This window comes from Miscanthus floridulus, chromosome 17 (assembly GCF_019320115.1).
Source record: "Miscanthus floridulus cultivar M001 chromosome 17, ASM1932011v1, whole genome shotgun sequence".
Taxonomy (NCBI): domain Eukaryota; kingdom Viridiplantae; phylum Streptophyta; class Magnoliopsida; order Poales; family Poaceae; genus Miscanthus; species Miscanthus floridulus.
The window spans coordinates 8,040,561-8,112,277 of NC_089596.1; the positions used below are offsets into that span (position 1 = coordinate 8,040,561).

The 71,717-nt window shown below is 47.9% G+C and overlaps 3 protein-coding genes and 3 pseudogenes across 3 annotated transcripts; 5 read left to right on the plus strand and 1 right to left on the minus strand.

Moving 5' to 3' along the window:
* Positions 1-1,097: 1,097 nt before the first annotated feature.
* LOC136517498 (putative clathrin assembly protein At2g25430) lies at positions 1,098-3,512 on the plus strand (annotated as a pseudogene).
* Positions 3,513-16,652: 13,140 nt separating this feature from the next.
* LOC136515158 (uncharacterized) lies at positions 16,653-19,860 on the plus strand. The gene is made up of 6 exons (XM_066508834.1): positions 16,653-17,343; positions 17,434-17,510; positions 18,100-18,763; positions 18,961-19,049; positions 19,138-19,362; positions 19,498-19,860. The coding sequence occupies exons 1-6, from the start codon at positions 16,653-16,655 to the stop codon at positions 19,858-19,860; spliced, it is 2,109 nt and encodes a 702-aa protein (XP_066364931.1).
* Positions 19,861-24,650: 4,790 nt separating this feature from the next.
* On the plus strand, positions 24,651-26,881 carry LOC136515159 (uncharacterized; annotated as a pseudogene).
* An 11,148-nt stretch (positions 26,882-38,029) lies between these two features.
* LOC136515160 (uncharacterized) lies at positions 38,030-42,885 on the plus strand. Its single transcript, XM_066508835.1, has 6 exons — positions 38,030-38,420; positions 39,344-39,834; positions 39,925-40,191; positions 40,253-41,475; positions 42,706-42,748; positions 42,859-42,885. Exons 1-6 carry the CDS (start codon positions 38,030-38,032, stop codon positions 42,883-42,885), a joined length of 2,442 nt encoding a protein of 813 aa, XP_066364932.1.
* Positions 42,030-45,411, minus strand: LOC136518601 (protein ACCELERATED CELL DEATH 6-like; annotated as a pseudogene).
* Positions 45,412-70,482: 25,071 nt separating this feature from the next.
* On the plus strand, positions 70,483-71,132 carry LOC136515161 (uncharacterized). Its single transcript, XM_066508836.1, has 2 exons — positions 70,483-70,572; positions 70,737-71,132. Exons 1-2 carry the CDS (start codon positions 70,483-70,485, stop codon positions 71,130-71,132), a joined length of 486 nt encoding a protein of 161 aa, XP_066364933.1.
* Positions 71,133-71,717: the final 585 nt, after the last annotated feature.

Sequence of the window (71,717 nt, forward strand, 5' to 3'; positions counted from 1 at the left end):
TTAGGTTCAAAAGTTTCGTCTCGCGATTTCTCGACCAACTGTGTAATTAGTTTTTTTTTTCGTTTACATTTAGTACTCCATGCATGTGCCGCAAGATTCGATGTGACAGTTACTATGCAAAATGTTTTGGCAACTAAACGGGGCCCGAGGGAAACTCCACAGGGCCTAAAATTCCTACCTCAAGCACAATAACTATGTTGACACTTCTTTCCATATTTGAAATAATTTATTGTAAGTCAGCTATATTTTAGGTGCCTGAAATATAGCATTTCACGGCATCGTTCGGCTTATCCCATATGCGATTTGTTTGGCTTTTTTTTCAGCCGGAACATTGTTTTTCTCTCACAATATTTCAGTCAGAACAGTGTTTTTCAGCTAATTTCAGCCAAGATTCAGCAAGCCGAACAGGGCCAACGGTCCAAATCCATTAGCACAAATCACAATAAACAATTACAATTTTCTTTAAAGACAAAACTGTTCAGCGCATGAACGGTATGAAATGCGCACACATATACATACATAAAGTATGATAGGAAGAAGGGAATACGATAAGTGTTCGAAACATACCTTGTACTCCTTAACTCTCAGGCAACGTTTAGTTGGCACCCAACTTGGCGCCGCCAGATTTCATGTAGCTACTGTAGCTTTTCGTTTTTATTTAGTAATAATTGTCCAAATATTGACTAATTAGGCTCAAAACGTTCGTCTCGTAAAGTACAACCAAATTGTGCAATTAGTTTTTGATTTCGTCAACATTTAGTACTGCATGCATGTACCACAAGTTTGATGTGACGGGGAATCTTCTTTTTGCATAGTGCCAAATTTTGGATTTTGGGTGAACTAAACAGGGCCTCATAATGACAAGCATGTTTTGATTATGAAAAAGTCAAGATAAATTTTGATCGTTAATTTATCTTACTATATATATTGTCATTTGTTTAGAGACACTTAAAAAATGATACAAGTTTCATGTTGTAAACTTATATATAATTTAAATAATTATTTATAAGTTTATATAATTTAATGTTTCTCTATTTAAAATATGATGATTATTTTAGGACGAGAGGAGGATATGGTGATCGAGAGGCTGGATGGATTCTTCCTGGGTTCTTCTCCTCGAAGGCACCGGCTCAGCTTCTTCCCCACGGAAGAAAATGAAAAAGAGAGACGCGCATCGCACCGTGTCCATGTCCGTTTCCCTCGAAAAGACCGGTGCCCATCTCTGGCAGCATCTGCGTTCGTCGTCTCGTGATCAAACCGCGTGGTCTGGTCCTCGTCTTGTTCTTGTGCTTCATTCGTTCTCTCGGTTTCTCCTCCAAACCAAACCCCATTTCCCACCCCATCCCATCCCCAACAGGAGGAGCAGCGGAAGCAGCAGCAGGCCGCCCAATCCGGCCCGCCCGCCGCCATGTCCATCCGCAAGGCGCTGGGCGCGGTGAAGGACCAGGCGACGATCGGCATCGCGCGGGTGACGGGCGCGGTGGCGCCGGACCTCGACGTGGCCATCGTGCGGGCCACCTCCCACGACGACGCGCCCCCGGACGAGCGCCACGCGGGGGAGGTGCTCCGCCTCGCGTCCGCCACGGGCGCCGCGCCCGCCTGCGTGGCCTCCATCGCCCGCCGCCTCTCCAAGACCCGCGACTACGTCGTCGCCGCCAAGTGCCTCGCGCTCCTGCACCGCCTCGCCGCCGCCGACCCCACCGAGGGCGTCGGCCCGCAGTCGTTCCTCCACGAGCTGCTCCGCCCGACCCTCACCGGCCGCCGCGCGGGGGAGCCGGTCCTCGCGCTGCTCCTCGACTTCCGCGACGAGGCGCACACGGCGTCGTGGGACCACTCCACGTTCGTCCGCGCCTACTCCGCCTACCTCCTCGACCGCGTCCGCTTCCTCGTCCTGCTCCTCCCCGCGCCAACGCGCTTCCCCGCCGACTCCCGCGTCGCCGGACCACCGCAAGCGTCCGCGGCCGGCATGGACACGGAGGCGCTCCTGGGCCGCGCGCGCCACCTGCGGCACCTGCTGGACCGCGTCCTGGCGTGCCGCCCCGCGGGCGGCGCCGGGGCCAGCCGCGTCGTGCGCGCCGCGCTCCACCCGCTGCTCAGGGACAGCTTCAGAGTCTACGAGGACGTCGCGCTCGTCCTCGCGCTCCTCCTCGATCGCTTCTTCGACATGGACTACGCCGAGTGCGTCAAGGCCTTCGAGACCTACGTCGGCACCGCCAAGCAGATCGACGCGCTCCGCGCCTTCTACGCCTGGTGCGACGACGCCGGCGTCGCGCGCTCGTCCGACTTCCCCGGCGTCAGGCGCGTCGACGACAAGCTCCTCGAGACGATGGAGCAGTTCCTGAGGGAGCGCGGCCGGGCTGGACGCGCCTCGCCGCCACGATCGGCGCGCGAGTCTGCTGTCAACGCGCAAGGCGACGACGACGACCACGTCGACGACATGAACGGCATCAAGGCGCTCCCGGCGCCGCCAACGCGTTCCCAGCGCCGCTGAGCGCGCCCGACCGGTGGTGGTGCCGGAGAAGGAGGCCGATCAGAGCGTTCTGGTGGACCTGCGAGAACCGGCTGCCACCGCGGACGAGCAGGGCAACAAGCTGGCGCTCGCGCTCTTCTCCGCGCCACCGGCCACGAACGGCACCTGGGTCACGTTCCCATCGGAATCGGACGCCGCCGCAGGGCCAGCGGTGACCTCGGCGTGGCAGACGCCTGCGGCGGAGCCCGGGAAGGCGGATTGGGAGCTGGCGCTGGTGGAGACGGCGAGCAACCTCTCGAAGCAGGCGGCGTCGCTGGGGGGAGGGATGGACACGCTGCTGCTGGGCGGGATGTACGACCAGGGTGCCGTGCGGCATCAGGTGGCCGCGCAAGCCGTGTCCGGGAGCGCGAGCAGCGTGGCGCTGCTGCCCGGGCACGGCGCGGCGGCTCCGGTGCTGAGGCTCCCGGCCCCCGACGGCACGGTGCAGACTGTGGGCGGTGACCCGTTCGCGGCGTCGCTGGCGGTGCCGCCGCCGTCGTACGTGCAGATGGCGGAGATGGAGCGGAAGCAGCAGCTGCTGGTGCAGGAGCAGCAGATGTGGGCGCAGTACAGGCAGGGCGGCATGCAGGGGCAGCCCGCCGGGTTCAACGCCGGCATGGCCGTCGTGCCCTATGGTGGCTATGGGATGCCGCCCATGGCGTACAACCAGCAAGTCGGTGCGTACTATTAGCCCGGCCGGCCCAATAATGCTCGTGATTGATGACAACAAGTTTTAATAGCAGCGTGTGTACGTCACTCGATCGATTTTACATTGCAGTACTAGAAAATAATGTGCTAAGGAAATACTCGTGCATTACGGAGAGAATCAGGTTTCAGCATAGGCAGTGTCAGTCTTTGTCATGGTGACATGGATAGATGCTGTTTGCTTTGGCAGGCAGGAAACTGAAAGCCTCGTGGATTATGAGATTCTGGAAATGTCTTGTTGGGACTTGGGACGGCGAAATCATCGTACGTACGCTGTGAATAAAAGCTTCGTACGTGATGGCAACGCACACGTTCGTTCATGAAAACGTACGTGATTTTATGAAGTAGCTTTCCCCGTCAAACTAAAATTGTTTAACATAAACGTTGGATAAAACAGTTTCTTATGAAATATAACAGAGAGAAAGCCAGAAGAAGGTGTACTTGAGAGCTTCAACTGGGGAAGCGTGCATGTGAAAGTTGATTTTTGGACCTACCAAGAAGCTGAAAAACGGCTTTGTAAAATCTAGGGAAACAAGATTACCAAACATATCCTTTGTGTTGAATTTTGCAGCTGATACGAGGCTCAGCTCAAGGTAGTTGGTGTTATATGAATCTGTCACATAACTAACCATTGCTACACCAAAAACTAGAGTTGAGAACCACAGAGCTGCATGTTCTGGGGCTTCTGGCGTTGATGAGACTGAGTCAACCCGTTCTGCAGCACTACTTTGAACAGGTACTTTTTCAATGAACGAACAGTGTTTTTCTTCCCACAATAAATTATCATAAGCCAAATTTCAGCGAAACGAACAGGGCCATGGGGATTTTGCTTGGGCAACAGAAGAGAAGTCCAATGCACCCAAGAACAACCCGACGTCAACTTCGATAGGCCAGAGTGGGTTAACTAAGACTCAGCCCATTTGCTAGCTAACCGTAGTCTCTGCTGCATCGGTGCATGTTTGTCTCGGTTCCATCAGGGTCGGCACCTAAGCTGCCAGTCTGCAACCGAATAATGTGCGGCTTGTAACTATTGTTGCGTGTGCAGGTTCAGCCGCTCACCGTCATGGACCGTTCTGTTAGCAACCTACGTACGTAGCTAGAGGAAGAGGAAGAGGAAGGGGGAAGATAGGAGAAGGAGAGCGAGGAAGACGACCACTCCGGGCCGCAGATCTTCGGGTTGGGCTTCTTGGTCGGGCCTTCCTCGGCGATGACGGCCCAACTGCTGGAGTTGGCTGATCCATCGATAATTGTGTAGTACGTACGCACGTGTTGACGAAACACAGCAGCCGCCGCACGTGTCTGACGAACCGCTTTCGTTGTACGCAATTTATTTATCCAGAGTCTAAGCCCGTGTTCAGTTCCAAAAATAGTTTCAAAAAGTGTTAAAGTACCCGTCACATCGAATCTTACGGTACGTGCATAGAGCAGTAAATGTAGACGAAAAAAACTAATTGCACAGTTTGGTTGGAAATCACGAGACGAACATTTTGAGCCTAACCAGTCCATGATTGAACACTATTTGCCAAATAAAAACGAAAGTGCTACAGTATCCAAATTTCAACAAACCCTCCAACTAAACACAGCGTAACTCTAACCTAACTAGCCGTTTGGTTAGCAACCGCACGTGTTGATCGAAATAGCGTCGTTTGGTTAGCAACGTAATTTATCCAGAGTCTAACCTAGCCGGATATCTCTGTACTGAGATCATCCATCTACAAGACTGGTACGCGCACGCGCAACCATCCAACCATGGGTCCGGACGGTAGTCTGTATGTTCGCTCTAATTTATTTTCTCACACGGAAAAAAAAGTCACCAATAAAACCAGGTATTATTGTCGATACGGGAACCATGGGGTTTCCCACGAAGAAGAGAGAAGAAGACCTAGTCCAACTAGGATTCCCTACATATAATCCTACTAGAACTAGTTACACGTAATCCTACTAGGATCTCTACTTTGTAACCGACTAGGACTCCCATCTCTTCTGGACTATATAAAGGAGGGCAGGGATCCCTAGATCGGCACCTACACATAACCACAACATACCTCGCAACACAACAAATAGCGCAGGGCGCAACATACTATCCACACCACACTGGACATAGGGCGCCGTGATTTTTCAGCGTGCCGAACCAGTATAAATCATTGTCTCCCTGCGTTTACCATCGAGTTCCTACAAACGCCGATAACCCTCCGAACAAATCACCGTCCCGGGTACCCCGTGACGGGTTGCCGGTGGTAAAACATCGACAACTGGCGCGCCAGGTAGGGGATCTCGGCGCTTTGCATTCGAGAGCTCGGTGGACCTCAAAATCAAGATTCGTCGCACCGCCGTATTCACGTTCAGCATCGGCATCAATTCGTGCGAGCACGAGACCTCTTCGTCAACATCTACTCCGACTTCGTCAACTCAGCGAGATCCCAGTAGAAGCGCGACTGTATCACGTTCCTACTACACGCCAACCAGCATCAAACATGACTAATACAAGTACAAGTCGGACTGCAACTCAGACTCCATCACAACTCAGCTATATGCGGATTCAAGTCCAACTCCGACACAAAGAAGAGTCCTACTCCCACACGAAGCCGACAACGTGTGGGCCAATTATGAAGCAACATATCCAAGAGGTATACAAGCTATGAGATTGGACATAAAAGGATAACGACATGCAAGTCAGTCAGGATATACGGAATTAATGGATCAACCCGTGCATACACGCGCACACCCCCATCTCCAAGTCAACTTCGTATACGAATACATCACGGACATGCAAGAAGCTAACAAAGGAAGCAAGCAAGCAAAGCCAAAGGTGTTTGTGCATTGATTTATACATACGACATACTCATACGATAGAAGGTCAAGAAATACAAGCTATTCGGTCAATAAAGAGAAGACCACCTACAGCAAGCCGACAAGTCACGAGCAAGCAACCAAATTCTGGGAACCCGGCAACACGTTCTGAGTTGTTTCGAGTACTCGACATGACATTCACTTGTTTGGTTAAACTCATCAGCAAACAACTCGGACGAGCTGTCCGACGACTTCATCATGCTGTTCGACTACATCAAGCAAGTTGTCGACCCCGCCTCCATCAGCTCGGATGCTACGCCAACAACTCGGCTGCAAACTGACTACTTGCCACACCGACCGACTACCCGGCTGCGGTGGTCAACAACGCGGCCACGAACCAAGCTAAGTCACATCTCATTTTTTATATATTCCAGATATTATTCGTATGTCTCTATGGCCATATCATCTTCCCTTAACCGCTGTTAATTTTCTCGGATAGTAAGCCTTAATTCGTGAAGCTTGTTTTCTCGAATGGATGGTCACGTCAATGAACCTCTAAACCATACAGATGGTCACGTCAAAGAACCTCTGAACCATACGGGTGGTCACGTCAATGAACCTCTGAACCATATGCGAGATTCAAGTGCTTAAACGTAACAGGCTACTACCCAGGAAATTAACCGACCTAGCAAGGGAAGACATAAAAAATCATCATGCGAGCAAACATAGTGCTCTAAGTAAAATCATCATGTGAGCAAACATAGTGCTCTAGGTCTTCTCTTAACGGTCACCGAATTCCTCAGGTAGAACACGCCTTAATCCGTGAAGCTTGTCTACTCACATGGACGGTCACGAACCGAGTGCCAGGCTCACATGGTCACGTCATGAACCTCTGAACCATACGCCAGAGATTCAAGTGCTTAAACGTAATAGGACACTAACTGAGGAATTTGCATGGCCTAGCAAGAGCAAGACGCAAAAAGTTTATATGCATTTCATAATGCAGGGGCCCGCCCCTGATTGATTATTCAAATATGGGACATGCTCCCCACTTCATATCCGGAATGTCATTTACAACATATTTTATGTTTAACATGCAGGGGAGCTACATCGGTACCATGAGATCAGGAAAACACGCTCCTGAGAGCTAGTCCAGAAACAACCCGAATTGATCAAAAAAGAACCCCGACAAGGTGCGGCAAGAACCAAGACAAGCGTTCAGAAAGAACCTGGATGAAGCGCAAACAACCTCAAAGAGGTGCTGCAAGTACCAAGACAAATTCAGAAAGAACCCGGATTGATCAGAAAACAACCCGGATGAGGTACAGACAAGATCAGAAAGAACCCGGATTGATAAAAAAAGAACCCCGGCAAGGTGCGGCAAGGACCAAGACAAGATCAGAAAAAACTCGGATTGAAGAAAAACATCCTAGATAAGTTGGGAACAGAAATCAAGACAAAAAAGAACCCGGATGAATAAAAAACAACCCGGATGAGGTACATACAAGTTCAGAAAGAACCTGGACAAAGTGCAAACAACTTGGAAGAGGTACACCAAGAACCAGAGAAGTCTAGAAAACGACTTGGAGGAATAAAAAACAACTCAGAAGAGCTTCACGGCTTAGTCAAAAACTAAGCTCGGGGGCTCGGCATTCGCTTCAACTACGCCCGGGGGCTCGGATTCAAGGATGAAAGTCCAAGAATACAAGTACTCAAGACTACGACAACACATCAAGACCCTTCATCCGATTTCTATTCTAAAGAAAAGTACTCGGAGAAGGCTCAGGGGCTGCGGGATACATAACCCCAAAAAAATTTTGAAGACAAGAATCTAGACCCTCCAACTTTTGCAAGCGAAAGCAAGAGGCTCGGGGGCTACACTCAATGAATGCAATTTTTACGAAAAATTGCACCCACCGAAAAAGAACTCGGAGCAACTAAGAAGACTAAAGGGACCCTCTGTCTTCTTGTCCCAACAAGCAAGAGGCTCGGGGGCTACACTCACTGAGTGCACTTTTGTCCAAAAGTGCACATCAGCCGAAGAAAAGACAAAGAAGACCATCTCAAGGTTTCACTTCAAGAAGAACCCGGAACGGATTTACAACAACTCAACGAAGACCAAGAAGAACAAGAAGGCTTTCGAAGCTCATCCATGAGATGCTCGGAGGCTTATCGATACGGGACCCATGGGGTTTCCCACGGAGAAGAGAGAAGAAGACCTAGTCCAACTAGGATTCCCTACATGTAATCCTACTAGAACTAGTTACACGTAATCCTACTAGGATCTCTACTTTGTAACCGACTAGGACTCCCGCCTCTTCTGGACTATATAAAGGAGGGTAGGGGTCCCTAGATCGGCACCTACACATAACCACAACATACCTCGCAACACAACAAATAGCGCAGGGCGCAACATACTATCCACACCACACTGGACATAGGGCGCCGTGATTTTCCGGCGTGCCGAACCAGTATAAATCATTGTCTCCCTACGTTTACCATCAAGTTCCTACAAACGCCGATACCCCTCCGAACAAATCACCGTCCCGGGTACCCCGTGACGGGTTGTCGGTGGTAAAACATCGACAATTATTCTACCCCTCTAAATATTGAAAACCATCTAAATAAACCCATGAGATGGTTTTGAAGGTGATTTTGTTAACATGATATATTAAAAGTCTATATAACCCTAACGTATCTAGAGTTGACTGCATGACTCCTCAACTATATTGCAGCCCTTAAAACATCTAATAATATGCATAGTAATGTAGGGTCGTTTAGACACTGTATCCTACCATACTGGCATAAGCACACGTGTTTATACATAGACTCATCGTATGCCGAAAAATTATACCACCAATATATACTACTTTGCTTGTGGATGGCGCGCTTGCGGCTGGCGCCCGCGTCCCGCCGCGTAGTAGTTTGCCTGGCCGTACCGAAAGATCAGCGCCTAGCTCGCGAGCCTCGAGGCTGGTAGTTGCTTTGAGGTTGACCGACCGGTGGAAAAGAACGTGTAGCTCGTTCCTGTCACCCGCTTCTTTCTCACACATATTTGTTTAATATATAATATGTTTTTATATACGTATTCTACGCTGCTAATATAAATACACGCACGTATATAATTACATCTAATTCTCATCTCGAGCATTATTATATTCGAATAAAGTATGAAACTATATATATTATAGATATATATGTATATATACAACACTTTCATAATCTTGTTCTCGAAAATAACGATATCAATAAACATTTAATTTACATCATTAGTTTCTTAGATCAAAGTAGAACTCGCCGTTGGGATTTAGCACTTTTTCTAGAAGAAATCCTGCTATTGACTCTTGAACTGCTTTCAGATGGTCTTTTTGCATGACCCTTTGTTTTAACCATTCAGTCTTGCATTTGAAATAAAAGAAAAAGTATTAATACATATATATATATATATTCATTTAAAAATAAATAAAAATTGATATATACGTACTCTGAGGACATCTTCAGGAGTTCTTCTTATGTGTACAGTGATAAATTCACAAACGTAGTATCCACACAAGTTATTATCTGGTTGCTGCCGCAAACACCACTATACGAGAAGAAGATTATTCTCATCATCTCACACGTAAAGTGAAGTACGATATAGTAATTAAACACGTGGGGAAGTATATATAGTACAACTTACTGGTATTTCAACTACATTAAGTGGTGCCTTGCAATCCTTGCGGTGTTGCCGAATAAACTCTTTCCAAATCCTATGCGACCAATAATGTACGATCGTTAATAAATTATGGCAAAGTCTATTCAATAATAGTTGTGCACGAGAGATCAAAATTACCCCTGGATAATGTCTATCATATCTTGGTATAGTGCCCGCTCTTTTCTCAATGAGTCTAAGATTACTAACCGACTTGAGTTTAACTCAATGACAATGAGTATCCAGTGAAACCTGCATTGGTTTATACATACACGTACATGTATATAAGTTGTATTGATATTACATAAAATGTGTAGACTACATTATTATTAACACTTACTCAAAGTTGTACGGGAAAAGTATTGTTGTCTTATCGTGCTGCTTCACGAAGAACTTCATGATATTCGTCTGTGCTTCAGATACCCAGTGCTCCTTGACAATAATATCGGTTTTGAATACGATATAAGGATCAATGAAGCCAACACTGGTGTCTTGTATTCTTTGGAGCTCTGACATCTAGAATCTGTATATAAATATAAGTTACATGTGAGGATAATTATATACACGTACGTATGGAAGTGAGTTTATTAAATAAAAGTAAGAATCACTTACAAACAAAAGGGGCTAATGATTGATTTGTCCAAAGCGTCCAAGTGGTATAGTTGATGCAATTCTTCGAAACTAATATGTAAGATGTCATCGCCACGGAAGTAATGATGGTCTCTAAATCTGACAAAGATCCACTGCTCACCCCTGCCACACGCATGCATGTACCACTTGTTGAGCAAGTACATTTGCGTACCCAATTCATTCAGAGCCACAGGGTTGTACAGACTTTTGCCAAATTTATAAGTCTTCCAGGTATCAACTTCCAGGTTCTAGATTGGAGCTTTGCCCGTCAATTGATCCAAGGTTAAACCAGTTAGTTCAAAAAAACATTAAGGTCTTGAACCGACACTTCTCCAGAGTTGTCTGGTCGATAAACTTCTATGTTGGAACCATATTCATTAGCAACAACAAGATTTTGCATTGGTTGCTTCTGTTGTCCGAGCTGTGGGACATCCTTCCCTAATGCTCTTTTCCTTTTCTTATGTGCATCATGTGACTTCACAAGGGAGCGGTCATAGTCTGATGGTGGTGGAGGCTTACGAACTTCAAGCATCTTTTTCTTGTGAGCTTCGACCTTCTGCCTCAGCTGATCTCGTGGTATGTAAAAGTACGGCTTCTCCTTAAGCTTCGCTTGTCTCTGCTTTTGGATATCTATAAAAAATCTTTCACTTTTTTGTCTTCTTCAGCTGCTATTTGCTCATCAGTCTTTTCAGGAAGTATTTCTTAAGAAATAACTCTTTTTTTCGGGGTCTTCTTTGCTGCCGGGACCTTAGACGTCTTTGTAGTGCGTCGCTGTGGAGGGGGTGGGGGCGGTGTTGGAGACCGGTGTGGAGGCGATGAGGCCGGTGTTGGAGTCCAGCGTGGAGGCGTTGGAGATCGTTGTGGAGGTGGTGGGCCAGTGTAGGAGTTGGAGATCGTTGTGGAGGCGATGGGGCCGGTGAAGGAGTTGGAGATCGCCGTGGGGATGAAGTCGTCTCGCCCCCCGCAACGCTGTGATGAGATGGGGAATGAATGATTAGGCTAGGCTAGGGGGAGACCCTGCTACAAAAACAAGTTGTGGGTCAATTATTTTTGAAGCCAATATAAAATTAATGGAAAATAATATTTCATTTACTTTCATTCGTACCTAGGGTGAGGTAGGGGAAGCGGGTGGCGCCCCAGGAATGATGATGAAGCGTTTGTGCCATTGAATAAATGTCTTCTCTGCTTCTCCTAGTGTCTTCTCCCCATCACCGCCTTCAATGTCAAGAGGAACATTGCTGTAACCTTTGAGCACTCTATCGACCGAGACACTAGCATATCCAGGTTGAATAACTGACCCATGGATTCTTGGTGTCTTCGTTCGGTCTATTAGAGATATAACCCCGACAGCCACCATGATTGATGCATTATTACCATCTAAATGTGCAGCTCACATGTTGTTAGAGGCTCGGTAATGTCATCAATAGGGAAGCGCAACCCAGCATCACCTTGAATAACTGGCAGCTCTGTGGAAGCACAACTGCTTTTCATCTGACCAACGGGGCTAATGGTGACTCCCGGCGTTGATTGCGATTGCATTTGACTCATTACTAGCTGCACTTGCCTCTTGATCTCCTCCTACATTCTTGCCTAAAGTGATTTTTCTCGTTCACGTGATTCAAGCAATGCTTATCGTGACTCATTAACAAATTGCTTCAATACACGGATTCGGTCTGCCTCCTCATCCTTCTTTCTCTGGCGGCTTTTGTAGGTATCCTTGTCTACTGGAAATGCTTGTAGCCACGCAACCGCCCCATAGCCTCTTGTTCGACCACCATGTTCGGGATTCTCTAGGACATATGTCAATTCATCATTTTCTCTGTTGGGCTTGAAAACACCACTATCAGCTTCTTCCCTAGCACGAGCTAGTCTCTGTGTTGCTCTCTCAATTTTTTGGCCGAAAATTAGCTTGCCAGTGTCTGGGTCTAGGCTTCCCCCATGAGCGTAGAACCAATTCTTCGCGCGTTGAGGCTAGTTCTTCTCTATTGTTTCAGGTATGATTCCCTTGACAGTAATCTCTGCTTCTAGGTTCTGCCACCTGGGAATAGCTCTCCTATAACCACCTGATCCCATGTGATGATGGTATTGCTTCTGTCGGGCATTCTGCTGATTCCTCATCACACGTTCCTCACTCTCTTGAGATGTCTTGTATTGTACGAAGTCATCCCAATGGGACTCCAACTTGACAAACGCCTTAGCATTGAAATCCGGCGTTTCATTCTTCAAGATAAACTTTTTATACAATGTCTTCTTCCAACTCTAGAACAATGTTGCCATCTTCTTCATTGTCCAATCCCTCACTAGCTCCTTCAAAGCATCATTTGCTTGTAATGTGAAATGCTGATTGATATCTCTCCAAGCTAGGTTCTTGTCACGATCAGATACAAAACTAACATTAGGAGCGGAAATCTTCTGCTTCCATTCACGAGCACTAACTGGGATCCTATCCCTTACAATGAACCCACATTGATTGACATATGTCTGAGCATGTGGTCCCAATGGTTTGCCGGTGTCGGTGTCGAATTCTAATATTATGAAACGGCCCTCTAATGGCTTTTTTGGCCCTCGGACTTTCCTACTCTTGTCGGTGGTTGATGTAGATCCAGAGACCGGCTACATGAGTAGAAACACAATGATTAACAACAAATATACATACGCATGCATCTACATCAATAAGGTCTCTGGATCTACATCATCGAATATACCTCGCCAGTATTTTCTTGCGCGATAATTTGTTGATCTTCAACCACCGGGATATTCAGGATATCCTCATAATCAGTAAAGTACTGACTCGTGTCATCTACATCTGTATTGGTGCCGGCGTTGATAATATCTGCCATTATGTCATCATTCAAGTTATCATCCGGAGCAGCCATTTGTATCTTCAAGACATAGATAGAATTACCATGGCACATAACATAAGTACATGTGATAACACATATAGAATTACTAAATCCAATTAAATATAATAACACATAATATTTTATAAGGATAAACAATAATAAGGTATAGGCTTTGGAATCGAATCAAAAACACTTTCGATCCAAAAACATGGAAGTAAGTACATGTATATATACACATAGAATGATACAATTTTCTCTCTCTCTCTCAACACATAGAAATGAGTGCATATGTATATATCTCTAGATATGCATGTGATAACACATAGAATGTCTCTCTAGATACAATTTTCTCTCTCTCTCTCTCTCAACACATGGAAATAATTAAGTACATGTATATATACACATAGAAATAATTAAGTACATATATATGTATACATATAGAATCTCTCTCTAGATACATGTGATATAGATAGAATTACTAATAAAATATCCAAGTGATATATAGATAGAATTACTAAAATAAAATATGCATGTGATATAGAGATAGAATTACTAATAAAATATGCATGTGTCAATTATTAAAACAAAATTAAATCTAACATATATAGAGAGAGATAGAATATAATTACTAAATCTAATTAAATAAAATAACACACATATATCTAGATAGAATTAATTATTAAATCTAATTAGACCTAACATATATACATAGATAGAATTACTAAATCAAAATTAAATCTAACACATATATAGAGAGAGATAGAATAATAATTACTAAATATATCAAAAACTATAATAAAAAACTATCTAAATAAAGTACTAATTAAATTTTAATACATTTAAATCTAATTAACATATATCAAAAACTATCTAAAAAACTAACTAAAAAACTATCTAAAAACTATCTAAAAACTATCTAAAAAATATGGCCGAGCTATAGCTAGCAGGCGGGCGGATGGCTGGCGTGCTGGCCGGCCACGGGGCCGGGCTAAGCCGCGCGAGGACGACGTACGGCGGAGACGAGCTCGACGGCCGCCGGGCGGGGCTCGACGACGAGGCCAGGCGGGGGTAGACGATGTACGACGACGGCGCGGCAGAGCTCGACGCGGCCGGGCGCGGCAGAGACGAGATCGACATTGTAGATCGAAAAGTAGAAGATGAATAGAGGAACCGTTCGATATATATAGGCCGGGACCCTTTAGTCCCGGCTGGTAACACCAACCGGGACTAAAGATCCTTTAGTCCCGGCTGGTAAGCTGAACCGGGACTAAAGGTCCAACCCTTTAGTCCCGGCTCATCTTACCAGCCGGGACTAAAGGATCTTTAGTCCCGATTGGTGTTACCAGCCGGGACTAAAGGTATTTTTGGGCGAGCAATTCCGCCCACCCTTTAGTCCCGGTTCCTGGCCTAGGCCAGGACTAAAGGCCTGAAAATTTTGACAGCCCGCTAGAGTAATTGGAAAGGCCTGGGATTTTGATTTTGTTCTCCTTGTTTAATACTAATTAATTCTATAGCAACTTCAATACTTTACAATATTTATTTTAAAAAATACTATTGATTAACTAATTATTTATTGTAAATAGGAAAATTTTGTAACCTAAAGTTGTTAATTTCTTTTATGAATATAGAATATAAATGTTACTAATACTAAGTATTTTGTTAATGCAAAAATATATTTGTAACTTAAAATTAATAAAACTAATATTATTCGGTAGGAAATTTTTTATCACATTATTGTAACGTCAATGTTTCAAATTTTTCTCGGTTTTTTGACCAAAATGACAGGAAATTTTTGTTCACTACTAGAAATGTGTTCATCAATGACGATTCAGTCGTGACGCTTACAAATTTCGTCACAGAACAAGCGCTTTCTATGACGAAATTTCTAGCTTCGTCATAAGTAACAAGTGACAGAGCTTTGGCACGAAGAATAATGACGAAAACAAAAGAATCGTTATAAAACAACAAAACTAAATCGTCATAGATCGTTTGGCTCGTGTACCACCTCGAGGATGTGGCGCCTGTGGTCCCACCAGTAGGTCCCACCTCGAGGTCGTGGCGATGTGGTCCCACCATTGGGCCCCCACCAGTGGGTCTCAGCCTAAGGACGTGGCGGGAACAAGTGGGGCAGCGTGGCCCGCACGGTCCAGCTGATCCTGCATCCTTCCGCCTCCCTTTTTTTTTGCCAAAAATAGCACACCCAGGGAGATTCGAACTCGTGACCTACTGCTAGACATGTTGGTGCGTTACCACTGGAGCACTCGCTGTTTTGTGATAAAGGACATGCATGTTTTTCTATTTGTAAACGTATAGCTAAGCAGTAAGCACAGAAGCCTTGGCCCAATAGCAACATCGCCCATTAGCAAGCCTATTAGCCTAATAGAAAATGATTTCCTGGCCGCTGGACGGACGTTCCTGATTTGCTTGCGATCCCAAGTCTCGACTCGACGTCTCCTATCGCCCTGACTGCCCTATCGGCCGTGTATCGTGTCGAGCGTGATGAACTGAACCTGACGGCGATGAGGCACCCAGACCCTAGGCGAGGCTGAGGCGATGAGGCCCTAAAGGTAAATAGTAATCAGTTCATATTTTTTTCAATTCATTCACAATCACAGCAAACTATATATATAGCGAGTAGTGGGTCAATCTCTAAATTTTGTTCTTTTCATCTTTTCATCTAGAAGCCTCCTACAATAGTGTTCAAATATTGAAGCCATGTCATCTGCAAATAGGTCTAGAAAATTTGAATCGGGTTCGGAAAAGCGTGAGAAAAAACAAAGAATAGAGGATGTAATCCAATTCATTCACAATGGGTTTTGATCTTTTCTCAAGCTAGTAGGCCTCAATTTTTAGTTTCGTACAAGGCCTCGGATCGTGTGCACCAGCGTCGGCGATCGTGGGGCGGTCAAGCAGCGCCGGCGATCGTGGGGCGAGGAGAGCAGCACCGGGCAGCGGCGACTTGCGTGGGACAGGGCAGCGGCGGTTTGCGTGGGACAGAGGAGCGCCGACGATCGTGGGACAGAGCAGCGGCGGCGCGTGGGACAGAGCAGTACAAGGTTTGATTTGTTTTTGAATTTCTTTATATATATGCATGTGTTGGATGTGTTTTTGAATTTTGTTGAGTTTACTCTAATTTTAGGACTGAGTGCAAGGTTTATTTTACTCTCAAAATAGATGGATAGAAGCTGGATTTATGGGACACAATTCACACCTGCATATGTGAAAGGAGTTGAAGAGTTCATGAAATTTGTTAATGAAAGATACCCCGAAGACAGCCACATACTTTGTCCGTGCAGCAAATGTCTTAATCAAAGTTTACGGCCTCAGGATGATGTAAATGACCATATACACATTTATGGAATGTCAGCTACATACACCAGGTGGATTCATCATGGGGAGTCGGTAGATACTGTAGTAGTTGAAAATTTGGAGCAGGAGGTCGAAGGAAGTGATCATGACTTTGGGATACATGTGGATGTGGCCGATGATGATTATGATGAGGATCACGGAAGTACCAGAGATGATAGGAGATCTGTATGCTGTGGCAGAGGCTGATGGAGAACAATCAAGGTTTGTAAGAGTCCTTGAAGATGCGAAGAAGTCACTTAGCCCGGGATCTAGCCATTCAAAATTCTCTTTTCTAGTGAGGATGTTGTATATCAAGTCTCGTTATCGAATTGGCAATATAGCATTTTCCACAATGCTGAAGTTGTTGTCATCAGGATACCCTCAGAGTGAGTTGCCAAAATCATATGATGAGGCCAAGAAATATCTTGGAGAACTGGGCCTTGGTTTCGAAAACATCCATGTGTGCAAGAACAATTGTGTGTTGTTTCGGAAGAGGTATTATAAAGAGAATGTGTGCCCAGTATGCAAGGCGTCTAGATGGCAAGATGAAACTAGGAACAAGCGGGTTCCACACAAGGTATTGAGACATTTTCCACTTTTGCCAAGGTTGAAAAGAATTTTTGCTTCAAAGCGCACTTCTGAGGAAACACAATGGCACAAGAAAATGAGGACACCAGTCAACAATGTAATGAGCCATCCAGCTGATGGAGAAGCATGGAAGGAGTTCGACACGAGGGAACCAACCTTTGCAGATGATTCGAGGAACCTAAGGCTTGCCTTAGCTACCGATGGATTCAATCCATTTGGCAACATGAGTACGCAGTACAGTATGTGGCCAGTGCTTCTAACACCGCTGAATCTCCCACCATGGGAATGCATGAATCCAGCAAACTGCTTTATGTCTTTACTCATCCTAGGTCCAAAATCTCCAGGAAAGGATTTTGATTTGTTCCTTGAGCCCCTAATTGAAGAACTGCTCGATCTATGGAAGGGTGTCAGTACCTACGATGCATGTACTGGTCAGAAGTTTAACCTTTGTGCTGCCGTGCTATGGTGTATACATGATTTTCCAGCGTTGAGCACGTTATCAGGGTGAACAACAAAAGGGTATTATGCATGTATTCATTGCGACAAGGATCCGTTGTCTCGGGCAATAAGGAGTAAAATATGTTACATTGGACATCATCGTTACCTTCCAAGGACACATGCATGGCGGAAGAAGCTTGGCTTTCGATGGTAAGCGTGAAAACAAAGATCAGCCAGGCAAGTTCACTTTGGAGGAGGTCCTAGAGGAGCTAGAGAAGATGAAAGATGTCAGGCCAGGGAAGCATCCTGAAATTATTGGAAATAAAAGGAAGCGCAATGAGGGTCCAAGGATTTATAGCCACAAAGTTGGGTTGTGGAGATTGCCATATTGGAAACATTTGAAGCTTCCACATAATCTGGATGTGATGCACATAGAGAAAAACATATGTGAAAACATTCTTGGCACATTACTCAATGTGCAGGGCAAGACCAAGGACACAACCAATGCTAGGCTAGATTTGCATGATATGGGCATAAGACCTGAATTGCACTTATAGCAGCATGGCAACTCAGTCACTACTCCACCTGCTCCGTATGTCTTGGGGAAGGATCAAAAAATCGAGTTCTGCAAGTTTCTCAAAGGTATCAAGTTTCCTGATCGATATGCAGCTAACCTAGCAAGATACATAAGTGAAGATGGTTCGAAGGTGCAGGGAAAGCTGAAAACACATTCTTGCCACATACTCCTGCAAAGAATCATACCTGCTGGCCTAAGAGGACTAGTGAGGAAGGATGTATATGAAGCAGTTGCAGAGCTCAGGACCTTCTTCAAGGAACTATGCAGTAGAAATGTAAGGATTGATGTTGTCAAACGGCTAAAAGAAGAAATTCCATTGATCCTATGCAAGCTTGAGAAAATCTTTCCACCTGCCTTCTTTGATGTCATGGTGCACTTGGCTGTCCATCTTCCTGATGAGGCACTGCTAAGAGGACCTGTTCAGTACGGATGGATGTACCCAATAGAAAGGCGGCTAGGCACTTTGAAGAATTTTGTAAGGAACAGGGCTAGGCCAGAAGGATCAATTGCTGAGGCATATATGGCAAGTGACACCTTGACTTTTTGTTCTAGGTATATGGAGGATATTGACAATAGATTTAACCATGATGATGGTAGTGATGGAGAGATGCCATTGCCTGATGACATCTCTATTTTTAAGCATGGTGTTACTCTTGTTGGATCTAATAGGAGCTAGTACATTGATGATGTTGACCTCAATAAGTTAGTTTGGTATGTGCTAAATAATTGTGAAGAAGCTAAGGAATATTTGGAGTAAGTATCTATTAGATGTTTTGGGGATTAGTTTTTGTTTTATTTCTAATTTTTCAAATTATTCTTATGACTTAACTTTGCCCTGCAGCTTGTACAGTGACGATCTTGAGCAGCAAGGTGCACTTTGATGTTGATAAAATGGTTGAACAAGGATTTACAAAGTGGTTTAGGTGCCATGTAAGTCACTACACATTGTGTTTCTAGGTTCAGTAAATGCATTAGTATCCATATGTAATTGGTTAACTGAGTACTTTTGTTGCAACAGATTGAGAACAAACGCAAGGACAATCAAGAATCGGTTAGCGAAGGATTGTGGGCACTGTCATGTGGCCCAGATCTGCGAGTTAAGACTTGTGCAGCTTGCAAGGTTAATGGAGTGCGGTATAGCACTGTGGATCGTGAGAATTTCCTTCTGACACAAAATAGTGGTGTAATGACTGAAGGTTCACATGATGGGAACAACATAGATTTTTATGGAGTCCTTAAAGAGGTAATTGAGTTGCAATATAACTCAAATCTTCAAGTCCATCGGACGGTGGTTCTATTTCGATGCGATTGGTTCAAGCAAGAAGGCAAGACGATAGGCCTTCGAGATGACGGACATTTCAAATCCATCAATGTGCAGTCATTATGGTACAAGACTGATCCTTTCATCTTAGCAACTCAATCGAAAAAGATATTTTACCTACAAGACACATCTTTAGGTAAAGATTGGCGAGTTGTGCAGAAATTTGAACATAGGAATATTTATGATGTCGCTGAAAAAAATGAGGCCAGTCATGATGTGCATCAGGATGATTATTGTTCTGATACTGAACATGTAGTGCAAGCAGGGGCTGATAATGAGGTTACGCACAATATTCAAGGTGGAGAAGCCAGTATAATTGAAGGAAATTTACAAGACCTTATAAGCAGCAAGAAGCAACCTATTATTCGTGAAAATAGTGAGGATGAGGAGGAAGATGAGACAGTACTGCAGTACCTGTAGTGATGGTGGCAATGATAACAATGATGACATGTCCCTAGACGATGAAGATGATGATTTCTAGTATGGACCTTGACGTACTCTGTCAAAATTATTCCTAAATTGTAGCATGACTCTTTCAAATCAGACCACATGAACTGCATACTCTTGGGAGTGAGGCATCTCGTTCCTATTTTAGACTAAAAACAGAGACTTAAACCAATTTATTTTAACCCAGAAACTCCAAATTTGGCGAAAAACCAGGAGCTTGAGCAATCCCAAATAGGCTCCAAATTTCATCCTATGCCACATCTAACGAAGTGCGGATAGGGAATATAATACAGAAGATTCACACAGCATAAGAAAAAGAAAGTAATTGAATAAAGAAACAAGGGAACTGATCATTAAGCACTATAAGGAAGTGTACTAGAAAAGGAAAAAAAATGCTATCTGGTGTCTACACAAACCATTGGTACAACTCTTTTTCAACCAAAAGATCAAATTGTTCAACTCAGTTGGGTGGTTTTTTACTTCTAAACCAAAGGGACTAAACACCTACTCCCTCGAATACCAAGTTCAAGTCCATCTAGCATTCTTCCAAATGCACCTAATTTATCCATGACAATTCCAATGCAGCCTTTTGCTTCATTCTTCTATGTCTGCACATGCTTAGCACCCTAAACAATGCAATAAACTTGCCAGCTACCTTAACTTTTAGCAATAATTGGTGGGCACTAGGATCATGGTACGCCTTACCTTGACTCTTGTGCCCAAGTCCACGTACTTATATTTGGGATTAGAAGTAGTAGTTGTGATACAGATGGGACATATGTGAAGCATTTCCCAAAATGAAATGTAGAAATTGATATTTTTAGGCACTTCAGGTGTGCAGCAGGATGAAAATGCCAAGCTAATGTACAACAAAGACGATTATTAAAAGAACTCTAGTGCGTCCTGTGGCGCCTTTGTGCGCTGTGGCGGGCACAATAGACGGTGAGGGTGAGGGTGAGGCCGTGAGGGTACCTGTATAGGCCGAGTGGCCGATTGGAGCCCTCCGAGACCGAGCCCGAGACTGCAACCGCAAGCAGCCCTCCAAGCCGCCGCCACCGTCGGCCGCCTGGATCTCCCGAGGCGCCGGCCCTCAAGCTCGGGCCAAAGGGCACCACCGTGGTGCCGCGCGCGGCTCCGGCCGCACGCGTGCGCCAGCGAGGGGTGCCACGACGGAGCCGCCATCCCCGCATCGCGTCTGCTGTGAGCTCTCGGCTGTGCTCTATCGCTCGCTGGACTGAGAGAGAAAGGGCGAAGAGAAGTGAGCTAGGATTTTGGGAGCCGGCGCCGCGTCGCCGTTTTTGATCCTCCAAAGCATTTGCTCGGCCGTCCGATCTGCATCGACAGCGCAGAATCCACGGGCCGGGCGGGCACGAGCGGGCGAGAGCGGATCTCATAGAGTTTATCTAAAACTGCGCTCGAGTACTAACGAACCCACTTGAATAGCGCAATGGTCTGGCCCTTTGAGTTTGACATCGAGCTCCCGGGTTCGAACCCTGTGGTAGCCAATTTTTTTTGCAACATTTTTTATTAGATATTACGTTCTCTGATTTTCTAAATATTAGCAATAATACGACACTATCTTATTAGTTTTCTGATTTTCTAGGTTCCACAAAAAAATCTAACTTTAATATCAAGATTTCAGTTTACAGTTTGATTAATTAGTTCAACTATTTCAAGTTATGCAATAATAACTCATTTGTAATCAAATTATATCGACAACTTAAAAAATAGAAATAATTATTTATTGTAGGTAATTATTTTATTTTATCTTTACAAGAAATAAAATATTTGAGTTACATTTAAAAAAATAAAAATATCATAAAAATTAAAAATGAAATACTTGAGTTATTTTCAAACTTCTTCCTATATTTTTCCAAGGCGCGGCTGAGAGTTATGCCGAACGGAGTGAAAGTTATGAGTGTCTTTGGTTTCATGGTCAGAAAGGGAAAGGAAAGAGCTGGGTTTCTAACAAAAAAGGAAACGTTTCAGTAGGAAAAATCTATCACATGGAAACAGCAACCATCGAGTAAATAGAAGTTTTTTTCAATCCTTGGTTGCAATGGTTCAATCGAGAGAAGAGCAAGTAAATTTCATAAATTGGAACAACCACATCAGCTTCATTCTTTTCGCATAGGGGTAGTTTTGTCAACTCGCCTGAAGACCACTGGAATCGTAACCAATACCCCTGCGTATTTGTACGAGATACCTTATAGCTTAAAAGTGACAACGTCTGGTGTGAGGTTAATTGAACATATTGAAATATGGGTCCCCACACAAATAAAGTAAGAAACCAGATTTTCCTTAAGGAATTGGCTCTGAGGCCCGGCAACTCGAACTTTCCTAAGCAGGAACGAAAGAGAAAATCAAGATCTTTCTTTATTATTGCATTCCTCTAGAACTCGATGAGAAAATAATAGGCACGGCGTCCTCTATAACATGGGCATTTTGACCTATTCCTATTCCAATTCTTCCCCGTGGAATTCCGATGTTCACTCAACCAAGAAAACGTATGCACGTGACTAACGCGCAACGGCTTTCGCGGTAGCTCACCGTTGCTTGTTCTTGGCGAAAGAACTCCTTTCGTTAGCTACCGAACCGGAAGGGTGGAGACAAAGATTAGATTGAAGTGTGGTCATGCAACATTTTGGAGTATAATGATGACAACAAAGTTTCAATTGATTCTAAGAATGTGGTCATGCACATCCTCACAACGGCATACTCCCTCTGTCAAGTGTTATTAGTCGTTTTAGACTATGAGCAAGTACGATAGAGATTCCATATATCTGGACTGAAGTTCTTTACAGCTGTATAATACCACTTTATCGAAATCCTTTTGAAATTTTTATGTCATGATCATACACTAAAATAAGGTGTCCATCCAAATTTTTAGAAATTTTTATGTCATGATCATACACTAAAATAAGGTAAATTGTTAAGCTATATTGTACTAATTAAAAATCTGGCAAAAAAATGAACATGGAGAAATAAAAAAAAGGAATAAACACAATAAATGTTGACAAAACCCAAAAATTGAAAAAAACCAAAAAAATTGGCTACCATCGGGTTTGAACCTGGGAGCTTGGGATCAAACACAAAGGGCCATACCATTGCGCTACTCAAGTGGTTTCATTAGTTCTCGAGCGCAGTCTTTGATAAACAGATCCCGCAATGCCAAAAAAAAAAGACCGCAACCTCTCGCGCCTCAAGGCGCCAAAACAATTTCGCTCGTCAAAAAATTCCGCCACAAACATCGGTATATTTACTCATTTCCCGCAGTCGTCACCTCCTCGGCCACTCGTTCTCTCTTCCCCCCATTTCTCCAACCCTATCCACCACCGCCGGGACACAACCGCCGTCGACGAGCTGCGTCCCTGCCCACGAGCTACGTCCTCGCCGACATCAATCGCCGCATCCCCCTCTCTCTCATCGCCCCATGCACCTATCTCGCCCCATCCACCTCTTTCTCGCCTAAACCTAACCCTAACCACCGTCGGATTGTGGGTCATCGCCGCACTGGATCTGCTTCCCCGTCGACTAGGGTTCACCGCACCAGGGTTGCTTCCCCTTTGACGACCACCGACGACGAGCACCTGGTCTACATCTGCAACCTAGCCACAACCGCAATGGTGGCAACAAGGGGGCAAGGTAGGAAGCGACCTGCAGAACAAGAACAAGGTAAGCAAAACTCTTCTGTATTGATGAATTCTGTTGTACAATTCTATTGCCCTGGTATCTAGTTAGCTCCATAAGCAGCAGTCAAATTGTATTCTGAATCTTGGATCTGTATTTATGTCTTGATGTGCAATTAGTAATCTATTTTGCACTTGTATTTGTCTGAAATAGAAGCAGCAGTGATGTTTTCTGAAAGCAATTGTAGTACAATTCTGAAAGTAGCTGTGACTCTTGACTTCAAATAGATTTTGGCATGGTCTGTTTGACCATTTTAATGATCTGGATTTGGATGTAGCAGAGTGCATGCATGTGTGTTGATAGGAAAAGAGTAGTTCAGTACAAGCAATCTTCAAAATTTTTAGATAATTTAGAGTATTTGTGCTTCAGTATAAAAAAAGTTGTACCTCTTACCTCTGACCTATTACTTGTTGCCTATAACCTATCACCTCTTATCCCTTAGATCTTCAGCAGGCACTACTAGCTCCTACCTCTTATCTATCTAGCATCTAGTATTACTACCTCTTAGTACTTAGTTCACTCCTTTTTATTTTCTAATACACACAATTTGCTTGTTTTTGTAAGAACCACCAAAAACTGATTATGAGAGACGCCGGGATACACGCGTGGCGAACAATTTGAAGAAGATGCAAGAATTCAGCCTGAAAATCTATCTACTGAATTTAATAACTCTGTATCACAATCTACATCAAAGAAGGGGGAAAATCAGCAAACAAGAAAACAAATAGTGAACATTCAGATTCATCGGAGTATCTCCTTGAAGATGATGATCAAGGAGATAGTGATGATGATGACACTAAATCTGATGTGCAGCCACAACCCCTGGCAACTAAGGTGCTTCTTCTATCTTCAAAGTACTGGATGGGGAATATTTGTATTGCATTTGAATGTTTTTAATCTGTTCTTTAATATATGCCCTTGCTTTTAGATGCATCTTGTTTCTTGCATACCTGTTCTTTAATATATGGTCTTGCTTATTAATGCACATGACTTACTTGATTTTTTTTCCACAGTATCCTACAGGGTATAGTTGGAAAGTCCTAGCTTCAAAGAAGAAGAAGATAGGTCCCACCATGGCGCCAGGAGTTAGGGCTAGTAAGAGAGTGAGGGCATCTCAAGGATCACAGGTGCAAACTCCTGAATCCCAAACAAGATCATTAAAAAGGCTTCAACCTTCATCGAGAGATGGCCAGAATGTAGAGGATCCTACAGATGGTCATGATGAAATACCACCACAAAGGTCTTATATGGATGTAGAGGAAGGCAATGGAGCTGGTGGTCAGGACAATACAGCTACAGATGAAGTCAGTGGAGCTGGTGCTCATGACAGTACAGGTGCTGATGAAGACAATGTAGCTAGAGAGGAAGACACTGAAGGCAAGTTATAGTTTATTTGTCATTCAAATATGTCATCTGTTTTGCTTATCTGCATGAAACTAAATCATTTTAATGCAAATTCTATTTTGTAGCTCCTGCACAGCGAGCCCCAAGGAGACCCAGGCCACCCACCAAGGGAACACAGCTGGACAGGATGACAAAAGCTATGGGAAGGAGAATGGCCATAGCTGTTGCTGAAGGCAAAAGAAGGCCTCATGAACCTGTTCAAGCAGCCAAGTTTGCATCTGAGGCTAGTGTCATCATTCGGGATAAGGTTCCTGTCCTACCTCATTGGAAAGAATACAAGAGAGGCGATCAATATTACAAAAACTTTGTGGGAAAGCTCTCTGTAAGTGCATTACTGTTTCTATGGTTAACATGTATATCTGTTTAACCTGAATTGACTAACTAAATATGGAATTGTCATATGACTAGGGGCGCTTGGCCATTAACCCTGACGACAAGCCAATAGAGGAAGCTTGCACCGATATGCTGCGCTCTGGGGTGCGACAAATGCGTTATCGGCTCAAGAATAAATACTTCAATGGTGTACCTGCAAATGAGATTAGGACAACTTCTCCAGTTGCATGCATGACTGATGAACAGTGGAAGGCACTAGTTGCAAAGTGGTCTGATCCAAAAAACATGGTATGTGGAATCAAGTAGAATCGCCATAAAGTATCTTCTCATTTTAAACCTATGATCTCATATGACATGTTCATTATCTTATAGGAATCAAGTGAAAAGAACAAGCAGAATCGCCGTAAAGTCAAGTATCATCAAGCTACGGGTTCTCGTAGCTATGTGGCACACTTACATGCATATGTAAGTAAAGAGTACCCTGTACATATTTGCACTAAACAACTTATTTTGCATTTCATCTGAGAAGACTTTGCTGTAATTGATTATCTATGAAACAGAAAAAGAAGAAAAACAATGTAGAACCAAGCACAGAACAAAATGAAGAACTTGATGCGGTGGAGGCCTTCAAGACCTGCCATACCAGCTCCAAACATGGTCTGACTAAACTAGCAAGAGAAGCAATTGTAAGTCATGACATATGTTTCGCTGTGCCAACAACTATTCATTAATTGGATAATATGTCTTGTTTCAAACATTTTGTATTCTGTCAAAACTGGTCATAATCCAATATAGCTAGACATACTTGCTAAATAATAATCCTATGTTGTTGACTTCTACTTGTATTCAGTTACCTAACAACAAATAAATGACTCATGATTGCATACCTATTTGGCATCAGTTTCTGTCAATGCAGCATAGGTTTTTATTTTTTAAAATACAACTTGTGTAATATTTCCTCCTCAAATTAATGCAATAAGTATCAACTAATGATGGGTCATTGCTGTTTCAGTCAAATATGGAAGCTTTGAGGATAGAACCTGTTGCTGAAGGTGAGACAGTAGTGTCCAGTGTGCAGGTTGTGTCCTAGGTGCTCTCCCAGAACAGCTCAAACTTTTTCCTGAAGAGTGTTGGCATCAAACCAGTGCCATCCTCCAAATCATCATCATCAAATGAAAGCGAGCTTCGGGAGCAACTAGCAGCTCAAGCTACGACTGTTGTACAAGGTGAAATCGATGAACTCAGGAAGAGAAGTGAAGAAGTTGAGGAAAAGCTGGCGAGGACACAAAAGGAGATGGAGGAGTACAAGAAGCTGACAGAGATAAACAACAAGACAATGGAGGAGAACAATGCGCTGCTCAAGCATATCTTGGCCATCAACAATGCTTCTTTGACATGAGCGCTGCTCGTAGCTGCTGGTTCATTAAGCAAGGGGTCTGCTGGTGATTTTGTTTATGTAGTAACTTATGTTGCTGGTGGTTGGCAACTTTTTATTATTTCCTGTGATGTTAATGTGAACTGAGATGAAACTAGTAGTTCAAATGTGATGTCTAGTGAGTTATGTGAACCGAGTTTAGAATTGTTGATTAAGTTTTTGGTCATTGGAATACTGGATCTGTTAATTTATGGAAGCTTTTGGTCATTCCAGTATTATTTGCATTCTGTAATGAAATCAGCATGTGCACTTGTGATGAATTATTTGACCTTTCTGTGACGATTTGGTAATTGATTGTGACAAATTTCTATTTACTTCAGTGACGAAAATGAGAACCTATCACAGCAAGCCTTGTGGCCCAATAAAAATTGGACACGGGACCATCCACAACACTGGCCATGTCAGCTGCCACGTGGTCGGACACGTCACCTGCAATGTGGATGCGCCACGTGGACAAGACACGTCAGCTGCCAGCATGGCAGACGTCGTCTGACCGCCTAACAGACGACAAGTCATGACGAAAAATGGGCTATATCAATGACGAAAATAGACCGTCATTGAAAGAATACACTTCTATGACGACGGCCATTTCGTCATATAACAAATGCACATCTATGATGAAAATAGACGTTTCGTCACGGTAGGTGAAATATGACGCGCATTCAATGACGAATACCATATCGTCACAAATTCGTCATAAACTAATATATGTGACGATTTTGGAGTCTTTAGTGACGAAAGAAGAGCATCATTGATGTACACATCCCTAGTAATGTGTTGAACCTATAAAAATAAAGAAAATGTAATATTTTTGTTCTACAACTTTTTCAAATGAAAAAATGGCCTATATAAGGATTGTAGATCTTGATGAGTTAAACAAACTTAATATTCAAAACTTTTCAATTTGAGACAATCTAGGGTTCCGAAAACTAGTTTGTAGGCGTCGAAATTTAAAAATCACAAATTTGAATCATCTAAACTTTCTCAAATGGAAAGTTGACCAAAACAACAATTGTATATCTTGATGAGCTGAACAAACTTAGTATTCAAAACTTTTCAATTTGAGACAATCTAGGGTTCCGAAAAATAGTTTGTAGGCGTAGAAATTTAAAAATCACAAATTTGAACCATCCAAACTATCTCAAATGGAAAGTTGACCAAAACAACAATTGTAGATCTTGATGAGTTTAACAAACTTGGTATTCAAAAATTTTCAATTTGAAGTCATTTAGAGTCTATAATACTAGAGTCAAAGTGTTGTATTTTCATTTGACCAAATTTGACTTGGTCAAACTTGCTCAAGTGAGACACTAAATGACCTCAGATGAAACATCTCTGAATACCAAGTTTGATCATATTAGCAAGATCTACAATTGTTACATAGCTTATTTTCTCATTTGAGAAAGTTTTATCAAACACTAGTCACAAATTCTTGAATCTCATATAAACTTTCTAAAACTATGTCACACACTTGTGAAATTTGAACTACATTTTATTCAAACTTTCTCAAATGAAAAAATGGCCTATATAAGGATTGTAGATCTTGATGAGATGAACAAACTTGGTATTCAAAACTTTTCAATTTGAGATAATCTAGGGTTCTGAAAACTAGTTTATAGGCGTCATAATTTAAAAATCATAAATTTGAACCGTCCAAACTATCTCAAATGGAAAGTTGACCAAAACAACAATTGTAGATCCTGATGATTTTAACAAACTTGGTATTCAAAACTTTTCAATTTGAAGTCATTTAGAGTTCATAATATTAGAGTCAAAGTGTTGTTTTTTTCATTTGACCAAATTTGACTTGGTCAAACTTGCTCAAATGAGACACTAAATGACCTCAGATGAAAAAAACTCTGAATACCAAGTTTGATCACCTCAGCAAGATTTACAATTGTTACATAGCTCATTTTCTCATTTGAGGAAGTTTTATCAAACACTAGTCATAAATTCTTGAATCTCATATGGACTATCTAAAACTATGTCACACTTGTGAAATTTGAACTACATTTTGTTCAAACTTTCTCAAATGAAAAAATGGCCTATATAAGGATTGTAGATCTTGATGAGCTGAACAAACTTGGTATTCAAAACTTTTCAATTTGAGACAATCTAGGGTTCTGAAAACTAGTTTGTAGGCGTTGAAATTCAAAAATCACAAATTTGAACCATCCAAACTATCTCAAATGGAAAGTTGACCAAAACAACAATTGTAGATCTTGATGATTTTAACAAACTTGGTATTCAAAACTTTTCAATTTGAAGTAATTTAGAGTTCATAATACTAGAGTCAAAGTGTTGTTTTTTCATTTGACCAAATTTGACTTGGTCAAACTTGCTCAAATGAGACACTAAATGACCTCAGATGAAAAAACTCTGAATACCAAGTTTGATCATCTCAGCAAGATCTACAATTGTTACATAGCCTATTGTCCCATTTGAGAAAGTTTTATCAAACACTAGTCATAAATTCTTAAATCTCATATAGACTTTCTAAAACTATATCACAACAGTGCATCGTTGTATCATGCGGGCACAACAGTGAATTTCTTCTTGACGTATGACCCTTGGTTATGATCTTGTCGTAACCATGGAGTGTCTTTATCATTTAACATGATGCTTGGATCTTTCTTCACTATGAAGGGTGGAATTCAGACATTTCTTTCATAATCTTCTAACATGTCTGACTTGTCTTCAATTCCCACTATATTTATTTTCCCAGAAAGAACTATGTGGCGCTTTGGCTCATTGATCATTGAGTTGATGTCTTCGTTTTTTCCTCTCTTTGATTTTGTAGACATGTCTTTCACATAGAACATCTGACTCACATCGGCAGCAAGGACGAATGGTTCGTCTTTGTACCCAATATTGTTGAGGTCCACTGTTGTCATTCCATACTCTTTGTCGACTGTTACCCCTGCTCCGGTCAGCTTCACCCATTGGCACCGAAATAAAGGGACTTTAAAATTAGGTGCGTAGTCTAGTTCCCATATATCTTCTATGCGGCCATAATATGTTTGTATATTCCCATTTGGATCTATGCCATCTATGCGAACACCACTATTTTGATTGGTCCTCCTTTTATCTTGGGCAACTGTGTAAAATGTATTCTCATTTATCTCGTACCCTTGGTACATGAGGATATGCCACGATAGTTACCTAGCCAACAAATACAGTTGCTCATCAATATTATCATCGCCTTGATATTCTTTTCGCAACCAACCACTGAAACTTTCCATGTGCTGACGCCTAATCCAAGCTTCAGTCTTCCCTGGAAACTTGGATCGTAAGAACTCCTTATGTATCTCGATGTACGGATACACCAATGACGAGTTCTAAAGAACTGTGTAGTGTGCTTTATTGAAATAATTGTCTTCCATGCCAATATATGTTTTCTTCCCTAAAGTTCCTTTACCACTGAGTCTGCCCTCGTGTCGCGATTCGGGAACGCCAATCGGGGCAAGGTCAAGAATAAAGTCAACACAAAACTCAATGACGTTCTCTGTTCCATAGCCCTGGGCGATGCTTCCTTCAGGCTTAGAACGGACTTTCACATATTTCTTCAAGACTCCCATAAACCTCTCGAAGGGGAACATGTTATGTAAGAACACAGGTCCAAGAATACTAATCTCCTTCACCAAATGAACTAGGAGGTGTGTCATGATATTAAAGAAGGATGGAGGGAACACTAACTCAAAGCTAACAAGACATTGAACCACATCATTCTGTAGAGTAGCTAGTTCCACTGGATTGATTGCCTTCTGAGAAATTGCATTGAGGAATGCACATAGCTTCACGGTGGCTAGATGTACATGTGGAGGTAGAATTCCTCTTAAAGTAACTGGAAGCAATTACGTCATAAGCACGTGGCAGTCGTGGGACTTTAAGTTTAGGAATTTCTTCTCTGGCACATTTATTATACCCTTTATATTGGAGGAGAATCCTAATGTGACCTTGATGCTGCTTAGACATTCGAACATGATGTCCCTCTCTTCTTTGCTAAGCGTGTAGCTAGCAGGACTTAAGTAATGACGTCCATCATCTATCTTCTCTGGATGAAGGTTGTCTCATTCTTTCATGCCCTGCAAGTCATGGCGTGCTTCAAATGAATCCTTTGGCTTCCCGTACACACCCATGAATCCTAACAGGTTCACATAAAGATTCTTTGTCAGGTGCATCAGGTCGATTGCGTTGCGAACCTCTAGGACTTGCCAATAGGGTAGCTCCTAAAAGATGGACTTCTTCCACATGGGTGCGTGTCCCTTAGCATCTTTGGGAATAGATTCGCTGCCTTGTCCCTTTCTAAATACTACTTCCACATCCTTGACCATTGCAAGTACATCTTTCCCGGTTTGGTTATGAGGCTTCTTCCGGTGGTCTGGCTTACCTTTAAAATGCTTACCTTTCTTTCTTACTTGGTGATTCAAAGGAAGGAATCGACGATGGCCAAGGTACACGACCTTTCGACATCTTTTCAAATATATACTGTCAAGGTCATCAAAACAATGTGTGCATGTATTATATCATTTGTTTGTCTAACCTAAAAGATTACTTAAAGCAGGCCAATCATTAATTGTTACGAACAACATTGCTCGTAGGTCAAAGTGTTCTTGTTTGTACTCATCCTAGACACGTACACCTGGTTTGTTCCATAAAACTAGAAGTTCTTCAACTAATGGCTTCAGATAGACATAATGTCGTTGCCAGGTTGCCTCGGACCTTGGATGAGGATCGGCATCATAATAAACTTCCGCTTCATGCATAACCATGGAGGAAGGATGTAGATACATAGAGTAACTGGTCAAGTGCTATGACTAGTGCTCTGCTCCCCAAAAGGATTCATACCATCTGTACTTAAGGCGAACCTTAAGTTTCTAGCCTCATTTGCAAACTCTGGAAATTCCCTATCTATCGCTCTCCACTGGGACCCATCAGCTGGGTGTCTCAGCATATTGTTTACCTTACGGTCTTCTTTATACCACCGCAACAACTTTGCATGGTCTTTATTTCTGAACAAACATTTTAAGCGTGGTATTATAGGAGCATACCACATAACCTTGGCAGGGATTTTCTTTCTAGGACGTTGTTCACCCTCGACGTCACCAGGATCATCGCGCCTGATCTTATACCGTGCTGCTTTACATACCGAGCATTCATCCAAATTCTTGTATTCATTGCCATGGTAGAGGATGCAGTCATTAGGACATGCATGTATCTTCTGGATTTTTAATCCCAAAGGACAGACAACCTTTTTTGCTTCGTACGTAGTGGTGGGCAATTCATTTGGCTTCGGAAGCATCTTCTTTATGAGGTTCAATAAATTCTCAAATGCCTTGTCGGATACACTATTCTTTGCCTTCCACTGTAGCAATTCCAGTGTTGTACCCAACTTTTTTTTGCCCCTCTTCGGCCGTCGGGTATAGCAACTTCCTATGATCCTCAAGCATGCGCTCGAACTTAACTTTCTCTTTTTCACTTTCGCATTCTTGTTGTGCATCACGAATGGCATCACCAAGAGCATCACCGAGATCATCTTCTGCCGCTATCTCTTCTTCATCTCCCCCCATTGTAGTATCATCAAAGGCACCATACTGAGCAATAATGTCATCAATGTCTAAATCTTCTCCTTCACCTTCTTCCATCATGACCCCACTTTCTCCATGCTTAGTCCAACATATATAGTTTGACATGAAACCTGACTTAAGCAAATGTAAATGAAGACTCATTGAGCTTGAATATTCCTTTAAATTCTTACATATGGCACATGGACAGCACATGAAACCATCCCACTTATTTGCCTCGGCCACACCTAAGAAATAGTGCATGCTCTCAATAAAGTCATGGGAGCGGCGATCGGCATTGTACATCCAATGGCGTGACATAATCTGCATTACACGACAAATTATGAAAACTTTAAACATAATTAAGTATTTTATTACACAACATAGATGACACACACACGGTTGATTAATTAACTAAGCCTAGCTACAACGTAAGCAATCCCAACTATCACTAAACAAACTAAAACTACAATGCACTTCAGTAACATAATTATTTCGTGACCGTACGTAACTAAAACAGACAAATCATTTGTCTATTGAATATCAATAAGCTTCTCCTGCTGGCTCACTGCCTCATCATCAGCAGCCGCTACCTCAAGCGCACCCGAATTCTACACGTATATAGCATAATCTTCCTCCCAGTACCAACCATCGCATCCATTGCCCTCCCACTGAAATTAAAGCCAAAAAATATTTAGTAAAAAATATTCAAGAAAAGCAGGTCAATTAGCCATAATAATCAAATGCGTAAAAAACTCACATCGCGATCCGAGCACTTGTAGAAAACACGACCCTTGTTGGATCCCTGTCTCTTGACTCGGTACTCCATCACAATCTTCTGCTTACACTTGCCGCAGATAATGAGAGGGAGTTCTGGCCTCAGTCGTTTCGCAACCGAACAAGAGGCCGAGGATCCGGTACCAGTTGTCATCTACTTTCTATACTTATTTTTGCAAACTAGTGTAAATTTCACATTTTCTAAAATAATATATTTAAACAAAACTAAAATTATTTATTTATCTAACTAAACCATGAAATATGTACTATGTATAATAGTAAAATACCAAACTATCAAGTGATTTTACTATTGTAAATCATCATGTGATTTTGAGCTAAAAATGACATAGAAATCACATAGCTCAAAAACATGTTTCAATAAATAACCATATGTACTAGTTGGCCTTGCTTACGTGATCATCTCGGCGAGCATTTCTCCACCGGACGGCACCGTACTTGGCCAATGAAGAGCTCCGATTCTACGAGGAAGGGAACACGGTCTTCCACGACCGTTGCCGCTCTCCCTCGTAGAATCAAAGCTCCTCCTTGACGTCCATTACCGCTCGGCAGAGAACATACTCGCCGAGATGAACACGGCCCGCAAGTTTAACTAGTACGGATTTTCTATAATTTTCTAACTATTTTCTAAGTTTTTCATTTCATGGAAAATTTAATTCTAAAAAATAAAAGGCATGATTTCTAAGTATTTCATTTCATGGAAAAAATAATTCTAAGTGACCTGCTCGATATCGGCGAGCTCGCGGGCGTTTAGGTTGCCGAGGATAGTAACATTTGTAGATGACATTTGTAGGTCTGAAGTTATCAAATATCCATCAAATTATAGCTCAAAAACATGTTTCAATAAATAACCATCCGTACTAGTTGACCTTGCTTACGTGATTATCTCGGTGAGTATTTCTCTACCAGACGGCACCGTACTTGGCCAAGGAAGAGCTCCGATTCTACGAGGAAGGGAACACGGTCTTCCATGACCGTTGCCGCTCTCCCTCGTAAAATCAAAGCTCCTCCTTGATGTCCGTTACCGCTCGGCAAATAACATGCTCGCCGAGCTAAACACGGTCCGCAAGTTCAACTAGTACGGATTTTCTATAATTTTCTAACTATTTTCTAAGTGTTTCATTTCATGGAAAAATTAATTCTAAGACCACGTAAGCCGCCGGGGACGAGGATGGCGCGTGCTCCAGCGAGGCGTGATTTTGATGAACTAATTTAACTTTTGTTTATCCAAACATATATGCAAATCATCATGTGATTTTGAGCTAAAAATGACATATAAAATCATAATAAAGTCCAACATATAAAGTTACACATGCATCTACATCGTAAAATGAGATAAGCTACTGATAAAACATAAGAGGATTAAGTTTGTTACCTCCAAAATCGAAGAGCAACACCAATGGAGGGGGAGAGAGCAAGAACAACAGCAAGCTGAAGAACAGAGGCAGTGAGTTTGAATGGAATGGCTCGGGCTCGGGGAGGAAGAAATGAGCTGGTCTATAGGTCAGGATAATTAGTCCCGGTTAGGGAGCCAAACCGGGACTAAAGATTAATCTTTATTCCCGGGGCATCACCCAAACCGGGACTAAAAGCTTTAGTTCCGGCTGGTATTACCAACCGGGACTAAAGGTACTTTTAGTCCCGGTTGATAATACCAGCCGGGACTAAAGATCCCTGCTCCGCGGACGACCGTTGGGCAGGAACCTTTAGTTCCGGTTGGTATTACCAACCGGGACTAAATGATCCTTTAGTCCTAAGGGCAAAAAATGCCGAGGCTAATGTCAAATTGGGACATCGTTATAAAGTCTGTTCTAGTCTGTTCTCTAGTAGTGCAAAGCTTAATTACTCCTACTCGCTTCTTGGTCTTTTTATTTAGGATGCGTTTGGATCCGATGATTAAAGTTTTGTTTTTTGTACGTTCATATGCTTATTAGAAGCATTAAATATGAGCTAATTATAAAACTAAACACACAGCTAGTGACTAATTTACGAGACGAGTCTATTAAGACTAACTAATTCATCATTAGCACATGTTTACTGTAGCACCACATTACCAAATATTGGACTAGTTAAGCTTAATAGATTTGTCTCGTAAATTAGTCTCAATCAGTATAATTAATTTTATGATTAGTCTATGTTTAATACTTTAAAGCAGTGTCAAACATTCGAGTTAATAGGGATAAAATTTAGCGCGTGTTTAGTTTCAGGAAGTTGGAATTTGAGGCTACTGTAGCACTTTCGTTTTTATTTGACAATTAGTGTTCAATCATAGACTAATTAGGCTTAAAACGTTCGTCTCGCAATTTTCCATCAAACTATGCAATTAGTTTTTTTACGTCTACATTTAATGCTCTATACACGGGCCGTAAACATTCGATGTGATAGGCACTGTAGCATTTTTTAGAAATTTAGGGTGAAACTAAACAAGACGATAGAAGCCGGAACAAAACTAGCCTTTTATTTAATAATACATACACACGTGGGACCTCCAACCAAAAAGCGTCTACGTCCGCAGCACACAGCGCAAGCTCGCGGCAGCTTCGTGACCTACAGCTTCAGGAGACACACGAATATTAGTAACGTGCGTTTTATAAGCTGTATTTTTTTTTAGTTAATAAATAATATTTTTTTCTTATAATAATTTAGTCAACAGTATTTTTAATCATAACTTATCAGCAAAACGAACCGTCAGATTTAGCACAGTGACCATCCACCAGTCAGCACACCCATCACCATCAGGCTTCAGCAGCCGGAGGAGTAGTTGACTAACAGGCAGGAAGGGTGGTGTGTGGGTAACTCGTGACTGAGATGTAGGACCGCGAGCCACGGGGGCCCAGGTGTAAGGGACGTAGGCGTACTGCATTTGCTTGGGAGCGTGAGGGCGTCGTGGCGGGGGATGTCCACGGGATCCGACCGCGGCGCCTGCTGCAGGGTCTATTGGGGTGAATTTGTGTAGGCCGGATTTATGGATGGGCCACATGTCATGAAAGTCGGGAGACGGCCCAACTGCACAAGGCAGTGTTTGCGTCATGTGTGGGGTCAGCCTGGCAGTTTTCTTTTTAGAAACATATATTCTTCAGAGAGAGTTGGCCCCGTTTAGTTCCCAAAAGCCAAAATTTTTTACGCAGTACCCGTTACATCGAATCTTACGGCATATGCATGGAGTACTAAATGTAGACGAAAAAAAAACTAATTGCACAGTTGGGTGAGAAATCACGAGACGAAACTTTCGAACCTAATTAATCCATAATTAGACACTAATTACCAAATACAAGCGAAAGTGCTACAGTACCCAAAACTCAAAAATTTTCGGATCTAAATGGGGCCTTAGCCTTTTTACAGTATGTGGCAGTGCAGCTTAAGCTCGGAGTACACATAGCCCTTTTTTATTGTATTTAGATCCACTCTAACTGAAACTTGCAGGCATGCCAGGTGAATTCCTGCACTTTACCTATTCTTTTTTTTTAACTGACACTTTCCTTGGTACAGCCATACGTAGAACTATATGCTTGCCTATGTCAGTAGGAAGTCTGATAGGGAGATGTTGTGATCTTAAATTTTTTTGCCTTACATGATGCATCTCGGCACATGGAAACTAAGATACACTAAGTAAGGTAACATCTCTGGCTCTGAAATTGCTCTAAATCGTCTTTTACGAAGTCAAGTCGCTTCGAAATGGCTTAGGCCATGTTCGCTTCGCTGAAAAGTCATGACTGGAAGTACTGTTCGTTGATTTGTTATAAGAGAAAAACAATATTTCTTCGCTGAAACAGTACGGCTCATAAGACAAGCGAACAGGGCCTTAATCGATCTCAAATCCTTAGCTGTAGTATCACTTTTTATATCTCCATGATCTTTACGAGAGGTTGTGAAGACAAGTCGTAAAGGTATGAGATTAAAATAGGGAGATTTTGTTTTGACGATAATGCTATTCTTTTTGCATTAACTATAATGTCCTTAGGTGATTAAATTAGTTAACTGATTAGTTATCTGCCATGATGCTGTATCTATGGAAAGTAAGCTCCTGGGTTAGAATATTGTTAGTGTTTCAATTCATGGATGCTATTTTTTGGTTTTGAATGTCTCTGGCAGAATTTGCAGGATTCAATTGAATAAAGGAGGATGCTTAAATCTCCTCCGTCTGCCCTTCTTGAATACAAATTCATACTTTCGCAGTACATCGGCTTGCTTCTGAAGCGATGCATAATCAGTGGACGAGCCACTTTGGCCTGAGTACAAGGGTTAACAAATACAATCGCATCAACATGAAGCCAGACATGTCACCTGATTTCATTTGTTAAGTTAGAGTTGTTTGTGACATGGTTTTATTTTACAAAACTTGGATGCAGCAGGTAGCAAGCTGCCTTCCAATCAATGTCCTCTTTATCAAGTGTATTTCAATGATATGCGTGTCTCCTTGGGTGGCTAGTATCTTTGTACTCTCATGTTTGCTCTCAAACTCACAAGCACAGATAGTTGTTCTATTCAAAAGGATCATTGATTTGAATCAAGAGAGAATTCTTTATTTGGCACTGAAACAAATCGCTCTTCCATATTTGGCACTGGAAATTTTGAACTTACTTATCTAGTATCAACTTAAAAATTCCTTCCGTATATGGCACTTCCGTCCATTTCAGGCGTCCCTCCATCAGTTGACCAGCAAGACCATGTCAGCTTTTCATTAGAAGTACCAAAATGCCCTTGGTCTCGTGCGTCCGTCCGTCTCCCCTTCTCCCCGTCGCTCCTCTCTCGGTCTCTCCCGTCGCTCCTATGTTCTGAAAGAGAAACAAGAGACACCTCTCAAACCGAAACCCTAGAGAGAATGGAGGCCGGAGGAAGGAGGCGGCGGCCGCCGGTGCCCAGGAACTCGCGGGGCAGGCCCCCCAGCTCGAGGCGCCCCACAGTCAGCCAAGCTCGCCCCATGGTCGCAGATCGAGGCGCGGGTCCGGCGGGGAACGCGGCAGCGGGGCGGGCTCGCCGCCCGGCGCTGGCCCCATCTCGCGGCGCATGGTGCGCGGGGGGCGGGGGGGGGGGGCGGCCTCGCCCGGCGGCATTGGCGGTAGCTCTCGGCGCGGCGAGGCAGCCTCTCCCGACGGCGCGGGGTGCAGGCCGCGGCGTGGCAGACGCGGCGGGGCGAGCTCGCCCACCGGAGCACCGGCCAGACCGCGCGGTGGACTGGGCGTGGCGGCCTCCCCAAGCAGCAGTCCCAGTGGTGCGGACTCGTCCAACGTCGCGGGAGGCGGCCGCTGTCACCACCACGCGGCTTGCGATGCCGGAGCCCGTCGTGGAGAAGGCTCCGCTGCCACCGAAGAGTGAGTACTGCGGCTCTTCCTTTCATCGATTTCGTACGTAGGTGAGCACTGGATGGAACCTCTACTCGGATTTCTGCGGCGTGGTGTTTTTCTTGCGCTAATCGATTGCTAGACTAGATGGTTGTCTGACTGATTTGAGGAAACAGAGGTTGGGGAAATTGAGGACCTCGGTAGGTAGCTCTTTCCCCAATTTCGAATCATGGATAGGCTTCAATTTAAGCTATTGTTCACTTTATCTGAATTCCTTAACCAGTTACGTGGCCCGGTGGGCATTTTGTGGACTATTGGGGGGAATGGTTCTCGATACCTTAAGCTTGTTCTTCCTGCAGCTGCCTGTTTACCCTATGTGGTGCTGCCCATGAGCGTCTCTCATAGAATCTAACACTGCAGTGATTGGCCTATAACAAACTTGCTAGCTTATTGCCTAATTTAACATATGCTGCATTGAACTACAACTACTGTACTCCATCTGGATATTAGTCAAATTGAAAGGTGGGAAAGTAATAGTGCCTGAATTTGTGGGTACTAGTTAGCTTACTTCCTCTAGAGCCATCTGAATTTTGTTGTTTGGACACACAGAATGGATACAGATACAAGTTACTTGCTCAAAATTCACCTTCTTGGCAATCCAAAGAAAAGTAGAAAGGATGTGAGATGTTTTTCCTTGGAGAAGGTTGTGGATGCTGATTTCACAAATTATATGGACCTTGTTGAATCCATTGTTCAACAGTATCCTCCGGAGTACTTGGAAGTTCCACATGTGCAATACTATGATGCTGAGTTAAAAACTTTTCTAGAAGTAACGTCAGACCAAGAACTGATGGTAATGTTCAGTAAACATAAGGAAAAGGTCATCGAGATATTCATTGCTTATTGTGATCCATCTTAACCTTACAAGCCTATCACTGAATGGCAATTTGAAGGAGAAGCACAACATAAGGACGACATAGAACAAGAGTTGGATACCTATCTCATGAATCCATTACCAAACAATGAGCATGTTGGTGTGGATGAGGAGGGTATGTACTTAAAGGAAGACCGTGTGGTAGCTGTCCCTTCTGATAAAGGGAAGGAGAAGACCTCTGTTCCATTAACTGAAGATGAGGCACAATCTGGTAGTGAACAGGAGGTGACAGAGAATGAGATGATAGAAGATGAGATGCAAAAAGATCCAAATCATGGCCCGCATGTAGAATATGACAAAGAAGACCCTCCGATGACAGTAGGCAGTATGTATCCCAATATGGCAGAGTTTAAGTTGGCTCTTTCGCAGCATGCAATCAAAAATGAGTTTGAGTATAATATAGAGAGAAGTGGACCAAAACGGCTGAGGGCTTATTGTTCAAGGAAAGAAGCCGATAATTGTCCATGGAGGATACATGCTTCTACAATGGCTGATCAAATAACAGTAATGGTAATTATCTACTGTTCGAGCTTGCACATCTTGCTTTTATTGCAAACTTGATATGTATATTTAATTGACTATGTTTGCCTTTTTGTGTAGGTGAAAAAGAACCCTAGTGCTCATTGCTGCTCTAGTAGTAGAAGAAAGAAGAGAGTGAGGAATGTCACTAAGCACTGGATTTGTGAAAAGGTCAAGGACTGGCTCATACAGGATGCAACTCTGGGAGCAAGTGCATTGCAAGAAAAGCTCAAAGAACACTACAAGGTTACCATCCACTACAAGAGAGTATTTGATGGTAAGAACCTTGCATTGAAGCATCTATATGGTGATTGGGACTTCAGTTTCGATAATCTATACAGATTTAAGGCACAAGTTGAGAGTTGTTGCCCTAGTAGTTTAGTAATTATTGATCATCACACTATTGCAGAAGAAATCAGATTTAGAAGATTTTTTCGCCTTGAAACCTTGCATAGAAGGGTTCCTTAGTGGTTGCAGGCCATATTTGGCGATAGATAGCACATTTCTGACAGGCAAATTCAAAGGTCAATTAGCTAGTGCATCTGCTGTAGATGGACATAATTGGTTGTATCCAGTTGCTTTAGGAGTCTTTGATTCTAAAACAAATGATAACTGGATATGGTTCATGACTCAGCTTAGAGAGGCGATTGGAGCACCGAGGGGTTTAGCCATATGCACTGATGCTGGACAGACTATGATGGCAAGGGTAGCAGAAGTGTTTCCACAAGCTGAACATAGAGAATGCATGTTTCACTTGGTGTCAAACTTCAAGAAGAAATTCCATGGGAAGGTATTTGATGACCATCTTTGGGCTGCAGCATACTCGTGGAACTCCTATTTATTTGAGAAGCATTGGGCAGCAATGGAGGTGGCTAGGCCAGCCGCAACAGATTATCTAAGGCAATGCCACAAAAAGTTGTGGACTAGGAGTCAGTTCTTAACCATATGCAAAGTTGACTATGTTACAAACAATTTGGCAGAGAGCTTCAACAATTGGATCAAGTCTCACAAATCCATGAACTTAGATGACTTGATGGACAAGATTAGGCAAATGGTTATGACGAAGTGGCATCAAAGGAGGACGATTGGACATAAACTAGATGGATTGATTCTGCCACACATAATCAAGGAGCTTAATGAAAAGAGTAGAGAACTAAACTTGGAAGTGCTTGAATGTGGACCACATGTTGTTGAAATAACTGCACTAGGAGGTAGTGCCTTCAGATTTGTGGTTAACTTGGAAGATAGAACTTGTTCTTGTCGAGAGTGGCAAGTTTCTGGTCTTCCATGCAAACATGCTCTTGCATTCATCACAGCTCTTGATAATGGTAAAATAGAGATGCATGTGGACTCTTACTACTCCATTAAAAAATTTAGAGCAGCCTATGCCCAACTAATACCTGCTATGATTGATAAGACACAATGGCCTAAATCTTCCCATGGGTTTTTTATGCATCCCCCACTATTGACACCCGTAGCTGGTAGGCTCAAAACTGAGAAGCATAAAGGTGGCACTGAGAAGAAAAAAAGAAAGGGCCAGCACCAGTGTCCTATTTGCCTGGACTATGGGCATCATTGGCACAATTGCAAGAAAGGCAACCCGATTGACATTGAAGCTATGAAGGCTGTGAGGTAAGAAATGTGTTCATATTTTGCTGCATCAAATAATTTGCTACAACCCACTTACTAATCTCTTATTGCTCAATGTAGAGGACCACGAAAGAAGAAGGCAAAGACTACAAAATCTACTCAAAGTTATATTATGCCTTTAAAGGATGAAGTACCAGTGCTATCTATGTCTTTTCCACCTAGGTAAATTTCTAAGTACAAAATTTACTTACTTGTGCTCACTTGTGCTGATTTCTATGTACAAAATCTGCTCACCTATGCTGATTTGTAATTATATTGTTTGATAACATAGTCAAAGCTTAAGAACTACAACTAAGAAGTCTCCAATTAAGAAGATAATAAGTAAGAAGAAGAGAAAAAAGCCTGACTCTACATCTGGACCTTCAAAGAGTTTAAACTGGTATTAAGATCTCTTTTCTATTTTATTTAACGAAACATGGTTTCCAATATAATTAGAGAACCTAATTACCAATCTTCTCTCACCATAGCCAAAGCATGGAGACTACAAGCAAGCAAAATGAGAAACATGGTAACTCCAGCTCTAGAGCATCAAAAAGGTAACTCACTATCTTCACACTGGATAGTGTACTTAACATAGTATGAATTTGCTTGTATATATGTACATGTGCTGGCATCCTGTATATATGTACACTGGAGATGATCAACTCCGTTGTCTTTGCTCTGTACAGACAACCTGTACATATATATCAACTTTTTTTGATAGTGAGTTACCACCGGATGTCCTTTTAGCCAGTTGATGTCTTTGCTCTGTAGTATAAATTTGCCAATCTTGTCTCGTATTTCTGAATATTATTCTGTAGTCAACGAAGAGCAAGGATGTCATCCTAGTTTGAATGTACATGTGCAGGTCAAGAAGCGGCTCCAATCAACCCGAGCCAATTTCCACCGAGTTTCAATCTCCATCAAAGGAGAAGGCTAAAAGGACCAAGAAACAGCTTGCTTCAAACCTGAAAAAAAATTGATAGCCCTGCAATGGGCACCAGAAACAAAACAATTAACCTTGCTAGTCCTGCAAATAGCACAAGAAGCAAGAGAAGGTTGAGCTTGTGATTCTCTATGTAGATATGCTTGGCAATGTGTAAGGCATATGCTCTATGAACTGTAATGTGAACTTAGACCCTCTATGTATGAACCTTCATGTGTTTATGTTTATGAACCTGATAATGTATGCATAACCTGGACATGTGAACTGTAATGTGATTCTCTATGTAGATATGCTGACAATGTGGTCAGATTTGTGAAGCTTGTGCATCAAGTATATTTGTCATATTTGTGCTTTCCTTATTTGACATCATGTCCATTTATTCTTTTCCTATCTGGCACTACATGTTCCTGTTACATATAAGGGCATATATATCATTTTAGGTGGCACTTGACACCGTTACTGCTTGAAATAGATGGAAGTGCCATATACGGAAAGAATTTTTAAGTTGATGCTAGATAAGGAAGTTCAAAATTTCCAATGCCAAATACGGAAGAGCGATTTGTTTCAGAGCCAAGTAAAGAATTCTCTCTTGAATCAATTGTTTTGTTTTATGGGGAGAATGAATTGTGTTTAGTTGATTTGATTCTTCACCTCTATAATGCTTATTATATGATGGTTGCCCAGGCACTCATACTAGTAAAGTAATAAGCCAGAACCTTAGAGTTGTAGCCGACAGTGTTACCGAGATTTTGATCATTATGCGGTATGCTCCAGTGCTATGTCCTCCTTCTCAGGGGCGGAGCACTGGCGCAATTCTCCTGCGAATCTCTCCTCCCCTAAATCACTGACGAGTTGCTCCTTCCGTTTATCCGGCGTAGATGAAAAACATGGAGCTCTGAACAGCGACGGGAGGAATATAAGAAAACATATAGCTGCAGTGTAGTCTGCGAAGCGGTATTTTGGGCCTTTGCTCTGCTGTGTCCCCGTCCCCCGTCTGCAACTCTCCACATTGCCGAGCCAAGGCCAACGAGCGGCCTGAGAGACATAAAATGCTCTGGGACACATCGGAGTATCGGCTGGATTCCTTCTCTTCTTCCAAGCAATGATTATATCTCAGACTTCTAGCCAAGTCGAATATAATGGAATCAGCTTCACAGAGTAATAAGGAAATGCCGGCATAAGCATCAAAGAACTGCATAAAAGGAAATAATATTACGAGACCAAAAAAAGAAAAGAAAAGAAAAGAGAAGAGAAGTTGAACGTGCATGATGTAGGGTTGTACCGTTGAGAAAGAATATTTAGGGCTATACTCATTCCTGGTAAAATCTAACGGTGTTAATCCCTTATGGTTAATAATGCCAAGATTCACCCTAAGATCCATCATAAGAAGGCAGAAGATGAATACATGCCCATGGTTTACAGCCAGATGTAGTGGTGTGTTTCCTTCACTGTCGCCCGCATTCATGATACTCTTGAACTTTGGGTTCCTGCAGATGTACCACACTACCTTAGTCTTCCCGAATTCGACGGCGCAATGCAAAATACTTCTATGTTTCTTGTCAACCAACTCATCGCAGCTCGGGCATATCTCCATGATCTCACGGATAATTTCTGAGTAGCCGCCCATAGCAGCATAGTGTACAGGATAGAGACCATCATCATCTGGAATGTAAGCAAGCAAGCTGTTGACCAGTAAAAGTTTGACCACTCCAGTCTTCCCAGATGATGCTGCATAGTGAAGGGCAGTTCTTCCAGAGCTGTCAGCCTTTGCGCAAGTGTTGGCTCCCAGCGTTGCAGGGACTCACACATTTCTTGAGCTAAAAAAGAAAAGAAAAGATTACCACTATAATAAAACAGAACACTTAACACTTGAGGCCTGTTTGGTAGAGCTCTCAGAGTTGAATTCAAGAGGAGCTCTGGCGCACAAACAGTATATCATAGACAAATAATTCTATGCTGAATCTCTCAAATAATATAGGAGGCTGGGAGCTGAAAAAAAAATAACCTCTCCTGATTTATTTACCACACAGAATCACTTCCTACATATAGTTCATATCCTAGAGAATCGATTTCAGCCACATAATCACTTTTCTAGGAGAATCACTACACACAGAATCAGGAACAAAAGCAGGGCTACCAAACAAGCCCTTATTGGCTTATTACCAAACACTACCAAGTCTACAGATGCATTTTCTATTTCTACAAGAGAATACCACGCCAATCTCATACTACCTCGATCTGTTTTTGTACATGACGTTAGCACAAAAAAATCAAAGATAAAAAATAAAGTACATATAATAAACACGAAACTGATATAGTAGGTACTAGGTAGTGAAAGATGTGTAGGAAAGAACCCATGTTATCGTACCGTTTCTAGCAAAAACCGCAGCATGCAGTGCAGTTTGTCCACCCGGTCCAGCGTAGCTCGCCGGCGATCTCACAATACCTTCACGATATTCAGTTACCAAGATGTCAACCATGTCAGCCTGGTTGGACACAACCGCCATGTAGAGCGGGGATACACCTTGCCCATCAACCACCGCGGCAAGGGTTGCCTCCCTTGACATGAGCTTTCCCAAGACGGATGCATGGCCGTTCCTAACCGCCTCATGGACCGCCGTCGCCCCACCAGAGTTCCATGCCCTCAGTACATACTCAGTATCTCGCTGGGCGGAAGCAAGCTGGATGAGGTAATCGACCACATCCACATGCCCAGCCCTTGCCGCGCAGATCAGAGGCGTGTCGAGCAGGTTGTTCCTTGCCTTGATGAGCGATATGTCCTGATCACAGATCATCTCAACGAGCTTCAGGTACCCATGGCGGGCTGCAATATGCAGCGCAGAGCTGCCCTCTGCAGTGACGCCTTCTAGGCATGCGCATTTTGTTGATGTGGATAAGATTTGTGCTAAGAGGTCTGCATCGCTAGTAGAGACAGCTTTGAGCAATTGGGGGTTCATTGTGTGTGGCTTGTGCATCAATGCTATGTTGTTTGCGGACAGCCTAAACTGGGCAGTAGGCACAGTTAAGTACATGTACACAGCGAAGGGTAGGTGCAGTGGTTTAAATTTAAATGTATAATACATAGAGGAGGGACTATGTTCCGCTTTTATGCAACTTCCTAGCAATTCCCTACTTTGGTAGTATACTAGAACGAAGCATTCTAACAACCACCCGCACTTGACTTAGATTGGTCGGGACAGATAACAAAGTTATGCTAACAATTGTCTAGTGTGCTCAGTGGGAGGTTGGGGTTGACTCAGTCAAACTAGCTGTGACCTTTTTGTGCTAAGAGGTCTGCGTCGCCATTGGAGACAGCTTTGAGCAATTGGGGGTTCATTGTGTGTGGCTTGTGCATCGATGCAATGTTGTTTGCGTCCGGCTTAAACTGGGTAGTGGGCACAGCTAAGTACATGTACACAGCGAAGGATAGGTGCAGTGGTTTATATTTGTATGTATACAAACAGGGAGGCCCATCTTCCTAGCAACTTCCTACTTTGGTAGTATACTCTAACGAATCATATCATTTAATAACCACCTAACCTGAGTTACATTGGTCGGGACCATAACAAAGTTATACTAACAATTGTCTAGTGTGCTCAGTGGGAGGCTGGGGTTGACTCGGTCAAACTAGATGTAATCTTTTGATAATGTTTTTTTTTACATTTATTTTTTTTTTCTTTTTCTCTAGAACTTGGGCTGTAGCACCGTCAGCCAGAGGCCTAAATCGGGCTACTGAGTTGAGTGTGCTTGCTCACTCTGCATGACGTACAGAATTTATTTAATTTCCTACAGGATATATAGGAAATTCAAGAAACACATGCAAAGAAATAATTGTCCCAATGCGCAATGTCCATAGCTCGTGTCTCTAGAGTTTCCCATGACAAATAAAATCGTTTCCCTCTAGAGGCGGGGCGTTCCAGCGCCTTTCGTGAGGCCACAGACACACTGCTATTTTTGTTCTGATAAACCGAAGGATCTATCAAAGGATGGCTGCCTAATAATACTAGAAGACTATAGACCGCTACACAGTCAATGGATTTCTGGCCATTTATCTAAGAGTTGCAAATGCAACACAGTCAATGGATTTCTGGCCATTTATCCAAGAGTTGCAAATGCAAATATAATAGCACGTCGCTCATTTAATTGGGAGATTTATGCTGTCCCGTTCACTGGATAGCCCACAAGGACAGAGGTGATGCAATGAGAATAAATCTCAGGGTCAATGCCACTGCGAGGTACGGGTGCGTTGAACCGAAGAAAAATGCACAGAAACACAATACATTTCAAAGCCTTTACTGAAGCTAATTTGAACTGTCATACATACATACACAGATCTATCCATTTCAATCACCTAACGAAGGGGGTGAAGGAGAGACGGGCAAGAGGGCATGTACCTTGCGCTGGGGTCCTACGCGGTCAGGTCGACGAAGCAGGGCGCTGGTGTTCCTGTCCTTGTCGCTTCTCGCCGGTGCGGGAGGTCGCGGTAAGGGGAAGCTAGCCGCGCCGCTGCTGGGATCCATCTCACCAGAACCGGAACAAGGGAGCCGAGTTCAGCGTCGACGAGCAAGGATGGGGTAGATACGGTGCGGGTCATCGTCAGGCTCGCCTGCCGCAAGACAATCTGGCATGGGAGTCGCCGCCGCCGCCATTGCCGTCGGACTCAGAATCCTAGCAATCAAGCCCAAAAACAAGGGAGGACGAGAAGGAGAAGTGGGCTGTGGCACGATGGCATGAATTGGGTCGTAATGGGCCATACAAAATTCATGGGCTGGGCCGAACTTCGCTTCATGCCTCGCTGTTCAAAGCAAGGAAAGGAAAAAGTACACATAGAATCCTAGCAAGTCCACTTTTTCTCCCTAAACTCTAAAACCAGGCAAAACACCTTCCTCAACTTTTAAAACCGTTCATCTTACCTCCCTGACCCAGTTATAAATGGTTTTGAAGGCGGTTTTGTCTTTTTCTTTTTTATTTATTTTGGCTAAATCTTTAAAAAATCATAGTAAATCACAGAAAAATCATAAAATGAAAATTCAATTTTGTTGGACTACACATGAGTAGATCTTCACAGTGAACATATAATATGGTATGCTTTAGTATAAAGTTTTTATTATAGCTTTAGATCTATGCTTTTCTGTAATTAAATGGAATAATTCATAGCTGCAGTTTTTATGGTCTAATTGTGGTGAAATTTTTATGATGGGCTAATTATTGCATCCTTAAAGTATAGTAAAAGTTTCATACTCATTGGATTATGTATAACTTAGTTTTAGATTTTATTTAGGTTTATGCTTGTTAAATATAAATAAATCTATAACTCCCTGTCACAGCCACAGGAGGGAAGAAACAACGGAAATCGGGTGTTGACAAAGATTATTAACCTGGCGTGAGCGTGACTATATTCTTGGTCCTTGTTACAGACCATTTCACAATGACGACGGCGACCATGCTTGCACATAAGTACATAGTATAATTGCTGATCGAACAGCAGTCTAATTGCTGCTGCACTGCATGCATGGCCCATGCTCATCATCATAAATAAATAAATTCATAAGTGGGGAAGAGCAGAGCAACAACACCAGAAACAGATGAGAGGGTCCCTTTTATGCGCGACTGTTATCAGGCCATGCACATGCCACAAATACGTACACATGCATGATAACCACACATGCTTTGGTATATTCTTCCAAGGAGACCATAGCAAAGTTGCCAACTTGTTGGTAGCCACGCAGCGCTGCTGCTTTCCTTAATCTATGCCCACAGCGCTGCTGCTTTCCTTAATCTATGCCCACTATTGCTATATGCTGCTAGTACTAGCTAGGGCCATTTGGATCGGATGGCTAATGATGCCTAGAGTTAATTGTTAGCTAGCTCATACTATTAACCATGTGTTGTTTGGATTCAGGAGCCAATAGATAGGTGTAATCATGCTACAAGTCAATTTTGCCCTCGGAATTGTTCTGCTCTAAACGTGTGCTGTTTTGGCGCCATTAGCAAGAGAATGTTTCGATCCTTTTCGTTGCCGGTTGCTACTTTTAACCCAAGTTAGCTAGAGTCTTGTTTGGATCCACGTAGCTAATAGTTAGTTGCTACTATTTACCTTCTTCGGATTCAAAAGGGTCCAACTAGCTAGTAGCGTAGCTATTTGATATTAGCTAATACCGAACCAACAACAGTCTCACTAGTTGGACCAAACCAATTAAAATAACAGCAGCTAGTACTTAGCTAGCTAGTATTAACTATGACCTATTAACTAGCTAACTATTAGCAGCTAATGGATCCAAATAGTGAGGTACCAACAAACAAATTAGGGCCACATAGGGTCCCGTTTGGATCCCATGACCTAAGTATATAGTCAGCTACTAAAAATAGCTCCAGTGGATCCAAACACCAAAGCGCTAATAGTTCTGTCGGGTACCTTAGAATGGGGTACCCCAAGCAAAACATCAAATGGGTCGGCGCCAGCTAGAAGGTAAGTCGTGGGCCCCTCACCCGCCACGACCGAGCCCACTGGGTCCTCCCCCTCCTCGCCTCGAGCCTCGAGCAGGAGGTCTCGGCATCCTGACGCAAACTCCGCTTCGTGCGAGGCTCCCCAGGGAAGGCCTCGGCAGGGAACGCCGCCTCCGCCTCGCCCGAGGCTCTCCACGGAAGGCCTCGGCAGGAGGCGCGTTCTCCGTATCGCGCGAGGCCTCTCGCCCGAGGCCTCGGCAAGGAGCCTGATCTCCGTCTCGCGCGAGGCCTCATTCTCCGTGTCGCTCGAGGCCGGCTCGTCCGCGGTCCGTCGCCCCCCGCCTCGGCCGACCCTCCCGACAGCGTGTCATGTCTCATTAATGCTTCAACCACTCCCGCAATCTCAGCCGGACGGTGGCTCAACGCCACAGGACGGCCGACGCGACCTGAGGTCGCATCAGCGCCATACCGGCCAGGACAGGGCACGGCGGGGATTACTGGCCACTGTGTCCTACCACTGTGTCCATGATCAGCGCCATACCGGCTGGGACAGGGTACGACGGGGATTACCGGCCACTGTGTCCAAACGCTGTACCCATGATCGGCCGCCCGCTCAAGGCCTCGGCACTGTACACCAAGGCCTCGGTGATCTTGGGGTTCATGCCTGCCGAGACCCCCCACCGCAGTGCAAGCCTCGGCATCGACCAAGTCTCGGCCTCGCGTACAATCCGTCCACAGTGGCTTGCACGTTCGCCGCCGCGTCCACTCCGAGGCATTCCCGGGGCTCCCACGACGCACAGGATATGATGGGACGACCACGCCGCCCCAGTACTCCAAGGACGGACCACTCCGACGACCACGCCGCCACAGGAACAGGCCACATGGTTCGGACATGTCGCCCCTGTTGGCATGACGCCGCATAGTAATACATGTACTGTCCTTGTCCTCCCTTCAACTATAAAAGGAGAAGACTTGGGCCACTTAGAGGGAGGGGGAGAACACCGGGTAACACACGGACACGCACACATTCCAGCCGCTTGAGAGCAACGTCTCAGACGGCTCACATGACACCCTACCGAGACCTGGGACTAGTTCCCTCTCTCCCTTAGCTTGTAACCCCCTACTACGAGCACTTCGGTGCAAGGAATACAAGTTCAATCTCTCAGACTGGACGTAGGGCGCCGATTGCCTGAACCAGTATAAATCTTGTGTCTCTTTGCATCACCATCCGGAATCGAGAGCACACAAAACAAATTCACTAGTCGGTTGAGGACCCCCTCGGTCCGAAACACCGACAGTTGGCGCGCCAGGTAGGGGCCTCTGCATGTCAGTTTTGTCATCCCAGCAGGTTCCGGATGGCAGACCCCGTACGACCATTGCGTCTCGGCACCGTGGTTTGGTTCGGGAGCCTAGAGTTCATGTCTCTAGGGCATGAGTACGACATGGTACTCCTCACTCCTCGAGCCCCACCGTCCGACGATGAAGTTACGCACCGGCAGCCCAGGCGCAGGCGGCGCCTGGGCGGCCGCTCTCGCCGTGCTCGCCAGGCACGACGCGAGCAAGGCCACCCCGACGCTACACGAACCTGGGGCGGCACGCCACTCCCCGCCGATATCCTACGACCAGCTGTTGGTGCGGGGTCCCTGGCTAGGGACCTGTCTGGCCTGAGCTTGGACAAAGGAAAATCGCCGGTGGCTCGCGGCGATGCCCATTCGTCAAGCTCCGCTCCACCACTCCCTGAAGAACCGACCCCGGCGGAGCAGAATCTGGCGACGGCACCATCCCCATACCCCTTTGGGTTGAGAAATGCCACCGCTTCTTACGCCTACGCATATGCTGCCGCTCACGAGGATCCCTCAGAGCGCTGCTGGTGCTTCGATCTCGACCTAGACACCCACGCCGACTCCTCGGATGAGGACGAGGCATGGCCCGAAGTGGATTTCTCCGGGCTCCAAGACCCTGGGGCTTTGCGCCAGTTCTTGGCCGCAAGCGACTACTGCCTCGGCTACTCCGACTCCGACGACGAAGGCACTCATGACCCCCACTCACGAGTGTTTCCACGTCGGGCTCGGGATGCCGAGGGCAGGCGAAGAGGACGAGGCAGCAGGTAGCCGCTCCCCGCTCCGCCCAGGGGCGGGCGCCGCCACACCCCCACTCAATGTCCTACCGGCCGCACGAAACGAGAACGTCGCTCTTGCACGACCTCAGCGCCCAGACCTAGAGCAGCTCCGTGAGCTCTAGGCCAAGGTCGAACAAGACCAACTCCTTCTGCAGCAGCTTCGAGACTCTCTCGAACAAGAGCAGCGAGGTCACGGCGAAGGCGGAGGAGCCCGACGGAGGGCCCGCGATGTGCATCACCGCATCCATGACGATGAAGGGAGCGAGCAACCCCCAGTCTTCAATCGTGCTAGCTAGAATGTCGCGGCTGTGGCAATGCTGGTCCGCGCAATGCCTGAGCCTTCTACCACGACGGGGCGGCGGGTCCGCGGCGAGCTCCGGGATCTCCTAGAGACCGCCGTGGTTCAGCAGGCCGAGAGTTCTACCTCCCGATGGCACGGGGGCGCCTCGAGCCTGCCCACGGTGCCGCCTCGGTAGGAGGGGGAAGCCCCGGCTCGTCCCGAGCCCGACCGAGCGCCAATAGCCCACAGGGTCCCCATGCTTCTGGACCGCCTCGGCAATCGACGCGAGGTGCAGGGAGACCATGAGGTGATCAGCAGGCGACGACGCCACAACAACGAGGGGCCCGCTCGGGGCTACCACCCACACCAAGGTGGTCGCTACGACAGCAGGGAGGACCATAGTCCTTCCCCTGAACCGCTAGGCCCTCGGGTCTTCAGTAGGGCCATCCGCGCTGCTCTTTTTCCCACCCGGTTCCAGCAGCCGGCCAATCTCACAAGGTACAGCGGCGAGACCAACCCGGAGCTCTGGCTTGCCGATTACCGCCTGGCCTACCAGCTGGGTGGCGCGGACGATGACCTGCTCATCATCCGCAATATCCCCTTGCTCCTGTCGGACTCAGCGCGAGCCTGGCTCGAGCACCTTCCTCCCTCGCAAATCCACGACTGGTGTGACTTGGTCAGGATCTTCGTCGGGAACTTCCAGGGCACATACGTGCGCCCTGGGAACTCCTGGGACCTTAAGAACTGTCGCCAGAAGCCGGATGAGTCTCTCCGAGACTTCATTCGGCGCTTCTCCAAACAGTGCACCGAGTTGCCCAGCGTCGGCGATTCGGAGATCGTCCAAGCTTTCCTCTACGGCACCACTTGTCGGGACTTGGTCCGAGAGTTAGGTCGGAATGTGCCGCGCTCTGCTGCCACGCTTCTTGACATCGCCACCAGCTTCGCCTCGGGTGAAGAGGCTGTCGGAGCCATCTTCCCCGACACCGACACCAAGGGTAAGCGGAGAGACGAGGCCCCCGAGGCCTCAGCCTCCCACCTCCCTAAGAGAAAGAAAAAGGGGCGCTTGGGGAAGCAGGAGGTCCTAGAGGCTGACCTGGTCGCAGCCGCGAAACGCCAGAACCCCCGAGGCTTCAAAGGCCCTAGGCCTTTCGACGACATGCTCAAGAAACCCTGCCCTTACCACCAGGGCCCGGTCAAGCACGCTCTCGAGGATTGCACCATGCTGCGGCGTTACTACGCCAAGCTCGAGCTCCCCGACGACGACGCCAAGCAGAAGGGCGCCGGCGGCCGGGACGAAGACAAGGACGATGGGTTCCCTGAGGTACGCAACGCCTTCATGATCTTCGATGGGCCCTCGGCCTGCCTTATGGCGCGGCAGCGCAAGAGGGAACGCCGAGAAGTCTTCTCGGTCAAGGTGGCCACCCCCCAGTACCTCGACTGGTCTCGAGAGGCGATCACCTTCGATCGAGATGACCACCCTGACCATATTCCGAATCCCGGGTAGTACCCACTGGTCGTCGACCCGATCATTGGCAACACCCGACTCTCCAAAGTATTGATGGACGGAGGCAGCGGCCTCAACATCCTCTACGCCAACACCCTGGAGCTCTTGGAGATCGACCGGTCGAGGCTCCGAGGCGACGTTGCACCCTTCCATGGCATCGTGCCAGGAAAGCGCACGCGACCCCTCGGGCGTATCGACCTTCCTGTCTGCTTCGGTACCCCCTCCAACTACCGCAAGGAAGTCCTCACCTTCGAGGTAGTCGGGTTCGAGGGAGCCTACCACGCCATTTTGGGGCGGCCGTGCTACGCCAAGTTCATGGTAGTGCCCAACTATACCTACCTCAAGCTCAAGATGCTAGGCCCTAGCGGTGTCATCACAATCGAGTCCATGTACGAACATGCATACGACTATGACGTCGAATGCATTGAGTACGCCGAGGCTCTTGCAGAGGCCGAGACCCTCATCGCCCACCTCGACCAACTCAGTGGCGAGGTACCTGACTCCAAGCGTCGCATGGGGGTGTTCAAGCCCGCGGAAACCATCAAACTCATCCCAGTCGACCCCGCCTGCCCCGATGACCGAGCGCTAAGGATCGGCGCCTCCCTCGACATCAAATAGGAAGCCGTGCTCGTCGACTTTCTCTGTGTGAACGCCGACATATTCGCATGGAGTCCCTCGGACATGCCCTGGAAATCCGGGCCGGATCTAGACCGGCGAGGCAACGCCTGTGCCGCTTCGACGAAGAAAAGCGCAGGGCCATCAGAGAGGAGGTGCAGAAACTCTTGGCGGCCGGGTTCATCAAGGAAGTGTCCCACCCAGAGTGGTTGGCTAACCCCGTGTTAGTCAAAAAGAAAAATGGGAAATGGAGGATGTGTGTAGACTACACCGGTCTAAACAAAGCCTGTCCAAAGGTCCCCTTCCCATTACCTCGAATCGATCAAATTGTTGATTCCACTGCAGGGTGCGAGACCCTGTCTTTCCTTGATGCGTACTCTGGTTACCATCAGATCAAGATGAAAGAATCCGACCAGCTCGCGACTTCTTTCATCACACCGTTCGGCATGTACTGCTACGTGACGATGCCCTTCGGCCTCAGAAATGCAGGTGCCACGTACCAACGGTGCATGACCCAGGTCTTTGGAGACAACATCGGGCGGACCATCGAGGCCTATGTAGACGACATCGTGGTCAAGACCAGAAAGGTCGAGGGTCTCGTCGACGACTTGAGGATAACCTTCAAATGCCTTAGGGAGAAGGGCATCAAGCTCAACCCCGAGAAGTGTGTGTTCGGGGTCCCCCGAGGCATGCTCTTGGGATACATAGTCTCGGAACACGGCATTGAAGCCAACCCGGAGAAGGTCTCGGCCATAACCAGCATGGGACCAATCAGAGACCTCAAGGGAGTGCAGAGGGTCATGGGATGCCTTGCGGCCCTGAGCCGCTTCATCTCGCGCCTCGGCGAAAAAGGTTTGCCCCTGTACCAACTCTTGAGAAAGTCCGAGCGTTTTTCTTGGACCCCCGAGGCCGAGGAAGCCCTCGACAGACTCAAGAGCCTGCTCACCAATCCTCCCGTCCTGATACCCCCGGCCATGGACGAGGTCCTCCTACTCTACGTCACCACAACAACCCAAGTGGTCAGCGCCGTCATAGTGGTAGAGAGGCAGGAAGAAGGGCATACTCTACCCACCCAACGACCTGTTTATTTCATCAGCGAGGTGCTCTCTGAGACCAAAGCACGCTAGCCCCACATCCAGAAACTGGTCTACGCCGTGGTCCTGGCCCGGCACAAACTGCGCCACTACTTCGAGTCGCACCCAGTGACTGTGGTATCATCCTTCCCCCTGGGCGAGATAGTTCATAACCGGGAGGCCTCGGGCAGGATAGCCAAGTGGGCTGTCGAGCTTATGGGGGAAACCCTGACCTTTGCGCCTCGAAAAGCGATCAAGTCTTAGGTCTTGGCCGATTTCATGGCTGAATGGACAGATACCCAACTGCCACCTGCTCAAATTCAGACGGAGTGCTGGACCCTATACTTCGACGGATCCCTGATGAAGACCGGGGTAGGCGCGGGTTTGCTCTTCATTTCGCCCCTCGGAGTACACATGCGCTACATGGTGCGGCTCCACTTCGCCGCCTCCAACAACGTGGCCGAATACGAGACCCTCATCAATGGCTTACAAGTTGCCATCGAGCTTGGGGCACGGCGCCTCGATGTCCGAGGCGACTCGCGGCTCGTCATAGATCAAGTGATGAAGGATTCAAACTGCCTCGACCCTAAAATGGAGGCTTACTGCAAGATGGTACGACGCCTAGAAGACAAGTTCGACGTCCTCGAACTAAATCACGTCGTGTGAAAGTACAATGAGTCCGCCGACGAGCTGGCAAAGATGGCCTCGGCACGGGCCCTGGTCCCCCCGAACGTCTTCGCCAGAGACCTCCACAAACCTTCCATTGGCTACACCTCGACAGCAGAGGAGGGCCCACCTGGGGAACCCATGGCAAAGCCCGACGCCCCCTCTGCTGCCGAGACCCCCTCGACCGAGCCCGAGGTCATGGAAGTCAACGCCGAGCCTCCGTAGAATGATCAGGATGCGGATTGGCGAGTCCCGTTCCTCGATTGGCTTGATCGGGGGGAGCTTCCTAACGACAGAACCGAAGCACGATGGCTTGCGCGCCGAGCCAAGACCTACGCCCTCTGCAATGGCGAATTGTACAGGCGAAGCCCCTCAGGTGTCCTTCAACGATGCATCAGTTCCAAGGCGGGCCAAGCCCTGCTTTGGGACTTACACTCAGGCGCCTGCGGGCACCATGCGGCACCTCGGACGCTCGTAGGGAACGCTTTCCGCCAAGGGTTCTACTGGCCGACGGCGGTCGCCGATGCTATCAAGCTAGTACGCTCCTACGAAGGATGCCAGTACTACGCTCGGCAGACACATCTCCCGGCCCTGGCCCTACAAACCATCCCCATCACATGGCCGTTCACCGTGTGGGGGCTCGACATGGTCGGGCCTCTGCAAAAGGCCCCCAGGGGCTACACCCATCTACTGGTATTAATCGACAAGTTCTCCAAATGGATCGAGGCCCGTCTGATCAATCGAATCAAATCTGAGTAGGCGGTGCTGTTCTTCACTGACATTATCCACAGGTTTGGGGTCCCCAACACCATCATCACCGACAACAGGACGTAGTTCACCGGCAAAAAGTTCCTGACGTTTTGCGACGACCACCACATCCGTGTGGCCTGGTCGGCCGTAGGACACCCAAGGACCAACGGCCAAGTAGAGCGTGCCAACGGCATGATCCTACAAGGCCTCAAGCCAAGGATTCACAACCGGTTGAAAAAGTTTGGCAAGAAATGGCTCGCCGAACTCTCGTCGGTCATCTGGAGCCTGAGGAACACTCCAAGCCGAGCCACGGGATTCACACCTTTCTTCCTAGTCTATGGGGCCGAGGCCATCCTCCCCACCGACCTGGAATATGGTTCCCCAAGGCTACAAGCCTATAACAAACAAAGCAACCGCACCACCCGAGAGGACGCCCTCGATCAGCTGGAGGAAGCCCGAGACATCGCGCTACTACACTCGGCCAAGTATCAGCAGAGCCTGCGGCGTTATCAGGCCCGACGCGTCCGAGGCCGAGACCTGAAGGTAGGCGACCTGGTGTTGAGGCTAGCACAGAGCAACAAGGGTCGCCACAAGCTGACCCCGCCATGGGAAGGACCGTACATCATCGCCCAAGTACTGAAGCCCGGGACCTACAAGCTGGCCAATGAGAAGGGCGAAATCTTCACTAACGCTTGGAACATAGAATAGCTACGTCGCTTTTATCCCTAAATTTCCAAGCATTGTATATGTCGTTTCCCGAAATACAATTAAAAAGCGTTCTTTAGTTGGTCTTATTTTTTGAGAAACCCCCCGAGCCCATCGTAGGTCTCGGCAATACAATCAACACGACAAGGGAGACTCGGCTCTGCCTTGGCAGAACCAAGCCTCCCTCGGGGGCTAGATGGGGGACTCCCCCTAGGTCCCACGCACCATTCTTTAGTTGTTTTTCGCAAAAATTCCTACGCCAAGACTCTAGCAGGCTCTGACGAATCATTTGTAAAGACTCCTCGGACCAAGGTCTGTTTCCTAAGCAAGAGGCCGGTAGAGTCGCGAGACGGCCTATGCCCCTGGGCTACGGCACTCCCTCACTACCTCTCGCTTAAGAGACAGCTTAGGCCCCAAAGGGGTATTTTGCAAATGAAATCTGATCAGAAGCAACAGAGGACAAAGGCTCGGAAGCATGAGAAAAACAACTTATCGGTGTTTCGGACCGGGGGGGGGGGTCCTCAACCGACTAGTGAATTTGTTCCGCGTGCTCCCGATTCCGGATGGTGATGCAAAGAGACACAAGATTTATACTGGTTCAGGCAATCGGCGCCCTACGTCCAGTCTGAGAGATCGAACTTGTATTCCTTGCACCGAAGTGCTCGTAGTAGGGGGTTACAAGCTAAGGGAGAGAGGGAACTAGTCCCAGGTCTCGACAGGGTGTCATGTGGGCCGTCTGAGACATTGCTCTCAAGCGGCTGGAATGTGTGCGTGTCCGTGTGTTACCTGGTGTTCTCCCCCTCCCTCTAAGTGGCCCAAGTCTTCTCCTTTTATAGTTGAAGGGAGGACAAGGACAGTACATGTATTACTATGCGGCATCATGCCAACAGGGGCGACATGTCCGAACCCTGTGGCCTGTTCCTGTGGCGGCGTGGTCGTTGGAGTGGTCCATCCTTGGAGTACTGGGGCAGCGTGGTTGTCCCATCATATCCTGTGCCTCGTCTCTCCGCTTACCCTTGGTGTCGGTGTCGGGGAAGATGGCTCCAACAGCCTCTTCACCCGAGGCGAAGCTGGTGGCGATGTCGAGAAGCGCGGCAGCAGAGCGTGGCACATTCCGACCTAACTCTCGGACCAAGTCCCGACAAGTGGTGCCGGAGAGGAAAGCTTGGACGATCTCCGAATCGCCGACGCTGGGCAACTCGGTGCACTGTTTGGAGAAGCACCAGATGAAGTCTCGGAGAGACTCGTCCGGCTTCTGGCGACAGTTCTTAAGGTCCCAGGAGTTCCCAGGGCGCACATATGTGCCCTGGAAGTTCCCGACAAAGATCCTAACCAAGTCGCGCTAGTCGTGGATTTGCGAGGGAGGAAGGTGCTCGAGCCAGGCTCGCGCCGAGTCCGATAGGAGCAAGGGGAGATTGCGGATGATGAGCAGGTCATCGTCCACGCCACCCAGCTGGCAGGCCAGGTGGTAATCAGCAAGCCAGAGCTCTGGGTTGGTCTTGCCGCTGTACCTTGCGAGATTGGCTGGCTGCCGGAACCGGGTGGGAAAAAGAGCAGTGCGGATGGCCCTGCTGAAGACCCGAGGGCCTGGCGGTTCAAGAGAAGGACTGCGGTCCTCCCCGCTGTCGTAGCGACTGCCTCGGTGTGGGTGGTAGCCCCGAGCGGGCCCCTCGTTGTCGTGGCGTCGTCGCCTGCTGATCACCTCATGGTCTCCCTGCACCTCGCGTCGATTGCCAAGGCGGTCCAGAAGCATGGGGACCGTGTGGGCTATTGGCGCTCGGTCGGGCTTGGGACGAGTTAGGGCTTCCCCCTCCTGCCGAGGCGACGCCATGGGCAGGCTCGAGGCGCCCCCGTGCCGTCGGGAGGCAGAACTCTCGGCCTGCTGAACCGCGGCGGTCTCTAGGAGATCCCGGAGCTCACCGTGGACCCGCCGCCCCTCCGTGGTAGAAGGCTCGGGCATTGCACGGACCAGCATTGCCACAGCCGCGACATTCTGGCTAGCGTGATTGAAGACTGGGGGTTGCTCGCTCCCTTTGTCGTCATGGATGCGGTGATGCACATCGCGGGCCCTCCGTCGGGCTCCTCCGCCTTCGCCGCGACCTCGCTGCTCTTGTTCGAGAGAGTCTCGAAGCTGCTGTGGAAGGAGTTGGTCTTGTTCGACCTTGGCCTGGAGCTCATGGAGCTGCTCTAGGTCTGGGCGCTGAGGTCGTGCAAGAGCAACGTTCTCATTTCATGCGGCCGGCAGGACATTGAGTGGGGGTGTGGCGGCGCCCGCCCCTAGGCGGAGCGGGGAGCGGCTACCTGCCGCCCCATCCTCTTCGCCTGCCCTCGGCATCCTAAGCCCGACGTGGAAACACTCGCGAGTGGGGTCGTAAGTGCCTTCGTCATCGGAGTCGGAGTAGCCGAGGCAGTAGTCGCTTGCGGCCAAGAACTGGCACAAAGCCCCAGGGTCTTGGAGCCCGGAGAAATCCACTCCGGGCCATGCCTCGTCCTCATCCGAGGAGTCGGCGTGGGTGTCTAGGTCGAGACCGAAGCGCCGGCAGCGCTCTGAGGGGTCCTCGTGAGCGGCAGCGTATGCGTAGGCGTAAGAAGCGGTGGCATTTCTCAACCCAAAGGGGTATGGGGATGGTGCCATCGCTAGATTCTGCTCCGTCGGGGTCGGTTCTTCAGGGAGTGGTGGAGCAGAGCTTGATGAATGGGCATCGCCGCGAGCCACCAGCGATTTTCCTTTGTCCAAGCTCAGGCCAGACAGGTCCCCAGCCAGGGACCCCGCACCAACAGCTGGTCATAGGATATCGGCGGGGAGTGGCGTGCCACCCCGGGTTCACGTAGCGTCGGGGTGGCCTTGCTCGCGTCGTGCCTAGCGAGCGCGGCCACCCAGGCACCGCCTGCGCCTAGGCTGCCGGTGCGTAACTTCATCGTCGGACGGTGGGGCTCGAGGAGTGAGGAGTACCATGTCGTACTCATGCCCTAGAGACATGAACTCTAGGCTCCCAAACCAAACCACGGTGCCGAGACGCAATGGTCGTACGGGGTCTACCATCCGGAACCTGCTGGGATGACGAAACTGACACGCAGAGGCCCCTACCTGGCGCACCAACTGTCGGTGTTTCGGACCGGGTGGGTCCTCAACCGACTAGTGAATTTGTTCTGCGTGCTCCCGATTCCGGATAGTGATGCAAAGAGACACAAGATTTATACTAGTTCAGGCAATCGGCGCCCTACGTCCAATCTGAGAGATCAAACTTGTATTCCTTGCACCGAAGTGCTCGTAGTAGGGGGTTACAAGCTAAGGGAGAGAGGGAACTAGTCCCAGGTCTCGGCAGGGTGTCGTCTGGGCCATCTGAGACGTTGCTCTCAAGCGGCTAGAATGTGTGCGTGTCCGTGTGTTACCCAGTGTTCTCCCCCTCCCTCTAAGTGGCCCAAGTCTTCTCCTTTTATAGTTGAAGGGAGGACAAGGACAGTACATGTATTACTATGTGGCGTCATGCCAACAGGGGCGACATGTCCGAACCCGGTGGCCTGTTCCTGTGGCGGCGTGGTCGTCGGAGTGGTCCGTCCTTGGAGTACTGGGGCGGCATGGTCGTCCCATCATATCCTGTGTGTCGTGGGAGCCCCGGGAATGCCTCGGAGTGGACGCGGCAGCGAACGTGCAAGCCACTGTGGACGGATTGTACGTGAGGCCGAGACTTGGTCGGTGTTGAGGCTTGCACTGCTATGGGGGGGTCTCGGTAGGCACGAACCCCAAGATCGCCGAGGCCCTGGTGTACAGTGCCGAGGCCTTGAGCGGGCGGCCGATCATGGGTACAACGTTTGGACACAGTGGCCGGTAATCCCCGTTGTACCCTATCCCAGCCGGTATGGCGCTGATCGTGGACACAGTGGTAGGACACAGTGGCTGGTAATCCCTGCCATGCCCTGTCCTGGCCGGTATGGCGCTGATGCGACCTCGGGTCGCGTCGGCCGTCCTGTGGCGTTGAGCCACCGTCTAGCTGAGATTGCAGGAGTGGTTGAAGCATTAATGAGACATGACACACTGTCGGGAGGGTCGGCCGAGGCAGGGGGCGACGGACCGCGGACGAGCCGGCATCAAGCGACACGGAGAATGAGGCCTCGCGCGAGACGGAGATCAGGCTCCTTGCCGAGGCCTCGGGCGAGAGGCCTCGCGCGATACGAAGAACGCGCCTCCTGCCGAGGCCTTCTGTGGAGAGCCTCGGGCGAGGCGGAGATGGTGTTCCCTGCCGAGGCCTTCCCTAGGGAGCGTCGCACAAAGCGGAGTTTGCGTTAGGATGCCAAGACCTCCTGCTCGAGGCTCGAGGCAAGGAGGGGGAGGACCCAGTGGGCTCGGTCGTGGCGGGTGAGGGACCCACGACTTACCTTCTAGCTAGCGCCGACCCATTTGATGTTTTGCTTGGGGTACCCCATTCTAAGGTACCTGACACAACTAAGAAACACAAATACTTCAGAAACAAGGGCCTCGACGGCCACAAACATTATGATACAAAAATAACCCCTGTTCTATCTTTACATAGCCCCCGAGGCCCAGATTAAGGCTCGGGGCCTTCAGCACCGGCAGATGGTAGGGGAGGAACCACCTCCTCTTTGAAGAGCGTCGCCAGCGCCGCGCCAGGGCCCTCCGCCGCCTCCATCAGCTTCACGACCACCGCGTTGGCCTCCTCGTCATCATCAGGCAGAACATAGCCATCACTGATGGCCGGGAGGTCGACGCCAAGGTAGTGAGAGGAGATGACGGCCATCGCCCGCTTGACACCCGTGTGCAGCGCCCCTTGGAGCCGTTCGCGCATCTGGCTGCTCAGCGCAATCAAGCGGCTCCCAAGGGAGCTGCCTAACTGAACCCCCTCGACCTCCAAGGCCTCGCAGGCAGAAAGGGCGGCATGTTTCAGTGCCTCGTGCTCCTTGATCTCGGTATCGAGCACTATTTGCACCGTGCTGGAAGCCTCGGCGGCCCGGGTGAACTCCGCCTCTGACTCTGCACCGCAGAAAATGCAATGAGGTCGAGCCAGAGAAAAGACAACCTAAGTTAGGGATAGAAGCCCATGGAACTCACCCTTGGCCTTCAGCTCCCAGCATCGGGTCTCGGCCTGATAGGCCTCGACCTTCTCCCTCAACCGCTGGGCCTCGACCCGAGAGGCCTCGGCCGCCCTGGAAGCTTCACTCCCTAGCTCTGCGTCACACAAGGAAGTTAGGGAGCGAACATAAGGAGAAGAAAACAAAACAAGGGGATTCAAACTCACCCTCGACCATCCCCCTCAAAACCACAGCCTCGATTTGCGAGGCCTCAACCGCAGCAAGGGCCTCGTTCAGAGCGCCTTTGGTCAGCCGGTGCGCACTCTCCTCTGCCCCCAGCTGCCCGGCGAGGGCCTTGCCCGAGGCCGTCGCTTCTTTAGCCCAGGATCTGAAGGCATCCCGATCGCTAACGGCGCGGGTAAGCTCCTTCTCCAGCTCCTTGATCCGCGCCACCAAGGGGGCGAGCTGCGTCTGGGCTGTGGCCGCCTCAACCTTCATGTCGGCACAGCGAAGGTGGAGGTCCTCCACCTCCGTGCTTCGTGCCGACAGAAGCTCGTTAGCATCGGCAAGAAGGCCCCTCTGCTGCTGAAGCTGGTCCCAGATTCCCCTCTCCCGCCAGAGGAAGACCGACTTCCCGAGGGACCGGGTCTCGAGCTCCTGAGGAGGCAGAGCAGAGGTCGTCGATTACGACAAAACCGAGAAAGGAACAACATCACGCGAGAAAGGAAAACACGAACCTAGGCGACTCTGGGTAGTTCGTCGGCCACCACGGACAGCGCCGTCCGTAGCGATCGCTCCGCCAGCTCGCGGTACTGCTCGAAGGTACTCCAGCGCCCGCCCTCGGCCATGTCCTCGAGGGCGAATAGAGGCTCCCCCTCAGGGTCGTCCCGGCTCCGCCACAGTACCTGCGGGTGATCCCACCCACGGGGCTCGGGTCGCACCCGCACGAGGGCAAGCTTCCCTCATCTAAGAGCGGCGCCGGCTGCTCCACGGCATCGGTCTCCTCGGCATCGACCACCTCCCGCGCCCAGGAAGTATCGTCGGAGGAGATCAGATAGACCTCCGTCTCCCGGGCGCTCTCCCGCAACAACGGCGGGCCCTGAGCCAAGGGCACGGCCGAGGCCTCCGCCGCCTACATCTCTACCTCCTGCACAGACGGCCTCGCCGCCATCACGACTGCCGTGGTGACCTCGGGGGCTCTGGCCTCTGCAATCACAGCCTCGGCGGTCTCGGGGGCTCCGGCCTCCGCCATTGTGGCCTCGACAGACGCAGAAACGCCGACCGCGGACACTGCGGTCTTGGCGGTTGTGGGCGCCGGGGCCTCCATCGCCTCAGCCCCAGAGGCCCCGGGAGCCTCGGCAACAAAGGGCACGACGGCCCCATCCGACCGTGTAGGGGCCACCTCGGCAACCCCTCCTTGGGCGGCCGGTTCCTTTGGGTTGACCCTCGCCGACGCCGCGCCACGTTGGATGGCGGCTTGTGCCTCCGCCACCCAGTGGGTAGAGGAGCCGGGGCTCGCCTTAAGCGCCTTAAGGGGCGCCAAGGGGAGGTCATCCGCAGGCCGCTTCCGACTAAAGAAAATTAACCTATAGGGTCAACGCGAGACCAAAAAAGCGAATGGAAGACACTACGACCCTGCCAAAAATACACTTACTTAGAATGGGGCGGCCCCCGCTTCGCCACGGCATACCGCATCCGCAACGGCGGTGGCGGCGGCAGTGGTGTCGCATCCGTATCCATCGGCGCCGGTCGGTCCTCAGCGGACCCCGGCGCCCCTTCGATCCTCTACGGGGGCAGTGGCATCGCCTCCACCGCCACTTGCTCTGCTGCGGCCGCCGAGCTTACCGGGCTGACGGCGCGTTTGCCTAACACCCGCGCCTCGGGCGTGTCGGCCTCGGCCTCGGAGCGGGCAACCGCCGGCCCCGGGTCCGCTTCTCCTCCCCTTCCCGGGGGTGCCGGGCTGCTTGCCGACGCCCCGGGCGCCACCTCCACGACGTCAGGAAGGTGGTCTAGGGGACCTCACCCTCCGTCGCCCTTGTCGTTCCCATCCGAGGCCTCCGTCGACAACGACGTCGACGGGGATTCCTCCAACGGGAGACCATCCTTCTGTTGCTGATGGCGGCGCTTATCCAACGCCTCGCGCGCAAGGAGGTGCTTCGTGCGCTTCGCCGCCTTAGCGTCCTTTCGCTTCTTCTACGCGTCGGCGTGAGCGCAGTTGATCGCCCGCTGCCCTGTGTCCTCAGGAATGGGCGGCAGGGAGGAGCGCACGTCCCTCATCCCCTGAAGGAACGACAAGCGCGCATAAGGAAACAAGGGATAAAGGGAGATTGAGGAGGATCAGAGGCCACAGCGGCACTCGACTTACCAGCGAAAGGAACCCCCGCGACGGTCGCATCATGAAGGGGGTCAGGTTGCCGCCCCTCAACTTCGCATCTACTGTCTCCCCCACCCGATGGAGAATTTCCTCGTTGGAGAGGGCAGAGGAAGACATCCGGGTGCCTTCAACAGGCTCACCCGGCCTCATCTCGAACAGCCGCTGCCGCCGAGCCATTAGCGGCAGCACCCTCCGGCGGTGGAAGGTGGCCACGACCACAGCAACGGTGAGGCCATGGCTCCGCAGCCTCGCCAGCCCTTCCAAGAGCGGCTCCAGCTTGGGCTGGTCGACCTTTGGGACACCCCACTTCCATTTCTCCGGGCAACTCCCTACAATCTGCCCGGTGTAGGAGGGAAGTCCTCCGTCGTCGTTGCGGAGGTAAAACCAACTCGTGTACCACTGGCGGTTGGAGGACGCGAGTTGGGCCGGGATGTAGAGGTGTAGGCGGTCCTGACGCACTTGGAGAGTGCAGCCTCTGGCCCTCGACGCCTTCCTCTTACCCGACGTGCCCATCGGCTTGGTAGTGTGCCCCACCCGGAACAGGTGGAGCCACAACTCCCAATGGGGAGCGATCCCCAAATACCCCTCGCAGACGACAACGAAGATAGCCACCTGAGCAATGGAGTTGGGATTAAAGTTGTGGAGCTCCACGCTGTAGTAGTGTGGGAGCGCCCGCATGAACCGGTCCGCCGGGACGCCGAGGCCACGCTCGTGGAAGGAGACGAAGCTCACGACATAGCCGTCGCGGGGCCTCGGCTCCGGCTCGCCGTACGGAGCAATCCACTCTAGCCTACTAGGGTCTGTCACCGGGCGGAGGAGTCCACCGTCGACAAGCGACTGGAGCATCTCCTCGGTGACGTCCGACGGATCCCAAGGGTCCGCCTCGACAACGACGACGTTGCCGGCCATGGGTGCGATGGAGGAATTGGGCGCGGCGGTGAGTTTTTTCTCTCTCCCTCCCACGCTCTCACTTTTTTCCTCACTTTCTCCCTAGGCTCGCTCTTCTCTCCTCTTCTTCCCGGCACCCGCTGCTCTGGTGACGGCTCGACGGAGGCAGTGCTAATGCAGGCAAGGTAAGACGAGGAGGGGCGAGATTCTTCGGGTATTTATGCAGGGAGGAGGCCAAACGAACGGGCGATGAAATCAGGGAGGTTTTCCCCCGTCCGGCGCGGTCAACCACGAGCCGATTTCGGCGGCCCACGCGCCCACGTCTCCCGCATTAAATGCGAGGATAGTTACGTCCCGTCTATCACGTCGCGCTCGGCCACTACAGCAGCAGGCGTTATTTCGCCTCCCCATGAAACCGCCTCAAAAGGCGCGCCACCCGTGGCCGAGCCAATAGGGAAGATATTTCCCGCGGCCTGTTCCTTTCATAGGAAGGAACCGGGCTCTGAGCCTATTACGATCCAGGGGTTCGAAGGCTAGACCCCAAAGGGTTTCGACAGCTGCCCCAGGATAACAGAGTCAGGGGCGACTGCGGGCGAGCCTATACGGGGCCAAGACCCAAGCGAGCGAAACGCTTGGGATGCCCAAAGTCGTGTCCGAGACCGGCAGGAAAGTATCCGAATGGGATCCCACCGTAGGGAGGCACCGAGCCACCGAGGCCCAACGAACGGCCTCGGCACCCACTAGAGAAATCCTCTAGTACTCTTGGAGCGTGTCTCTAGACCGCTAGCCATCCCCTAATGAATGGGGTTCGGGCCTCCACTCGGACTACCTGATAACAGCTCACCGGAAGTGCTACCGCTCGTGCCCATCGAGGGTAGCGAGGCACATTCCACCCCTCCTTCCGAGCGAAAAGGAAGCGCGAGGGTCACATAAAAAGTCAGGGGAACCCCTGACGGCCTTCTCGCCCTATGCAGAGGCTAGGGGGCTCCTCCTGCAAATATGCCGAGACCCCATGACCCAGGCTCGCACCCAAAGGGGCCTCGGCAAACAAACCCTCATGCGCGAGGGGCGTATAAAAAGTCAGGAGAATTCCCGACGGCCCTCTCACGTAGAGGCTAGGGGCTCTTCCTGCAACCTTGCCGAGACCAGAATGAGCTCGGCAAACTAACCCTCCGTCCGAACGAAAAGGACATGTGAAGATCAGATGAAAGGGCCAGAACACCCAAGACAAAGACAAATAGTCCAAAACCGCGCTAGAGGTTTTGCTACAAACACGATAAAAGGGCACCGAGCCCGTTACGGTCTAGGGGTTCGAAGGCTGGGCCTCCAAAAGGTTTCGACAGCCGCCCTAGGGCAACAGAGTCAGGGACGACATCGGGGCGAGCCTACGAATGGCCTAGGCCCGAGCGAACGGTCGCTCGGGGCGTCCTAAGTCGTGTCCGAGACCGGCGGGGAAGTATCCGAATGGGATCCCACCGTAAGGAGGCACCGAGCCACCGAGGCCCGCGAATGGCCTCGGCACCCACTAGAGAAACCCCCTGGTACTCTTGGAGTGCGTCTCTGGACCACTAGCCACCCCCCAGCGAACGGGGCTCGGGCCTCCACTCGGACTACCCGCTAACAGCTCACCGGAAGTGTCCATGCTCGTGCCCATCGAGGGTAGCCTGGCACATTCCACCCCTCCTTCCGAGCGAAAGGAAGCGTGAGGATCATACCCAAAGTCAAGGGACCCCTGACGAACCTCTCGCTCCGTGCGGAGGCTAGAGGGCTTCTTCCTGCAGCCTCGCCGAGACCCCCGCAACCCGAACTTGCGCTTGGGGGCTCGGCAAATGCAATAGGAACTACTCGTTCAGACGCGAAAATGAAGAAAGCCCCTGGAGGAGTAACTCCACTCCTCCGGGGGCTCGGGGGCTACACCCGGCGGGTGCGCTCGCGCGCACCCACCGGAACCTCAAAAAACAAACCCCAATTCCTACGGGGTAGGTATGAACCAAGCCTCGGCAAAACCTCAGGGGGAGTGCACGCACTCCCCCCGAGGCTCGGGGGCTACTGTCGGGTACCTTAGAATGGGGTACCCCAAGCAAAACATCAAATGGGTTGGCGCCAGCTAGAAGGTAAGTCGTGGGCCCCTCACCCGCCATGACCGAGCCCACTGGGTCCTCCCCCTCCTCGCCTCGAGCCTCGAGCAGGAGGTCTCGGCATCCTGACGCAAACTCCGCTTCGTGCGAGGCTCCCTAGGGAAGGCCTCGGCAGGGAACGCCGTCTCCGCCTCGCCCGAGGCTCTCCACGGAAGGCCTCGGCAGGAGGCGCGTTCTCCATATCGCGCGAGGCCTCTCGCCCGAGGCCTCGGCAAGGAGCCTGATCTCCGTCTCGCGTGAGGCCTCATTCTCCGTGTCGCTCGAGGCTGGCTCGTCCGTGGTCCATCGCCCCCCGCCTTGGCCGACCCTCCCGACAGCGTGTCATGTCCCATTAATGCTTCAACTACTCCCGCAATCTTAGCCGGACGGTGGCTCAATGCCACAGGATGGCCGACGCGACCCGAGGTCGCATCAGCGCCATACCGGCTAGGACAGGGCACGGCGGGGATTACCGGCCACTGTGTCCTACCACTGTGTCCACGATCAGCGCCATACCAGCTGGGACAGGGTACGACGGGGATTACCGGCCACTGTGTCCAAACGCTGTACCCATGATCGGCCGCCCGCTCAAGGCCTCAGCACTGTACACCAGGGCCTCGGTGATCTTGGGGTTCGTGCCTGCCGAGACCCCCCCCCCCACCGCAGTGCAGCCTCGGCACCAACCAAGTCTCGGCCTCGCGTACAATCCGTCCATAGTGGCTTGCACGTTCGCCGCCGCGTCCACTCCGAGGCATTCCCAGGGCTCCCACGACGCACAGGATATGATGGGACGACCACGCCGCCCCAGTACTCCAAGGACGGACCACTCCGACGACCACGCCGCCACAGGAACAGGCCACAGGGTTTGGACATGTCGCCCCTGTTGGCATGACGCCGCATAGTAATACATGTACTGTCCTTGTCCTCCCTTCAACTATAAAAGGAGAAGACTTGGGCCACTTAGAGGGAGGGGGAGAACACCGGGTAACACACGGACACGCACACATTCCAGCCGTTTGAGAGCAACATCTCAGACGGCCCACACGACACCCTGCCGAGACCTGGGACTAGTTCCCTCTCTCCCTTAGCTTGTAACCCCCTACTACGAGCACTTCGGTGCAAGGAATACAAGTTCGATCTCTCAGACTGGACGTAGGGCGCCGATTGCCTGAACCAGTATAAATCTTGTGTCTCTTTGCATCACCATCCGGAATCGGGAGCACGCAGAATAAATTCACTAGTCGGTTGAGGACCCCCCCAGTCCGAAACACCGACAAGTTCAAAAATAAACTATTTAGCTAATAAAAATTTATTAGTTGGCTCTATTAGCTAAGGTCAAGGTACCAACAAACAAATTAGGGCCAGATAGGGTCCCGTTTGGATCCCATGACCTAAATATATAGTTTGCTACTAAAAATATATAGCTCTAGTGGATCCAAACACCACAGCGCTAATAGTTCAAAAATAAACTATTTACCTAATAAAAATTTATTAGTGGGCTCTACTAGCTAAGGTCCTACTGTTAGCTAGCTGCTAATAGTTCATTGCTAATAGCAACTGCTATTAGCTAGTTTTGGCCTAACTATTGAAATAGTTGTTAGTTGAACATTCAGCTAACAAATAGCTAAACTATTAGCTACAATTGTTTGGATTCGATTAATTAGTGATTAGTAGCTAACTATTAGCTCTATAGATCCCAACAGTGCCCAAGTAACATACTAACTATTTATCTGATGATCCCAGGGAAGCTTTGCTAATAGGTTAGCCGATAGCCCCACTGATACAAGCTATTAGCCGGTTTCATTAGCTGGTTGGATCCAAACAAGTTACACATATACGACCACATTTGTTGAGCTACTATTAATTAGTTCCCTTGTTTGAAGGGTTGGGATTTTAACTTATGAAACACAACACAACTAACCCTACACTACCGGAGACGGCTTCTTTGCCAAGTGTCCCAGACTTTGCCGAGTGCTTTTTATCGGACACTTGGTAAAGAGGTTGTTTGCCGAGTGTCAGAAACAAAGCACTCGGCAAACAACTGGCACTCGACAAAGAGGTAGTTTGCCGAGTGACGAGCACTCGGCAAATAATAACACTCGGCAAAGAGCCAGAACACTTGGCAAAGGGATGCCTCCGTTAACGACCGGCAGCCGCCGTTAATCCTTTGCCGAGTGTCTTCTCCTGACACTCGGCAAAGAGGCTCTTTTGCCGAGTGTCATTTTTTTGACACTCGGCAAACCATATTTTTTTCACTTTTGACCTCCAAACTTTTTCTGCAGTCCGCATACAATACCTGGTACTCCATGTTCCAATGTGACATATTTCTCGGACTTTTTATAGATTTCTTTAATTTATTTCATTTAATTGAATTTTCTTGGATAATTCAAATTATAACGGCTAGTCATTCGAATAATGAAAAAAATGAATGAAAAAATGATATTCATGTTATTTAGTATAATGTGAGGCCGTATCTAGGAACAGACCACCAATTTCGAACATCTTGTTCACGAAACATGATCACGAACTTACGGTCGAGTTGTTTTTAAATTCTATAAAAAGCAAACGAAGTCCGAAAATCATGAAACTTGTCAAGATGTCATGATATCATATGTGGAGGCTATGATAAAAATTTGAGAAGGTTTCGCGCAAGTTGTCACGTACGATGCTTGCAAACCGAAGAATCTCCGAAGAAGTTTCACGATTTCGTGAAGAGGCTAACGAGGTGGTAAGCATCGTACATGACAAACTTGCGTGAAACCTCCTCAATTTTTTATCACAGCCTCCACATATGATATCATGACATCTTGACAAGTTTCAAGATTTTTTGTCTTCGTTTGTTTTTTTATAGAATTTAAAAACAACTCGACTGTAAGTTTGTGGTCATGTTTCGTGAATAAGATGCTTGAAATTGGTGGTCTGTTCCTGGATACGGCCTCACATTATACTAAATAACATGAATATCATTTTTCCATTCATTTTTTTATTATTCGAATGACTAGCAGTTATAATTTGAATTATCCAAAAAAATCAATTAAATGAAATAAATTAAAGAAATATAGAAAAAATCTGAGAAATATGCCATATTGGAACATGGAGTACCAGGTATTGTATGAGGACTAAAGAAAAAGTTTGGGGGTAGGGAAAAAAATAAAAATGATTTGTCGAGTGTCAAAAAAAAGACTCGGCAAAGAGGTTGGTTTGTCGAGTGTCAAAAAAACACTCGGCAAAGAAATAAAATCTTTTTTCTAGAAAAGAAGGAAAATAAAAAAATAAAAAAAACTTTACCGAGTGCTCAGATCTAGAACATTCGGGAAATCCTGCTTTGCCGAGTGTCAGATCTAGGACACTCGGCAAAAAATAAATAAATAAAAAATCATTGATCTAGGATACTCGGCAAAGCTGCTATACTATATAACTGCACGGCGACGCGCAACAGCCAGGCAAATCCAAGGGTGGGCAGCTCACCCAGCAGGGCGCGAGTTAGCGCGCACTGCGATGGAGCGACTGGCGCAGCAGCCCGGCGACGCGCAACAGCCAGGCAAGGACGGCGGCGGCAACTCTCCTCCACCGCAGCCGGTAAGACCCGCTCTCCTCCTGCTGCACAGAGTCCCACGAACCTTCTTGTACATCTTTATCCCATGGAAGGTCTACTTGCTGTCTGTTGTCTGCTTGTTGCGGAAGGTCTCCTCCTCCTGCTGCACCCGCTCTCCTCGAACTGACACGCTTGCTGTCTGCTTGTCGCTTGGCAGATCTTGGAGGTGACGTGTAGGAGCTCCGGCAAGGTCTGGCGGTTCGCGGCAGGGACGACGGCCCGCTACGCGCTGCACGCCATCAACCGCAAGCTCGAACCCAGGGCCCCACTGGCGCTGCACGTCGAGGCCATCAGGGACAGCGAAGAGCCTGTCAGCTTCGGCCCCAGCGCGGCCCTCGCCGACTACGGCCACGGCTGGAGGCTGCAGACCGTCACCGCGCAGGACGTGCCCGGAATCCATCACGCGCCGCACGCGGAAAGGCAGCGGCGACAGTTTTTTTTATATTTTTTCAAAAATTCGTTGCCAAGTGTCGATTTAGCCTTCGGCAAAGGCTTTGCCGTCACGGTGGCGCTCGCCGTCACGGCGACTTTTCTTTGTCGAGTGTCAAATTAGCACTCAGCAAAGGCTTTGCCGAATGTCCGATAAAATACACTCGGCAAAGAGGTCTTTGCCGATAAACTGTTTACCGAACGTCCACTCGACAAAGCCTTTGCTGAATGTAACACTCGACAAAGCTTTTACCGAATATATATCGGTCTTTGCCGAGTGCTCGCAGTATGAATGCATGCACGGCACATGATGAGATCGAGACGACCAACGGAGATGGTCGATGGATGGAAATTAATTGGAGCCAATCAACGCGAAATATTAATGGTGGCCATGCATGCACTCCATCGCCGTCTTGTCTCGCCCCAAACGTGACTATTAGTCGTCCTTGTGGAATAACGTACATCAACCAAGACCGCACGGTCCACACTCGCTAGCTTGTTCCTTCCCCCATCTATCAAGTCTACTCTAGGGCCCTAAATTGTGACTTGTGAGTGTTTGCAGCCATGCAATGCATGCTGTGTGCAAGATTAAAATTCGATCTTGCATTGTTTGTGCCCTTGCACTCGTACTGTCTTGCACGGTCCACACACACACCGGCTTGGAGCATGTTTGGTTCCTAGCCATATTCTATCACAACTAATCTTAGGT

What these genes read in the sequence shown, in the direction of transcription:
- LOC136515161 (XM_066508836.1), top strand. Translation starts at nt 70,483, where the DNA reads ATGGAGCGACTGGCGCAGCAGCCCGGCGACGCGCAACAGCCAGGCAAG. An exon ending in CACCGCAGCCGGTAAGACCC is followed by an intron (nt 70,573 to 70,736) that starts GCTCTCCTCCTG and finishes GTCGCTTGGCAG; the next exon opens with ATCTTGGAGGTGACGTGTAG.
- LOC136515160 (XM_066508835.1), top strand. Translation starts at nt 38,030, where the DNA reads ATGGTCGCAGATCGAGGCGCGGGTCCGGCGGGGAACGCGGCAGCGGGG. An exon ending in CTGATCAAATAACAGTAATG is followed by an intron (nt 39,835 to 39,924) that starts GTAATTATCTAC and finishes CTTTTTGTGTAG; the next exon opens with GTGAAAAAGAACCCTAGTGC. An exon ending in TTGTGAAGCTTGTGCATCAA is followed by an intron (nt 42,749 to 42,858) that starts GTATATTTGTCA and finishes ATATCATTTTAG; the next exon opens with GTGGCACTTGACACCGTTAC.
- LOC136515158 (XM_066508834.1), top strand. Translation starts at nt 16,653, where the DNA reads ATGATGATTATGATGAGGATCACGGAAGTACCAGAGATGATAGGAGAT. An exon ending in TGCTCGATCTATGGAAGGGT is followed by an intron (nt 17,511 to 18,099) that starts GTCAGTACCTAC and finishes TTGCACTTATAG; the next exon opens with CAGCATGGCAACTCAGTCAC. An exon ending in CAAAGTGGTTTAGGTGCCAT is followed by an intron (nt 19,050 to 19,137) that starts GTAAGTCACTAC and finishes TTGTTGCAACAG; the next exon opens with ATTGAGAACAAACGCAAGGA.